Genomic DNA, 72,089 nt, shown 5'->3' on the forward strand with positions numbered 1-72,089 from the left:
CTTTATAGTTCTCACTCAGGGGCTGATGTTTGTCCCATTGAAGTCTATGCAGGTACTGCCATCCTTAGCAAATAGAAAAGATAAGGCATTAGCGAAGCGATTTTCTAAAGTCTGATATTAGTGGGAAGACTAAATATTTTCTCTAGCTTCTATTAATGATCCTATGGTGAAGAGTAGGGTGTTAAGTTAACCCATGTTGTGGGAAAATTCCACTTCTTGTGTAGACTGGTTCCTGCTGTGTTAGTCGCATGATATTCTTTTTACTCCCTGTCCCAACTGTTGCTGGGCACCCTTAAGGACTCGCAGTCACGTTTGGGTTGGGATGCAAAAGTTCAATAGCAAATAAAGTGATTCTTCTATCTATAGTTTGTAAAACATTTTGGGATACCTCAAATTAAAAAGTGCTGAATAAAGTAAAAGATGGCTCAGGTCCATTATTATTATTATTGTATGTGCCACATTTCAATTTGCAATATGACAGTGGATGTTACAGAAGAAACTGCATGACTTAATTATTCATTATACTGTGTACCATGCTGATAGCATTTCTTTGCATGTTTATCTGTTTAACCTATCTAGGCATTTATAATGTTCAATAGAAATAACTGCTCTGAATGAAGATGATTTTTTTTGTACTGCAGGAGAATGAGGCAATTCTCACAGCAAATGCTGTAATCTTGCTCGAAAAAGCAGGAGAGGTTGTGCAGATGCTCCAGTCTAGGTGCCATAGGGGCAGATGTACCAAAGGAAATAGCTGTGGAAGGGTTTGCATATTTTCCTTTCATTAGAAATAGCCTGCAGTAGCACCTACTGCTCCATACCCCCTCTTTAAAAGGGTTTCCTGTAGTCCATTAGCATCAGCTAAGACTCTCCCTCCCATTAGTCTGTGACACTATACAGTACATATGGCTGTGCTGACACCCAAATCATTCTGAGATGGTATTTTTGTTAGTGGTGTTTTCTTACTTGATGAGGCACAAACCATTCCAAACACAGCCCTCCACCCCACATTCATATTATTAGTAAAGAAAAGGTTTTGTCACAGAGCCAGAGCTACAAGAAAAGCTGGTGCTCCAGCTGAAATCGAACAGAAGTTACTTGAATGAGACCGAAAATGTTGATTTTGTGAGTCTGTGGCAAGATGTCAACACTGAAAACCTCTGAAGGACTCTATTTCCGCTGCACTGGAAATCTGTGTTCAGCTGCATGGGACTCTGAAAATTCCTTGAACATACAGTTATATATTTTTATCTTCACGTGACAAGATTGACACGTGCAGTGGAATGAGCCTAGTCCCCACTGACAAAATAGTTTCACCTAATTTTTTTTGTCATATCTACAGTAACTGATAACTTGTGTAGGTTACTTATCCTCAACCATATTCTGCCCTCATTGACACCCTCCCAAGCCCTCTGACTTATCACTGAAAACCCTGAGGGAAGAACTATGTTTTAAGGAGGGATTTGAAGGAAATTATGTAGGAGGGGATGGAATTCCAAACAGAAGGGGCATATGGAAGAAGATACAAAGACAAGAGTGGAAGAAGAATACAAAGGGACCAGTTAGAAAGGTGGTTTGGGAGGAACAAAAGGGGGAGGAATAGGAAGGAGTGATCACTGATATATACTGGGAAATTATTAGAACTGTAACTGCAAAGCTTCTGACAGGATTCTCATTTACAGTCTGTGGTATTCACACCTCCACCCCTCACACATACTCCACAGCAGCTGTTATAAACAAGAAGAAGGTTTGCTTTATTGGCCGATGGGAAAATTAATGAAGATAGTAACTTACCTCAGCTTCTTTTTTTTGAGGTGCATTTTCAATAAGACAGCATATTCAGGTTCTTACATTGCCTTTATCACCATAGTATCTTGAGTGCCTTCCTGCAGTGCATTAAGTGATATGACTAACATTTGTTACATGTTGTTCATTATCTCCTTCTTGCCTCAAGGGGACAACTGAGGATGCAGTACAAGTGTAGTGTATTGTACTGGTAGGTTGTTTTTTTAGTGTATATATTTATGTACATGGAGTATAAAGCCGTCACCCTAAGACCTTATCTCAGAGGTTTTGATGCTTTTTTAGATCTCTTGGGCCCAGGCTATTTAATACTTTGAAGATAAGTACTGTGACCTTGAACTTGACTCAGTATTCTATGGGAAACCAATGTAGTGTGTGGAGGACAGACTTACGGTGTTCTCAGTAGCCTGTGTTCTAGAGGAGATGTGCTGCAGCATTCTAGGTTAGGTGCTGCTTCCTAAGGGCTGATGGCTTCATGCCCAGGTATATTGTGTTAGTTCAGCTGGGTGGTGATGAAGACACATACAATTGAAACCAAATTATCATCTGCCAGGATGGGATGGAGTCTTCTAGCCAACCGGAGATGGTAGAAAGCATTACCTGTGGATATTACTATGTGAGACAACATCAGCAAGGAATCCAGCAGGACTCCTAAACTATGGACTGAATTGACCATTTGTGGGTGTGTACCTTTAATCAAAGGAGATGGCACGACTGCTGCAAACTCCTCTAAGTGCTTATTTGCCCACCAGCATCACCTCTGACTTGCTCAGATTCGGTTTCAGCCAGCTGTATTTGATCCATGAGCTGATTTCATTCAAGCATTGAACCATCTTGGTAATAGTGCTATGGCAGTATGGAGTGGTGTTTCAGTAGAGCTGTGTGTCACATGCATATTAATGATTCGTGTCATCTTATCCGTTCTCCTAGGGGCTGCTTGTAGATGTTGACTGGGACCAGAGACATAATTGATCATTGTTGGACTCCACAAGTGAGGGGTCCAGTGACAGAGATATAGGTGAATGTCAAATATAGATTCACCTGTTCTATTTGTCTTCCTTAGTGGTTGGATTTCACTAGAGGGACAATGCAGGAGGGGAAAAAAAGACAATGTAAAATGAAATCAGTGTAGCCTAAGGGAAGTTATAAGCTATTTAGTGAAGTATAGCAGAAACTTAAATAATGTCATGTCAAATTCTGTCCACATTTACAGAAAGAAAGCCCCATTTGGTGCTGTAATCTTAGGATGAGTTATGATGTGACTAATTTGATAACAAAATGAATTTTTGCGTGCATGCATTTAATTCAGTACTGACCCATCACCTAGGATGGTACTGAGAAATTTTATACTTCTGGAGATGCTATCTTTCAGCTAAAGCCTGGAACCAAAACACTAATTCCTTCTGGTCATACAATTTTTTTCAAGGATAAGGGTGTTTACCTTGGTGTCCTGGAAAACTCCAATTTGACTAATTGCATTCTGCCTACCTAAGGAAAGAATTCAGCCTGTAACTGCAAATGGAGGAAATGTTCTTCACTTTCCTTTTTTGTTGGGTAGCTGGCAAAGAACATCTACCACATTCTTTCAGTGCAATGGTCAGTCCATTTAATTGATGAGTAGAAATTCTCAGGATGGGAAGTGCAGTATAAGCTGAGCTCTATGAATAATAATTGCTTATCACTGAGTGAGATCACTGCCTTCTTTATGACAACAGATGGTGAACAGGAAGCAGGACAATTGTGAGGACTCCCTTCTGCCCTTGCTGAGTTTGCCCCAGATATATCATTTGGGGGTGAAGATTTCCCCCTGTGGAACAGCAGAGGGTTGCAAATGTGAGAAATCCCCAAGATTCCATGCAGATTTTAGGTTTCTGCTAGAGGTCTTGTGTTTCCACCCCCTACCACCACTAGCTACCTGTCTGCATGACTCCAATGCAATGTACTGCCAAAATCAGCCCAGCTGTGGATTACCCCAGGAATCATCTATTTACTCTGGCAGTTTCCACAGTGCCAGTAACTGTCCAGAATATAGAATGTATTTATTTTCCTAACTGTTCCTCATAGGTTTGGTGGGGAGAAGGTGTTCATCCTTCTGGTCCTACTCCTGGCCAACACTCCTCCTCCCCCCACCCAAATAAGGAATCTGCACTCTCAGAAAGCCATCCGTGGGGCCCTGAGGAGGTGGGAATTGCACAGCAAAGGTCTGCATGTGGCCCTTACTGTACGTAAAGCCTTATGGGATGATCTGGCACACAAATTTGTTTGCACAAACCATGCTGAAATTAGCTCACAGAAAAGATTATCCACAATGTAATTAGTTCACTGATATTTTTCATAGACAATATTATACTTCCCAGCATTAGCAGCTGCCAGGGAAAATACAGGCCACACCTGAACTACCATGTTGTTACTGGAAACAGCTACTAGAAGTCCTAGGAACAAGGGATTAACTGGCAAATCAGTATTTTCAGCTGTTTGGATGTGTCCAAATTGCCTGGTGACATCTGGGCTAGTTAGTGATGAATGATTAGTGTTTGAAAAAGTTAAATGTTTAGAGCAGGGCCTATTAAGATAAACAGTTTAATTTATTACAAAATTATTACAGCTTTTCTTTGTATGCTTACACAATGTGCTTCTAATTAGACAAAATATGTAATAAACTAACAAACCATAAATGCTGGTTCCAGACTTCTATCCAAAGTTTAAAACCATAGCCTAGAAAACATTTTTATTTCAGAAATCACTAGCAGTTCAGTTGATTATTTTCCCAACTGTAGATCTGCAGCAGAATGGGGAAAACCAGATGTTCACACTCAATGTGCAAACTTCTTCTTACAGTTTATGAACTCACAAATGTGAATGGTAGGAGGGTGGCCCATTTCTAGCACAAAAGGGAAATAGCTTAATCATATCCAAAGTGAGGAATATGCCATACATATATTCACTGCAGATCAGTTAGTGAAAATTCCAGTGATTTGGAGGATGTGTGTTTTCACTGACATTGAAGCAGAACGATCTACATTCAGAATGATATACTGTCAGAGTAATTACCAGGAAAATTGATAGTACTATTAAAATGGAGGAAACAAGATAAAAGTCCATTAAAATTATGTGAATGCACCTGATTTGAGTCTGGAAAAGCATGTAGCGTTAGAATAAGAGCTTACTACCTTTAGCATAGTAAGGGTGTGTATGTTCATTCACCCACTCATCTGGGACTCCAGGAAAGAGAGTCATTAACACTGGCACAGGGCCTGAGTAAATTAAGATTGACTTGACATTGAAAACCAGGCTCAGAAGTAGTATGGGGGGGGGGGGGGGGAGGACTGAACTGTAATTCATCAGATCTTCCTTCTTCCCTCAGACATCCCTTACATCTCTTAATTTGTAACCCCAAAAGATAGACCAACAAAAAGAAGAGAAAAAAGATTTTCTATTCTAGTTGAGTCCATTTGGGTAGATACAGAAACACTTTTTAAACGCTGAATTTGATTACATCAGCGCAGCACAAATTGACACAAGCAGAACCACTGCCTCAGTTTCCCACTGGTCAGCAGTCTCCCTCTGGATGTCTGGACACACCCATGCCTCAGGCTCCCCTTGTTATTAGGTAGGGTGTGCTCTGCAGCCATGGAAAGACCTCCCTTCTCAGCGTAAACAAGAATTCCAGACAAAAACAACACAAATCTGCTCCCCTCAGTTCAGGGAAGCATCAGCTCCCTAGACCACAGCATGCTCTACTCCCTTCACATAGGTTGTAACGGTTCCTGCACTATCTTTAGATAGCATCGTAAGGTCATCTTCCTGCTACAGTGCTTCCATTCCCAGGATGCGAGATCATGAAGCAATTGTTGCTCCACTCAAAACCACCCTGCTTGACTTTCCTCCAGGACCACTTCCTATGATTGCCTGATTCCTCTCAAGCCTTCTCACTAGCCCTTTCCTTTGAACTTTCAGCCTGACCCGTCTTCAATTGCCTCTCAGCACACCCCCACAGTGATTCTTAGCCAGGCCCAGATTATGGATGTGTACCAACCCATGCTGCTCTTATTACTCCTCTCCCACAATCGCTCCTCCCACTGAGGCACAGGAGCTGCCTTTTATTTCCCGCTTCCCTTTTCCCAGCAGGCCTTTTGCAGCCTCCAATCGCCTGGTCCTTCCTGGGGACTACAAGTCCCAGAATTCCCTTGATCTGAGAAGAAACCAGGCAGAAATAGGACTTGAACCCTTCTTAATGGTCCCATTCATCTTGAGACAGATCCCCAAGTTGTGATTAAAGTTGTCTCTGGTGTAAGCTAAGGATACATCTACACTGCAGTTAAATACCTGCAGCTGGTCTGGGTCAGCTCACTCAGGCTCACAGGGCTCAGGCTGCTGAGCAGTAAAATTGCAATGTAGATGCTCAGGTTTGGACTGAAACCTGAGATCTGGGACCCTTCTCTCCCATGGGATTGCAGAGCCTGCAATTTTGCAGGCACTCAGCCTGAGCCCCAGTCAGCTAACCCAGGCCAGCTACTGGTGTTTAATTTCAGTGTAGAAGTACCTTATCTTTCTCAGAAGTTCACAGTAAAGCTCTGTGAAACTTCCTGGCTCATTTCCTTTCTTAGATTTGTCCCTATGTGGTTTTGCAACTTCTCAGTTTTAGTTTACCTCAAACCAAGAGGTAAGGCAGGGGTGGGCAAACTACGGCCTGCAGGCCGGGGCTTGCCCTGCTCCAGCACTCTAGCCCTGGAGCAGGAGCAGGAGCGGGGGCGGGGGCTGCTCCACGCGGCTCCCGGAAGCAGCGGCATGGCCGCCCCCAGCTCCTACACGTAGGGGCAGCCAGAGACCTCCACTCTGCACACTGCCCCTGCCTCAAGTACTTCCCCTGCAGCTCCCATTGGCCAGGAACCACAGCCAATGGGAGCTGCAGGGGCGGTGCCTGCAGACGGGGCAGTGTGCAGAGCTGCCTGGTCGCACCTCTGCGTAGGAGCCGGAGAAGGGACATACTGCTGCTTCCAGGAGCTGCTTGAGGTAAGCACCACCCAAAGCTTGCACCCCTGAGCCTCTCCCCCCCACACCCCCCTGCCTCATCCCTGATCCCCTCCCACCCTCCGAACCCCTCGGTCCCAGCCTGAGCACCCTCCTACACCCCAAACTCCTCATCCCCAGCTCCACCCCAAAGCCCGCACCCCCAGCTGGAGCCCTCTCTGCCCTCCCATGCCCCACTCCCCCACCCCAGCTCCCCCTCCCACACCCTGAACTCCTCATTTATGGCCCCACCCCGGAGCCCACACCCCGAACCAGAGCCCTCACCCCCTCCCACACCGCAACCCCAGTTTTGGGAGCATTCATGGCCCACCATACAATTTCTATTTCCAGATGTGGCCCTTGGGCCAAAAAGTTTGCCCACCCCTGTGGTAACGCAGTGAACTGGGTTTCTTCCTGGACCACTTCTCTGTGGCTCAGTTTTCCTGCTCAGTTTTCCTGCCTGTCAAATAGAAATGATATCTATGCAGATTAGGAGGTATTGTTTGTGTGGTGGTCAGATACCCTGATGATAAATACCAAAAAGGCCTAAATAAAAGTAAAACTCAATTCAATTATTCTATAATCCATAAACTGTCAAGCCCCCTTCTCTCCGGACAGCTCTCCTCCTGAAAGGCTGAGGATTCTCCATCTTTGCTCTATTCTTGAGGTTGGACAAGGAAGGTGAAATTGTTCTGAAACTCATCCCTTCCCCTGGATGTTTCACAAACAAGCAGCTGGTGCTTCCTCTGTAACTTATCTATTTGTGTCACCTCATTACTATCACACTCACTGATACCCTCCATGTCTGCCCCTTCACCAAATTCAGTGCCATCATAAAAAGTTGATTTTCGGGGGGAATTTGTTTGGGACTTTGCCTGCAAGCCAACCCAGGGGATTTCTTATGGTAAATTTCATGCAGCTCTACTTTGTACAAGTGGGAAAAAAATCAACCTGTGAATAATTTTTCTTACTTAACAATTTATTTTATTTATTTTTCAAAATTAAGAGCAATCTATCTATTGGCTGCCATTGAATTTTTGAAAGATAATGCCCTGACTTACAACAAAAACATGCCACCCACCCATTGTAGACACATTTCTGTCTGTAAAAATGGCTTAGATTTAAAGCTGAGCCTGATTCTCATCTCGTGCTGGCATAAATCAGGAGTGACTCCACTGAAGTTGGAGTTACACTGGTGTAAATCTAGCAGAAGTGAGAGGAGAGCCCGGCTTACTAAATAGAACATGAAAATAATCTTCAACACAATCGAATACCCTTTGATTATTTAAAAATGTTAAGGGGAAGCTGAGGCATGTAAGCTTAAAAATCATGTTGTGCCCATGCACAATACACACTTCTTTTGGATGGCTTTTGTTAGGAACAGCATGAAGTCTAACTACATAAACACATGACGGCCTGGTCTTGTGGCCTATTGCATACTTCATCAGGGTCTAAACGTTTTCCAATCATGTAATTGTTAGTTTATCATGTAGATAACATAGGTTTAAAATGACATCATTACTATCCACAATGGCCTATGAAGGAGTGATTATGGAATTAATAGCTGGTATTTTTCAGTGTCTGAATTCAAATAGCTGGTAGCTGCCCCTTTATTTACAAAGAGAAAATGAACGAACAAGAGGGACAAATATTTATTTACACCCTGGCCGTACAAAGGAGCCATAAGCGGATATAAATCTAAAAGAATCCTGTAGAATTGGGAATGAGATCACTGGATCATACCACAGCATTATTTTGAACCCATGTAATTTTTTTGATTTGTGTGGGGGTGAGGGATTTGGAAGAGAAGGTCCTGTTCCCTGCCTGTATGATATTAGTAACTGCCCAGAATATAGCTCAAGTGAAACAGCTCAAATTAAAAACAGCTCCCCCCTTAAACACACAGAGAGACAAACTTACTGTCTTCCAAAAGCCCAAATTAAGAAACAGTTGTTTAATATTTATATAAAAATATCATTCACTGGCTAGCCTCAAAATGAACCACTGTCCCCGAACTGAATTTTTTGACACTAATCTCCAAGTTGCCTAGCACCCATAACACTTCTGAACACTATTTATTTATACAGTTCTATAAAAATCAAAAAGCATTTCAAGCCAAGAGATATTGGAGTCTTTATATTTATTTCCCATGGTGTTATACTGCAGTGCACCCTTCCCCAGTCTTTCCATCTTGCCTAATTCCACTGCTTTCTTCCCAGACACATCATAAAAATCACAAGGGTTCAAAATAAGACCAGGGCAGTTCTCATTCTCAACTTCACAGGATTCTATTTGTTCCCTTCAGTATATCCAGAGTGGGTGGAGAGCTACAGAATTTCATCAGAGGAAGAGCAGAATTAAGGTGTGTGTAAGTTTTTTGGGTTTTAAGCTTATTGCTATTTGATCTGTCTTCACTAAAGAAAAAACTAGAAAGAAATGGGATCTTAGAATGAGATCTGTGATGTCTTAATGCAGAGAAAACAGCCTCTGTAACCTTCTGTCTAATGGAAGCTGCAGAGATTTGCTGGGCTTCATAGCTACAGGGTTACGCCTTATATTTAAGGCTCATATTCTGAGCCAAACCAAACACCCAAAACTTTTGAAGTTCATTCTCTAGCAGTGAGAATCAGGCTTTCCACAGTAGCTCTCTTCTCAAAGGGTATGCCTATCTGAAAAGCTTTTTTGGTTTCCCCAGCAATCTCATCCTCTCCAGGGCTGACATGCATGATCTGCCCTGCTGTTGGCGACAAGACAACTATTTTCTGCTGGTTCAAGCCCCGAGAAAGAAAGAAGAACAGGGGTGGAGGAAGTCAAAGGTCTGCAAGAGTTTAACTTTATTAATGACAATGAAACGAAATGCTGAAGATTAAGAGAATGCTTAAAAACCAACACAGATACAATATGAATTTGCTTTGTCATAAACCAGTCAGAGAAGACTTCAATCTCTCTGGTCACTCGATTTCAGACCTAAAGGTCGCAATATTACAACAAAAAGACTTCAAAAACAGACTCCAATGAGAGACTGCTGAATTGGAATTAATTTGCAAACTGGATACAATTAACTTAGGCTTGAATAGAGACTGGGAGTGGATGGGTCATTACACAAAGTAAAACTATTTCCCCAGGTTTATTTCCCCCCCACCCCCACTGCTCCTCGGACATCCCTGTTAACTGCTGGAAATGGCCCACCTTGATTATCACTACAAAAGGTTCCCCACTCCCCCCCGCTCTCCTGCTGGTAATAGCTCACCTTTCCTGATCACTCTTGTTACAGTGTGTATGATAACACCCATTGTTTCATGTTGTGTGTGTATATAAATCTCCTCACTGTATTTTCCACTGAAAGCATCTGATGAAGGGAGCTGTAGCTCACGAAAGCTTATGTTCAAATAAATTGGTTAGTCTCTAAGGTGCCACTAGTACTCCTTTTCTTTTTGTGAATACTTGTAGACTATTCATTTTGGGCCTGATCTAGATAGAGCCAATTGAAACCAATGGAAAGACTCCCACTGATCTCAGTGGGATTTCTATCAGGCCCTTTGTCAAAGGAAAAAATGGGATATTTTCCTCCAGCAAATCAACAAGTGAATGTGAAGAATGTGGAGAGAAGAATATTTTAATTGCTTTTATTTCAAGGCTGGGTAACAAGCAAGAGGAATGGGAATTCTCATTGATGAGAAGAAATTTGATATAACTGGCCTTACTGGAACCAGGTGGGACAACTGACATGACTGAAATGTTACAGGCATTGGTTATAACCAGTTTAGGAAGGATAGAATGGGTAAAAGAGGTTGGGAGGGGTAGTACTGTATAGGAGAGACACCACTGCTTTTTTTAGATGCATTGATAACTCTGAACCACAGGGTCTTAATGCATATGGATCAATAAGCTAACTAATAGGAGGGGGTGCTGGTGTGGGATGTTACAGACCACTGAATGAAACCAGAGATCAGGACGATCAGAAAAAGAGACCTCCTTAAGCGCCTGACTAAGATGTGTGGAAAGAAAAAAATATGTTTTTACATGGAGACTTCAATTTAGGAGACGTGCTGGTGGCCTCATGCAACCAGTAGTAAAACATCATTCGAGTTTCTATTAATTTTGTAACACAAGAGATAGTGCATCCAACACGAAGTAACTATTTTGGACCTCATTATGCTGGATAAAGATGAAATACTCACCGGACTGGACTTGCCTTGGGATCAGTGATCATGACCGGATTATGTACAATATGGGTAAACAAAGGACAGACCCAACCAGTAATATATACGCTTGGCACTTCAAAAGGGCAAATTTCCGAAAGCTGGAGAAAGATATGAGTGAAATCAACTGAGAGGAAAAAATTAGTCAGAAAAATGTGAATCAAAATAACAATAAATAATGTGAAGGACAAGCAGTCATACAGAGTGCTCTGGATCACTTGGCAACCTGGACCCATTCAAACAAAATGAGTTTTAATACAGCCAAATGCAAAATTATATATTTAGGAACAAGGAATGCAGGCCATATGTACAGAATGGAGGGCTATCTCCTGGAAAGCAGTGATTCAGAAAAGGATTTAGGGATCGTAGTGGACAAGCAACTGAACATGACCTGCCAGTGTCATGCTGTAGCAAAAAGGCTAATGCCCTAACTAGATGATCTGGCCTTAAATTGTATGAATCTATGAACATGTGTGCTGGTGATCAGAGAAGTCTATTTTTTTCAAGGTTGCTTTCTATGCTTTAATCCAGCTTTGTTTTTAAATATTGGAAGAAGAATCTAAAATATATGTTAGATACTGTCAGCATTTTCTCCGTTCATTTAAAATCATGGTTTCCCCACCCTCCCATCTGTGCTCACCTGCCAAAATATCTCTAAAAGTGCTACAGTAGCACACAGATACCTGCATATATAACAGATGTGTAAGTGCAGAAAAAAACACCTTGCAAGTCTTGAGATTCAGCCAATATTACAAGATTTTTACAGAACGAATGATACAAGAAGCTGAGTTAGAGGTCTATTAACACTGCATTTTCCCAACATATCACAAATACAGAAACACCTGAGATAAAGAATTTTAGCTGATCTACTTTAAAGTATTCTTTAGATTAGGTATATTTATTTGTGTCTGCATTTATATATTGCATTTGTGGAAGAAAGCAATTCAGTTTTGTAAAATACTGACATGTCTAGGCCCAGTCCTGCAGCCCTAATTTATGCAAGCAGAGCTTGCTCATGTGTGTACTCCTATTGCCTTCCATGAATCGTCGTGTATGGGCTACACATGCCAGGCATAAAAATCTAGATTAAAGCCATTTTTCTAAATCAAACAAACTTTCTGAGAAGTGTATTGTATGACTTACATTACATAAAATAGTGTGTGAAGCCATGTTATAGACTTTCTTCTCCCTTCTGTTGCTTCTTCCACTTGCTTGTTTGAGGGCTCTTCAACCTGTCCCAATTCCTTTCCCCACTCATTTTGTATCTTCTATTGCTTCTCTTATGCCCCCTTCTGTCTAGGATAATGAAGAACGAAAGAAAAATTCAGCTGGTTTCATTAATTTCACTGAAGTGATTTGCATCCAGCATAAGGTGAGCACTTTGGTGTCTCATTTTGTCAATCTGGCATTTTGTACCAGCTCAAAATTTACTTTTGAAATCAGCCTAAGTGCTACTATCCAGTTGTCAAGGGAGATTCCCCACTCTGGCACATTTTAAAAATTAATATTTGCCAATCCAGGCTTGTATTAAACTCCCAAGGTCACAGATTTTCTCTGACCTTGGCTTGGTAAACGCTGCCACCACCCAAATGCAAAACCCTTTTTTTGGAACCCAGGAAGGTGCACTTGGGAATTCCTTCCTGTGGGGTATCCTCAAGCCCTTTCACCCCTCCTTTGGGGAAGAGCTGAGAAAGAAAACAAAGGAAATTAGCTGTTATCACCAGCTAATTAAACAACATATGCACAAACCTCTCAGGACACCAAAAATCCAATCCTGTTTTTAAAAAGGTAAATTTTATTTAAAAAAAAAAGAAAGAAAATACATCTGGAACTTTAATTTTTGTAATTGGGTGTTTTAAATCTAGCAAAAGCCTAATACCAAGAATAACCTTCTTGAGGTCCAGCTTAAAGATTACAGCAAAATGAAAGTATTTGGGATTAGCACAGAGGAGTCCACTAGCCATAAGAAATAAACAGAAATAAATCTGTTATAAATAAAAATAAATAAATCACATCTTTCTAAATATTCCTGATCTACTTACATATTTGGGGGTTCCAAATAAGTAATTCTAGGTATGATTTGATGATCATATCTGGCTTAAAGCTTCTCATAGCATAATTGCTCCCTGTTCCCCTCTTTCCCGGAGAACAACCACCGAGAGAAAGGGGAAGTTTTTTCCCCCCATTTCTAAAAGGTTCTAGCCCTCCCATTGGCTCTTTTGGTCAGGTGTATACTCCCTTTCCTTTACCTGGGGGACTTTTTAACGCTTTTCAGGTAAAGCAAACAGAGAACAGCCACCAAGAGGGACTTTATAGCTAACTGGCTGGCTGGGTGTCCACAAAAGGGAGCTATACCCTCCCCCCCTTCGTTTATCACACCAGTGTTCACTCAGAACAGCACCTTTCAGAACAGGGGGTTCAGTTCCTCCACCTTTTGATATCCAAGGCATTTTGCTGACAAGGACGGAAATCACAAGGTACCATATGTTTCACATTACAGCAAGTCACCATTTGGCAACCACTTGGTGTTCTTACACCTTACAGTGAAATGCACAGTACCAGTAATTTTCAAGTGTTCAGTGGAAGCCATTTTAGAAAGTGGTCCCCAGGTTTGGACATGAAATCAAAGGGTAAGAAATGGTCAGAGCACTGGTTAGGTTACATGATTCAGAAAAACAACCAGATTTGACTGGTAAGGGTGGGAGTGGTGAGATAAGAGAATCAGGCCAAACAAGACTTCAGCGAATTCTCTTTCAAGCTGATTCTGCAAGGTGCCAATGGTCCTATTGACCATTCATTAGGTGCTCAAAGTGCTCAGCACCTCACAGGTTTAGGTCTTTTGTAGGAAGAGGAAGAAAGGCAAAATATAGAATAGATTAAAAGCCTTATCTCAGGGTATGTCTACACAGCAACTAGACACCATGGACTACTGTCATCTCCTTCACTCTAGTCTCCCAACAGCAAACTCAGTCCCTTCCAGGCAATCCAAAATACTGCTGCCAAACTAATTTTCCTACCCTAGTACTCTGACTACATCATTCCTCTTTAAGAGCTCATGAACTGGTTTCACATCCCCATCTGCAACAGTTTCACACTCCTTGTCCTTGTTTTCTAGGTTCTATTAAGCTCTGTCTCTCACTACAGCTTATCATAGGTCACTGGCCACGCTCCTATTTGAAACTATTGCTCCCCTATTTCCACTCCCTGTATGTCCCCCTTGTTTACTTCTCCCATAAATAACACCCACGCTGCCCCTATAGGTGGAATGTTTTCCCTGATCTAGTTACCAAAATAAATAATAATAATGTAACATAATATTTATAGCATGCACTTATCTAATGACTTTCAGTAAGTATCTCACAGAGCAGGAGTTCAAATGTACAGGCAACTTCTCTCTCCTCCTTCATATTTCTCCTCAAAACCTACTGATGTGAACACAGTGGCAAAATGAGGACAGACACCTGCATGGAATTAAGTAGTAACTTTTATTAAACTTTAATACAGGGGAGGGGAAGGGTGTTACTCATTCAATACCCATACTCTCCTATACCAGGCATTTAATTAGTTCCAGTGCAGGGGTTTCAGGGCTCCTTACCATATAACCCATAACTAGAGCCAGGGTTACAGGGTTCCTTACTGTATAACACATAACATAGGGTAAGCTCTCCTCGGCCTGCCCCCCCCAGGGCTCAGCTTTCTCTGAGTCCTCGCATCCTCCTCCACAATGCGAGAAGTGGGTGCAGCAGGGTAGGGACCTCAACCCTCAAGGATGACAAGGTCTGACCTCAGCCTGCGAAGACCACAAGGTCTCACCCCATCACATGAGCCTAAGGCCCATCACCAAAATCCCAGGTCTTTCACCTCTGAGAACCATTTATTTTATTCTCTTAACCGCACTGGAAATTAGCCACCGGGAACGCCAGTCACTCCCCACCCAACCACACCGCCTGGCCCAATCCATGCCTGCACATGCTGTCACCATATATCAGCACCTCCATCTGATGCATATACACCATCACCCCTGAAAACTTCTGGCCAATTGTAATGTATGTGCCTATGCTGTATCACTGAACCCCTTTTCTCCAGGAATATCTTGTTGACCCCTGTATTTACTTTCTTTCTAGCCTTGACCAGGACTACACTGTTTCGGGTCCCCAGGACCCCCGTGGCTTCCTCATGAGGCTCCTGGCCTCCCGCACCTTGAGCAGTGAAGGCGGCGGGAAATCTGCATGGAAACCCCCCTCCTTAAGGGGACTCCTGCTCCAATCGTGGGCAGAAATGTCATGTTGTCTAGAGTGGCTCACAATTGTGGGTGCCTATCGCAGGGCAGACTCTCAGAATACCAGGACAGACACCCCAAACTGGTGATACATTCTATAATTAGATTAGAACTCCTGGATCACTATACTAGTCTTCCCATGGGGTCACAGACAGTCCCCTTGGCCTTTCCAGTCTCTCTCGCCCCCCAGACAATTTTGTGATAAAAAGTTATTTAAACCAAAAATCACACCACATTAGGTTTCTCCCTATCCCAAGAGACCAGCCACTTACCCCAGATCAATTGATACTCCAAATCTTACACCAAAGACAATGCTGGCAGCCAATTCTATGGTAAACTAACCAAAGATTTATTAGCTAAGAAAAAAGAATGAGAGTTATTGAGAGGTTAAAGCAGGTAAAATATAATAACAGGTAAACCACAGTTTGTAACTCCAAATGGTGGCAATGATGTAATAAAGTACCAGTTTTCCAAAAGTCTTTCATAGCTACCCGGAATAACTCTGGAGGTCCACATTTTCTCATTCAGTTATTCTGCCCTGTTAGAATCCAAAGAGTCCAGAGATAATGGATCATTTCTTGAATTCATATTTATAACTCCTTTATGCAGAAAGCAAGCTGATGGGGTCTTTACCCATGTGGGCTTTTCCTTTGATGATGCTGAGTGAGGGACACACTTAGACTTTTGACCTCCAACCATATACATAATGACAGGTTTCAGAGTAACAGCCGTGTTAGTCTGTATTCACAAAAAGAAAAGGAGGACTTGTAGCACCTTAGAGACTAACCAATTTATTTGAGCATGAGCTTTCGTGAGCTACAGCTCACTTCATCGGATGCATGCCGTGAAAACTGCAGCAGACTTTATATATACACAGAGAATATGAAAAAATACCTCCTCCCACCCCATTGTCCAGCTGGTAATAGCTTATCTAAAGTGATCATCAGGTGGGCCATTTCCAGCACAAATCCAGGTTTTCTCACCCTCCACCCCCCACACAAATTCACTCTCCTGCTGGTAATAGCCCATCCAAAGTGACAACTCTTTACACAATGTGCATGATAATAAAGTTGGGCCATTTCCTGCACAAATCCAGGTTCTCTCACCCCCCTCCCAAAAACCACACACACAAACTCACTCTCCTGCTGGTAATAGCTCATCCAAACTGACCACTCTCCAAGTTTAAATCCAAGTTAAACCAGAACATCTGGGGGGGGGGGTAGGAAAAAACAAGAGGAAATAGGCTACCTTGCATAATGACTTAGCCACTCCCAGTCTCTATTTAAGCCTAAATTAATAGTATCCAATTTGCAAATGAATTCCAATTCAGCAGTTTCTCTCCCAATGGGGTGGGAGGAGGTATTTTTTCATATTCTCTGTGTATATATAAAGTCTGCTGCAGTTTCCACGGCATGCATCTGATGAAGTGAGCTGTAGCTCACGAAAGCTCATGCTCAAATAAATTGGTTTGTCTCTAAGGTGCCACAAGTCCTCCTTTTCTTTTTGCATATACATAATAGCCACTTGCCTTGAAATTAGCATTTTCTGTTAAAGTCCTTAAGTCCTTCATTAGCATTTCACCAGATTTTGTTGATGGGTAATTTAGTTACCAGGGTACTTATCATGTAAATGACAGGTTTCAGAGTAACAGCCGTGAGCTGTAGCTCACAAAAGCTCATGCTCAAATAAATTGGTTAGTCGCTAAGGTGCCACAAGTACTCCTTTTCTTTTTACCATGTAAATGTTTGCTATTACATTATGAGGGGAACAGATAAGTGAAAACAATCCATGGAATGGTCCTATTAGTTTTATGAAGTTTAAACACACAAAACACTTATACATTTACAGTCACTTTGATCTAATACACAAGTGAATTGAGCTGAATACGCTCTATCATGACCTGGTCAGCCAGCATCACAAGACCCATGCTGTGGGGAAAAAGGTATGATTCCCGCAAAAAGGCAGATACCCCCCACAAGTGGGACAGACCCTCTGCCCCTTGGGCAATTGGCCCCAGAATCTTTACCAGCCTTCTTCTGAACCTTGAGGACTGCCGTTGTGGGAAGTTGGTGAGTAACACTTTTTGATGGAACGGAGCTGAAAGAGGCTCCACATGATCCCTGCACTGGCTAAATCCTGGGAGCTAGGGAATGCTGGCCAGTCATCACTCAGCTTTTCCCAGACTCCCGGGGGAGGAGCTGCCTATTGTCCCTTGGTGAGTGTCTCCATCCCTTGCTATGGGGACTGTCCCCCCTTTCACCACTAGCTCCATCAAATCCCCCCACCTGTTCATGAGTGTGGGTGCCATTTATCAGCCTCAATTCCTCACACAATGATCCTCTAATTAATTCCCTTCATGCAATGCATACTTTAAAAAGGTAATTATAAGAAAACGATCAAACACTAGCAACTAAAATGAGACCTGATGTATCTACTAAGTGACCTTAGCCTTATTATAGCCACATTCTGTGAAGTCTTTTCTTCCTCTCTCCATTCCACTGGCTATTCACCCCACCAAAAGTTTCCAGTCTGTACATGTTTTGGTGCAACCCTATACATATACTGCCATGTACACATATATACAAATGTTATATACAAATGATCAATAAATTATAATACTAAAATTTAGACAAATCAATACAGTGGAACAGATTGCCCTTGGATCATCTTCCCTGGGTGCCATATCTAGGGAACCGGGCCCTACCTATTTATTAAAATGCTCAGTTTTATAAAATGGGAATTTGGGGTTAAAGTCTATTTTAGTCATACCTGTACAACTCTATTCAGGTCAGGGGGGTTGCACTGGTATGACGACAGATAGAATTTGAACTGATTTGAAATATTTCATTCCAATATTTATTTAGAGTCTCCTGATAATGTCAGTCATATGCTTTCTATAGCCTAGGTGCATGCTAATATGGAAAATGGTTTACTCATGTTGTAAACAAGTCTAAGTGGTATGTTATACATTTGAGGCCAAATCCAGGCTGCATTAAAGTCAATGGGAGTTTTCCAATTAACTTACGGGGACTAGGATTTCTCCCCATAGTGAGAGTTCCACATATGGCATTTGTGTAGCATATGTCCCTAGATGTGTTTGTTTGCTTATGGTTCCTAATAGCTACACACTTGACACTTATTTAATATAATCTATCACACACTGAGTTAAAATTTACCATGGAAATATCTAGTTTTATTGCTCACATTTTTTCTTTTATTTCTGAACTGGCAACATGGAGAGAAGGCCATCTGTGAATGGCCAACCATCCCATGCCAGTTTTTCACACAATGTTAAGGCTTGTTTGATTAACAACACGTCTGTGGCTGTTCAATGGGCTGGCATACATGCAGTTTGTGAATGACTTGACAAACTTTGCAAATCAGGAGTAAGAGCAGTCTTTCTGTATAATTTCAGAAAAAGGCAGCTAGTTAATAAAACAAATAATGTAACATAAGATAATGTTAGATAACGTGCTTACATAAGGGCTTTCATGTGAGTATCTCAAAGTGCGTGAGTTCAGATATAGAACTCAAACTTGTCTGCAGGATTGTAGAAGCATTCTTTAGGATGAGTAATTCTAGCCAAGAATATATCATTCAAAATTGAGAGCAGAGCAGCTAAATTCAACCTGACTCCCTTATCTCAAATGGAAATTGGTGAGGAGTTGTGACACTGATGTCACAGTTCCAGTCAAGCACCCCATCATGGCCACCTACTAAACTGCTGTTAGGGAACCCTGCCACTGAGCGCATGGATGTTTTAAGCCTCGAGAGCCTGAATGGAGCGTAGTCACTGCCCTATCTTGAGGTCCCGAGACACACTTTTGGAATATATACCTTCTCTCCAGCATGTCTTCCAGAGGGCCAGAGAAGAGGAGCCCCTTCTGGGTTACAGTTTAACTCATTCAGGGGCCATGTGGTAGGTATAGCATTTGGCACACACAGACACTTTGCATAGGTGTCTAACACATTATTGCTCATTTACTTAAATGAAAAAGCACAAGATAACATGACTCATTTAGGAAACCACAAACATCCTAACTGTGGGGGACTGTCTGTGTTCAGGAAGATAGCCAGGATCCCCTGTCTCATCTTCTCCATCATCCTGAGCTGGGGAAAAATGCCCCCTTGACTAGAATAGCTCCTGTCCTTTTATAACTTTCGGACCCCCCTTTCAGGTGTTGGCCTTCAGCCTCTTCAGATGATCACAAACTCCTGCCAGGTGACTTCATTACCAAAGCAACCTCCCCCATGAGTTCAGACTTGAAACACTGGTTTTCCCTGGGCTGTAGCCCTCTCTTTGTCATTTAGCTGGCTAATCTTCAAAGTTAAATGATTCTCTGTTGTTAGGCCTTTTGCACTACCCCTGTTGGAAATTCAGGCCAACATAGTTGCAAAGAGACTGTAGAGAAGACAAAGAAGCTGCACTTAAAAATGGAGTTTGTAGTTTGGTAAAGATACCTACAGTGAGTTCATAATCTCAAATTGTACAAATTCCCCAAGTCATCACATGTCTCCCTCCTCATAAAAGATTGGAGCAGGGCTTCCCTCAAGTAACCAAGTGGAGTTCTTACCCCCCTCTGATTTTGATTTTTTTCCTGCTCATCAGCAGACAGACCTCACTGTGCACACCAGCCCAACAGCTGTTCTTCCTTGAGCTGTTCACAATTCACACTTGCCATCTCACTTTTACCTGAAACGAATTAAAAAATTTGCTCCCAGCTTTCAGTTTAAGAGCAGAAGTGTAGGCCCTGGCAAAAGTGTTTTAACAAGCTTCCTGCATTACCACACCAATCCTATGCACTGCCACTATTTTTTTCACAACTGGACGTTACTTTCAACCATTTGTGGACCATCGTCAAATTTACTTGTACACTTTACAAACTCCTGGAAACCCGGGGAAAACAATGTTGCTTTCAGCTTGCCAAACTTTCAGAATATAGAAAAAATAGCCTTTTACCTGTTTGCTCTTTTGTAACATAGTGCAAAATGTAAAATAAAATAAAATAAATAAATAAGAACCTATGATTAGGCTCCTAAATTTCTCAAGAAGACTTGTAGCTGCTCAGCGCTTTTGAAAATCAGGCCACTTATTTAGATGCCTAAATATAGATTTAGGCCCCAGTTTGGAAAATCCTGGCCATAAACTTTCCAAAGTGTTTAAAATATATTTGCCAATGTTTGTAAACCAGATTCTGCATCGTGTTGCACCAGTGTACAGCTGGGTGATTCCATCAACTTCATTATTTCCAGTCTGAAAATGGTTGATTTTCCAAAATCCATGTGTGTGGGCAGTGATCTTATTCATTGCAAGATGGTAAATGGAAATAATAGTACTTGCTTGATAATGAAAAGCACTGACTGCTAAGTGTCAAGTATTACAATGAAACTTTTTTAAGCAACCCCCAAAGCAGTTAGCTAAAATCAGTTGTCTAGAACTCCTATATGCCTAAAGATCAAACAACCATGTACTAGAAACCTTGGGATGACTGAAAGTGGTTGCTTTGGACAAGGAGTTGCCTATTTAAGGTAATACTTAATTTTGTTATATTATTTGTTAAACATAGTTCAGTTCCTGGAGAAGATCATTTTGGAGTTTCATGGTATAATCCTTTAAAATCAATAGGGTGCTATGGGCATGTTTACCCATTAAAAATCCATGGCTGGCCCATGCCAGCTGATTTGGGCTCAGGGGCTCAAGAACTGCAGTGTAGACGTTTGGGCTCTGGCTAGAGCCCAGGCTTTAGAACCCTGTGAGGTGGGAGGGTCACAGAGCTCAGTCTGCAGTCTGAGCACAAATGCCTACACTGCAATTAACAGCCCCTTAGACTGAGCCCCATGAGCCTGAGTCAGCTGGCACGGATCAGCTGTGGGTGTCTAATTGCAGTGTAGACATACCCTATGAGTGAAACCCTGAGTCCACCGTAAGTCAACAGGTGTTTTGTTATTGATGTCAGTGGAGCCAGGATTTCACCCTACATAGGTCCCTAAGAATTTTATGGTAGAAAGAACCATCTGGTGAAAAGTGTTTCAAGCCATGCACAGTTCCCTGGATATTCCAGATTATTTGCAGCAGCATTTGCTTGCTCTGAGATGTTTTCGTTGTTCCTTGATGAAAAGATCAGATGAAGAAAAGGGTGGTTCCTGTTGTCTGACAGTGTCAGAATAAGATGAGTTTCATGGCTGAGTTTCAGTTTCTCTCCCTTGGTGGGAGAAACCCACTGACTGTGTAGGGGCTGCCACAGGGTTTGTTACCTATGAGGAACCTCTGACAGAGCCACTTTTCTGCTCTTGTTTGGGTTTGGAACATAGTGACCAACAGTGAGTCCAACAGGAATCAGTGTTCACTCTGCTGTATTATTTCTTTGTATACACACACACACAATTATAGCCTTAACAGCAGGTGAGCTGCCTTAAAGATATGCAAAAAAACCCCTAATACAAAATCTCAGCTATGAAATGTTAGTCTGGGGACTGTTTTTTTCCTTGAGACCTCTGGGTGTGGTGGGCTTTTTCATGGCTCTATTTCTGTGAGTTCAACAGCACATGCTGCACAGGATCATCTGGAATCTGTGCACATGGGTCCAGCTGGACAAATTCCAGACATTATTCACAAGCGACACTGATCCTTAAAAAGCCACGTAGCTCGGTCTTATCCCACACTCACACTGACACAAAGAGAGGGTTGTTGTCATACAGAGTATTTGAGAAGTTATTGTTAGAGAGTCCAGTCTGATACAGGGAAAAACAGATTTTCTAGTCATGACCCCTGCAGGGACAGTTGTGAGAACTGAAGTTCTCTTTTCTTACGTGGCTTTGTCATGGTTTTCTGGGAACCCCGCAAGTGTCTTGTTCGCAACTGGGAAAGAAGATTAACAATGCCATTTGCATGAATCTTCATTTAGAACATTCTGTCTTAAGTTGTAATCTTGCCAAAGAATTGCTGTCTCACTGGCACTTTCTGGTGTGGAAACATTTTACATTTGACTGGAATAATAGCATGTTTAACTTTAATGTTATAACCTACCTCCAGTATTCATTTGCTAGGTCCACCCTGGAGCTAGCCGTAGAACTGTGAAAAATACGGCTATGGCCAATGTTGTATCACGAATGCTGTAAGCTATCCCACTGGTAGTCCACACTGCAGATATTCAATATGTCTCATGAGACAGCTCAGATACCTTAATACACCCGAAGAATATTTAGAGTGCTTGGGCTAGACTTCTGGGTAAAATGAGGAGCTATTATATACTGCCAAAGCCATCCTGCTATACCGCTTTTCAATTGGTTTTGTATGCACAAATAACCATGGAGCTAGCGTTTGTTTCTCATACAGACAGATATTTAACTCTTACAAATTAACAGAAGGCTGTGAAGTTGGTTTTATTTTTTCATCACTGCAGTAATGAACATTTGCAACTAGATAATGGCCACAGGATTACATATTTAATTGCCAGTTTCACATGTTTACAATTCAAAGTCATTGGAGACAGTTTCTCTTATTTTCTCTCTCTCTTTTTAGTGTAAGTAATCAAAACCAGATGATAACGTGGAGAGTAGGTTAAAATAAACCTAATGGGAAAGCTGAATAAATTATATGGCATCCAAAGGGAAACTATCTGAGGCACCACTGTTTATGGGGCTAAAAGTACCTGTTTCTTCTTCTGGCAGCAAATATTTCATGAAGATAAATCCCATAGAAGCAGATCTCTTCTTCTTGAGTAATGGATTAGTTTATACATTACAGGGGCTTTAATGAATGATAGACACTTGATTCAGCATAATATGCTCTGTACACAGAAATATTATACCCAAATAAACTACATTCAGAGAACTAGCTAACATGAAAATCAGTAGGGAAGAATTTTACAAATTGAAGTTTTAAAAGTACTTTTATAAGAATTTCCTTTTTAAAAAATACAGTGAGATACAATGCAACATGGGATCCATAGCTGAATTTAAATTGGATATAATTTCTTTCGCAAAAAAGTTTTAATGTTTTTAATATAGTTCTTTAAAATTATTTTAATTAGTTCTTTGTACATAGACACACACATATTTCATGTGATATTTCAGAAGATAAATACATTTCTTTTCCATCTCCCCCAACCCTGTTTGATACTGAAAGACAAAGAGAAATTTGGAAATCCAAAACTGGGATTTTTGATTATTTATTCTTCAATTTATTCACCCTGTGGAAAGAATAATAACTTGAAATCAGTCTTCAGAGAGCTCTGAAGTATTTGGCATTAAATAGCTCTAAACCATATGGAAACCATAGCTATTGCCATTATCAGAGTCAAATGTTCTTGGTAAATCTTTCTAATAAACCAGTCAATGAGCCTATTATTTCATTTCTATGATGTAATGACTTCTGGTACTTTTAATTGCAAAATTGCAAAATGTATCTAATCACTGAAGTATTATCATGAACAAAATATTTCATACTTAGCAGCTCCTACATGTTAGTGAACACATCTGGAACTTGGTTTCACAGATAATGAAAAAAGTTACCCAGTTGTGCCAACATTAAAAAAAAAAAAAAAAAAAAACAGACAGCAAAATCCAGGAGAATAATGGGGTCTTGTGATCATCTGAAGTATTCTATGGGAGGTGATAGATAACACAATGAAGGCTTCATTTAACCACCAATAACAGGCCATTAATTTAACAATGTAGGGGCTCTTAGAGAAAATTGAATATAATGAACTTTAAAGTGACCTGTTTGAGGGAGAGTATGTTTTTAATAATATCTCTATAAAACTGTGCATAACAGAAACTCAAAATATTTAAGGATATTTCATAGCATGTAATTGATTGCATTCACAGAAACCCCAAACAACTCATCAGAATAGATAATTGCACACACTAAATAAGACAGACAAAGCCAGGGATGGAACTAATTTCCTGCAAGGCTGTAAAGTCACTGCTCTTTCATTTAAGAAATCTGGATTGGACCAAAATTGTGCTCATACACAAAGCAGTGGTGATTCCCTTGAGGCTGAGTCATTACTGAACCAGTGCCTCAACACTGAGGACCCAGGGTGAAATCCTGACCCTAGTGAAGTCAATGGCAAACTCCCATTAATTTCGCTGAGGTCAGGATTTCACCCTCTATGTTGCTGTCTTTAAGATGTGACATAAAAACAAGGCTATTGAGAGGCAAAACTCTGAGTGTGCTCCACACTGCCACCACTCCCACTGGCAGGCTTCTGAGGCTCTTACAAATGGTGAACAACTCCCCTGGCTTCTGTTTCTGACCCTCTGTAGCAGTGGCAGCCCATTGTTAAGGGGTTAAGAACATGGCTAAATCAAAATTAATTTCAGATTTGCATTAATTACTTCGTAAAATATTCAATCAGGTCTATTGACTTCTGTCCGTATGCTTAAATTGTTCCTGTAATGTCATTTGGATACAACATTATTCGATTTTGTTCTAATCTATTTTATGCTGTTTCTTTGCTTCACCTCAGAGGTCAACCGCATAAATGGGCATAATGACTCTAGTGGGGTTGATCCAGCCGTCAATTACATGGGAGCAATTCTCCTTATGCTCGGTGGAGTTGTGCACAGGTAACTGGGGACTGAACTAGGTTAATGTATACACAGGTCAACATTTCCAATAATAGGTGCCTAAAGTTAGGCTCCTAAATCCATGCTTAGGTGCCTAAACAAGTGGCCTGATTTTCAACACCGCTGAGCACTCAGCAGCTGCCAGTGAAGTCAATGTTTTATATACAGTATCTCCCATCTCAGCATCTGCTCAAGGATGAAAGAATTTTGGAACCCATGGAAAGTTGCCAGTTGAAAAGGCTGAATAATATTCATTTAATAATGTAATGAACATTTTAAATAAAATATTCAATGTGTAATTTTTCCATTATCTGCCCAGCTGTAGCCACTGTCAATTTCATTTTTCTCCTCAAGTAATACAACTTTATGATTCCAAGCTAAAGCTGGCTATGGAAATTTGCTGGATTCTGAACTCCTAGTTATTATCTGTCAATGAACTGGAGGGCTAAAGCAACAATGGTAGTGAGCCAAAACTTGAAGCCCTCACTCAGTTTTCATTAGGCAAAATTCCAATTAGCTTCACACCTATGGCACTGTATAAATGATCTATAATAATCTAAGGATTAATAAAAACCTAAATTTGGATCCTACACTAAAGTAATTGAAAGCATCTTTGAAAATAGCATTTGATTGCCTGCAGTTTTATTCCTATATGAATTATGCATTGGCACCATTTGCTAACTGAGAGAGATCTTTATTCCATATTCTGACAGATGAGCATGTATGGTACATGTAAAAATTAAAGCACGTCACTTTATCAAACAGAAACTAAAACTACACAATTGTCTTGCTATGTTATAATGTTACAGTGTGAACCTTTGTTTACATGAAGGCATCTCTGTGGCACCAATAACACTTCATTCATCGGCATCAAAGCAAAGCTGAATTTTATTTAGAGACTGGTTTTCTAGAACATCTGCAAAACTGTTTTGGTGGGATTCTATAATGCTAAAATGCAAAGTTCACAATATTTTCTGACTATTGTAATGTGGATCCACTTAGAGAAGAATAACATTTAAAAAACTTCTTGTTTTTTATTGTTCACGTACAATAATGGAAAGACATGTTTGCTTTCTGTTCAGTTGTACTCTTTTGATACAAAACTCCAGTTTACAATAAACAAAAGTAAAATAAACAGTTGGCTTGCTTTTGTTTGGCACTTGGGCAGCTCCTGAAAACTTCTTGTCTGCAGTGGATAACCACAATCCAGGCCTTTAAGCATAGCTGTAGTGTATGGCTCAAAGCAGACAGTGACTGATATTCAGAGGTGTTGAGCAACCACAGCTTCCATTACCTTCAATCAGAATTGTGGCTGCTCAGGAACTCTGAGAATTGGCCCCACGGAGTTTGAAGGTGGCATTTTCAGAAGAGTTTACCAAGGAATAGTTCTTGCCTAGCCACCTAAATAGGTAGCTGGATTGAAAAAAGTGCTCAGCGTCCATTTAGGCACCTAAATGATATGGCCACTTTTCATAAATACTCAGCAACACCCAGAGACAACTATGGGAGTTACTGGATGCTGGGCTCTTTTGAAAAACTGGCCTTCACTATGCACCGGATCCTTACTAAGGCCTGATTCAATGTCCGTTAAAGCATATGGAAAAACTTCTTGACTGTAGTGGGCATGGGGTCCAGCTCTGGAAATAATATCACTGTGAAGCACACTCTGAAGTCTTACAGGTTTCAGAGGGGTAGCTGTGTTAGCCTGTATCAGCAAAAACAACAAGGAAATTTATTTGGGCATAAGCTTTTGTGGGCTAGAACCCACTTCATCAGATGCCTGGAGTGGAAAATACAGTAGCAGGTATATTTATACATAGTACATGAAAAGATGGGAGTTGCCTTACCTTCACTTATGAGTCTATACTTACATCTTTGTGTAAGTAGTAACTATGAAGTTGTTTGCTCATGGTATATAATGTGGAGCTGCATGTATATTAACTATGATTTGATGACAAGGTGAGAGAGAATATAGTCTTTATTTCTGTTAATAATGCTGCTCTCTCTATTTGAAGTGAGCCTGTGGGTGTGTGAACATGTATATTCTCCACTGATAATCTTGCCCTCAGCACTTTTGCCTGATAATAGAGTTTTTCAACAGCTTACTCTCAAGCCTTTTGCTATGTATGGCAGTGTTATTCTCTCAGATCCTTTTATAAGCCATGAGAATTACTACTTGCAGTGCATTGAAGGCAGGACAGAGCACTAGTAAATATACTGTAGGGAACATTTCTGTACTCGCTGTAGGATGGACTAGGTGATATAAAAGGTCACTCTTATCCCTCATTGCTACGATTCTGTTAGTACAACCAACTATTACTAAGCCAGCCAAGCAGCACCTCTCTTTTCTTGTGCTATTCTAAATTTTCCTTTGCTGTCTTAGAGTGAAAATATATAGTTGACAACTGGCTAATATGATCTATAATTTAACTAATATATATGTGATTTAATTGAGCCTATATTCAGGCGTTCTGTCTGTGTATAAGTGTCAGAAAGGTATGATCAAATATGTGCCAGTATGAAATGCTGGTTGCGGGGGAAGGAGGGGGGTTAGAGGGGAGCATTCTGAAGAACTGGTGGGAGCAGTGACCTCAGAGTCAGCTGAGATCAGCTTTCCTCCTACGGTGAAGGAGGTGAACAATCTCAGAGTTTTATTTTGCTGGCTTCAGCTCTGCTCTCTTTTCAGTCCATTTATATATTTCTAGGGTGTCCATCACTGCAATCGTCTAGGCTGTGATTTTCAAAGGAGTCATAAGAAGTTAGGCGCCCAGATCTCACTGATTTCAATCTAAACGAAGTAGGTGCCCAAATGCCTTAAAATTCAATGGGTTTTGGTCATCTAACTCTGGTAGACTCCTTTGAAAATCCCAGCCTAAATTCTTGGAATCTCAAATAGCAACGTTAACCAGAAATGCTTTTGTCCACCTTTGGGTTGCCAAGATACCTTTCCTCTTGGATTCAGACCTAGCTTGAATGAACCTGGCCTTTGTCACCACACTGCAACATTGTACCTCACTCTACCACGGGCAGCCTCTGAAGGACAACCAAGAAACTCCAACTTGTTCTGAACACAGCAGCTGCCTTTTGGGTAAGACAAACTGGCAAAGGTACCTCACTGTACATTGGATGCTAGTTCAAAACCAGATCCAATTCAACAATCCAGCCCTTAACGCTACAGTCCCAAAGAGAACCAGCTACCTCAGGGTACGTCTGCACTGCAGTCTGGAGGTGCGGATACAGCCCATGAAGACAAACCCAAGCCAGCTTTGATCTAGGTAAATCGAAGCTAGTTTGAGTAATAACAGGAGCGTCGTCACAGCTGCCGCGGTGGTGGCACAGGCTCGTCTCCTGAATCCAGGTCCATCCAAGACCCTGGGTACACACGCAAGAGGCTAGTCGGTGCTGCCATAGCTACACTGCTATTGTGACTCAAACTAGCTTTGATCTAACTAGCTCAGATATAGGCCTATAGGAGCTGCAATCACACCTCCCAAATTGCCTATCTATACACTCTGCTCTGTTGGCTAGGAGCAACAGATGACTTCAGTAAACAGTCCCTCAGGGTGGGGCGGGGGGAAATGTAGTTGCAGGAATTTGGGACAGAGCTGTCCAGTGTAAGGGCTAGTCTACACTAGAGGTGCTGCAGAGGTGCTGCTGCACCACTGTTGTGCATCTGGTGAAGATGCTGTTTGCCAATGGGACAGAGCTCTCCCGTCGGCATAATAAAACCACCTCTGTGAGAGGTGACAGCTGTGTTGGCAGGAGAAGTTCTCCCGCTGACAGTGCTGTCCACACCAGCACTGAGGGACGTGGCATATTCACACCATAATCTGTAGTGTAGACAAGCCCTAAGACCCAGGCCTGTGGACTTATCTCCTGCTGGAGATCCAGCTGGTCACAAGACTTAGAAATGGATGTAGTAATAATGTGCTATAAACATCATGTGGTTGGGAGGGTCAGAGGAAATTAAAAAAGCAGCAGGTGTTAATTGAGTCTTGATTAAGTTTTTTAAGGGGGTGTCTACGTGAACACTGATTGTGCAGCAAGCTGGAGTCATCCTGTTTCCAGAATGATGTGAGAATTGAAATGGAACGTGATTCTAGAACAGTGGTGGGCAACCTGCAGCCTGTGGGCCACACAGGAGCCGCCAGACAGTTTGTTTATATTTGCATGGCCGCCCGCAGTTCCCGTTGGCAGGGAATGGCAAACTGCGGCCACTGGGAGCTGTGGGAAGCCATGCCAATGTAAACAAACTGTCTAGCGGCCCACCAGCGGGCTACCCTGACGGGCCGCAGGTTGCCCACCACTGTTCTAGAAGGTGGTGACTCACTTGGTCTCAGGAAAGCTGTCTTATTCCCAGCTGTATATTAAACATAACGGAAGAGTAACAGCTTTGGCATTTGATGGATGTTCCCTTGCCGTCTTAAAATTGTAATTGGGTCTGAACTTGGCTTAATTTGATTCCTTATTCAGAAGCCTTGCCCCTTGCCCACTGTTGAATTATCACCATTGCTTTCCTTCCTTTCTTCTGAAATCTCAGTCTGTATAAAAACTAAAGCTATTCCATAGACATTTAAATCCAAAGTCTTAGGCCACGTCTACATGAACTTTTACTGCATGGCAAATGGGGGTGTAAATCTATAGTGCGCCAGTGTGCCACACACTAACTGTCCATGTGGACCCTGTGCACTAAAAGGTCCCTACTATCCACTGACACACTATGTGCCTTAACTTCTGCTAGAGCTGGTTGGCTCTGTGTTAAGGAGCTGCAACTGGATCCCCCGATGTCATTCTGTCCCTGCCCTATGAACTGTGCTTGGAGAATCAAGCCCAGCACTTTTAACACCAACATGCCATACTACTTCCAAATAGGAACTGCTTGAAAATATAGTAAGGTTATAAAAATTGTGTGTTTGACTCATGAGATCTGATAGATATGGTTTAGAAATCCTGCCCAGCATATTCTCTCTTGAGTCTATATGGCATTTACATTTGTGGTGCAGTAAAGGAGTGTGAGACAAGTCCTTTTTTCAAAAAAAAAAAAAAAAAAGTCAAATGCAAGGCCACAGGGCAGCATAGATTTGCCAGCTGTTTGTTGAAGATCATGTGGGAAAAAGACAGGCAATTATTCGTATGAGGTTTTTGTTGAAAAATGTACATTTTAAAATCTTTTAAGAACATTTGTTTTAATGAAAGAACGTTTACACAGGTTGTGGAGAATTATTTTTCAGGAAATTAAGCCTCTGTAACTGTAGTTCTTTTGTCTCATTCCTGCCTTTGCCATCTCCCCGCAAAGCACCAATAAAGTGCAGAAATTCCCATAAAATAGCTGTTATAACCAATAATATAACATATTGCATTTAAGATGGGCAGTCTGTTTTTTGCCTGTTATATGGTATGGTTACACCAAACTTTCCTGTTTCTAGTGGCAGAAAGATGTCTGGTGGAATAATTCAAGAAGAGCAGTAGTTTACTATTTTCTGGAGAATGGCATTGTTTTGACATGGACAGCACTGAAAACATATGGGCTTTCACTTCTCTTGCCTTGTGCTTTCATTTCAAATATATTTATACTTGAATGCAATAAAATATTCTTAGCTTTTAATCCTTTCCTACCTCCTGGCATAGAGCTTCGCTTCCAGATTTTTACACCAATGAAAGTACTTTATTTCAGCATGAAGAGATTTTTTTTTCTTAAGTATCCATCTTCCAAAGGAGCTGTTATGCTCTACTGTGTAAACAGACGTTTAGGGAGTTCTAAAATGGGTAATTTGGTCCAACATATTTTTAAAACTCTTCTAGCCTATTGTGTACATCAATAGCTAGGGATAAATTTTCAAAGAGATGCATGGGGTTTTAGCCAAATGACTGCCATTGATTTTAATAGTTGTGCAGCTAACATTTTATACAAATTCCCCTCTCTACTTTCTGAAAATGGAAGGTTTGAATAAAGGATTAAATAGGCCCTGTTTATTTGCAGATCATTCTCATGATGTGGAAGAGCTCTGAAGTTGTTACAGTCTAGTGTGCCAGTGAACACATTTGAGTGCCTGAAGTTCCTTCGTTGGTGTGTATCAGGGGCATGATATTTTTCAGTAAAGGTCACATGTGAGTGAAGTAAGGTTTATCCTTAATATGTACTATGCAAAAGTATGTTTTCCAGCCCTGCTCCCTTGTTTGCAAGAGTGAAGGGTATAAAAAAAGATGAGGTGTGGGCAGAGAATGGGCGTATGTGAGGAAACATGAGGTTAAGCATAATCCTCATCATGCAGATGAAATGCTTAAGTAACATGCTCCTCTTTCTGCCTTTTGATAACATGAGGAATTTGGGAGTGGAAAAGTACCCATTCAGGAGCGAGTTCCTGTGCTCCTTGGCTTTGCTGTTTTTTACTTTGCACCGCCACACACAACAGCCCGTATTAACACAGTCCAAGATCAAGGCCCCAGTCCCCCTACTTCTTTTTTCTTAAGACATTTTTTTTATATAGTTTTTAAAGTTTCTGCAGAGAAGCTGTGGCCAGTTTTCTAAATCAAGTAGCCTGGGGTGTATTTTTGTTTGGTTGCTTTTTAAAAAAAAACAAACTGGGGAACCCCAGAATACAGGCGAAGAGTGAATGGAGGTGCAGTGAATGATCCAGGGGAGAAGCTATCATATCCACCAGAAAGGGAAAATGAGACCCCCTCAGATGGACACACCAAAAAGACCTCTGAAGGGGCCTAGCCTACTGCTAGAATGATAGTTCTCAACTGAGAGTGAGCTGCAGACTAACTGAAGGAGAAATGTTAGGAGTAGAAGGGTCACCAAGGACCATTTTAAGGGGCTGGGACTGGAAAATATTATGTAGGTTGGATAAACATTCATGCTTCTGGATGCTTACACAGCTCTGACTTGTGACCATTTATGGGTCAAATTAGCTCCTCATTGTCAGTCTATCTGCTTGTTTGGTCTGTACCTGCTTCTCTTCATCTTCCCTTGCCACTAGTTAAAACTCTTCCCCACATCAGACAGAAAGCAGATACAGCTCTCAGCCAGAGAACTGGTGTGTTTTCACATTTCATATAGCCTATTCGTTATTGCTTTGATTTTTTCCCACCACACCCAGGACATATACTTAGTGCTATGAGCCCTATAACAGATCGTATTATATCTATATTTATATCTATATAGCTGCCCTTTATGTAAGCTACAAGTACCACAGTTTCTTTAGCACAGTTCAAGTTTATATGGCAAGAAATACACCATCCTCTACAAATGGCATTACTTCTACCATTTGATTTTGCAAAGATATTCAAGGGGACAGATCCCTATTTTGTCACCTAGATTTCAAGGAAAACTCTGCCCTTGGGACAATGTATGCTATGAATGTCTTATGAAGTGATACAATATGGTATAGATTAACTTCCTCACATAAATGCCTTTGACATCGGCCCGCTTGCCATTAACCCAACTCATTGTTGAAATGGGTGGGTCTGCAGTGGTTTTTAGTTCCATCTGTGGAGGAAGGTCCTTTCATACCAGCAGCAACTTATTTCAATGAATTTATTAGTTTCATTGGTTTACCACACTTGCCATAATGCACATAATAAGTAGCTTCTAAACTCTTTAGAAACTACTCAGCATTGATGGCAGATCTAGCCGGGTAGTTCTGCATGGGGCAATGTGGGAGGGCAGGGAGAAGACAGAGCAGCTTGCAGTATATTACTGCATCAGCATTATGAAAAAAGCATTGCAATGCCAGGACAGGATATCCTGCTGTGATTAGCTTGTCTTTCTGAACTCCACTACACTTACTTCTCTCGTGGTAAAGACGAGGAAGGCTATTTCTCCACTCTCTGCCTCTACCCCCACACTTCCTATTTGTTGGCAGGGACTGGGAGGAATCCCAGTGATTATGGTCCTGTTTGCCAGGCACTCCATCTCCTACCCCACAAGTGGCACACAGCAGAGTGAACACTCCTATGGTCAGAACTCTGTTACTCCGCCTTGGACCAGAAGCACCAGACAAATCCTTGACACTTTAAAGTATAGCTACCCTGTGATAAAACACACATGGCACCAAGTCTCAGAGCCTGAGTCAGCTAGCCTGAGCCAACTGTGACCATGTCTTTTATTGCAGTCAAGACGTAGCCTAACAGACTCACCCAGAGTTCCAAAAAGTCACAGATAGCTATAGAGCCCTACGGTTAGTATCATCAAGAGAGGTAATATTTATCCCATCCTCATCAGGTCGACAAAGAGAGGAAGGATGATCCAGAGGTTAAGGCTGTAGCCTAGGATGCAGAAAACCTTGGCTCAAGTATCTGTTCCTCCACAGACTTCCTGAGTCAGTTAGGGCCTGATATTTAGGCAAACTCTGCTCAGATTGCAAGGCCTAAGTGACTTGGACACCTAAGTCCTATTTTCAAAAGTGACTTAAGCATTAGCAACCTAAATCTCATTTACTTTATAGGGGCAGTAATGGAGACCACCTAAGTACCTAAGATAGAAAGGTGGCTCGAAGCTAAATGTTTGGATCTGAGTCTGAACTTCCCCAAGGCTCAGTGGTATTTCTGTCTAGGGAATTTGGTTGGGATCCTCACTAGTTCTAACAGAAACAGATGATCCAAAAACTGGCTGAGTGAGGTAATAAACCTGGACTATGAAGTCAAGGCATTTCCACATTAAGCAGAAACAAATTTAAATTGCTAACAGTTTGGGAAGCTGTTTGAAAGGTAGATTTATGTTAATATGTTAATACTTTCTATCTGTCATTAATCAGAAATAGGCTGTTGAACAGAAACAGAGCTGCAATATCAGTCTGGATATCCAATCCAGTTGTAAAAATGAGGTGAAAAGCATTCAAAGCCAAATTGTGGCACTCTCTATGTCATATTCCTGGAAAAGAGTGCTTTGGCAGAGACTTGATCCTGAAGTTTTAGCTGATGGGAAGAGACTTGCCTTAAATGTGTTTATATTTCTTCTTTGACCAAACTCTGGGGTTTTCCATCATTACATCTTGTTTCCTATTCAACCAGCTTTGTTTACAGATTAAAAGAATCTATAGTCTTACATATAAATGCACTGTGAAAAGCAGAGGGATTTACAAATCTTATTTTACATATCCCAACCCTTTCCTATAATTATACAACTGCATTTTATAAACTAAAGAATGAAAAAAATCATTGAAGGCTTATGACCAATGATGGAAAAACTTCAACAGGCTTAGAAGTTCATCTTGGCTAAGCCCTAAAATTATAGACTTTCCTGAAGCTTACTGCAAAACCTTTTGTATGCTCCTTTTGGGAGCTCCTTTCTCTTTTGCCTCACCTCACTTTTCCTCTCTATCTTCCCAAACCAATTAGAGCCTTCTCCGTTTCCTCAACTCGTTTTCCACTACCTCTCATGCCTCCCATTAAGCTTCTGAAGTTCGTACTTGTATGATCATTGACCTCTCTCCCTTCCCAAAGTCATCCCACTCTCTCTCTCTCTCTGGGCTGACCCCCTGTCTTTAAGCAAGTCGACATTTTTATTTCAAAACATTGTTTGTCAAAGAAAAATGGCCTATTTTCTAAATGAAAAGTTTTGCTTCTTTCATTTTTTTCTGGTTTTGAAAAGGGAAAACAACCAAAAATTGTTGGTGGTTTTTTGTTTGTTTGATTTTTTTAAAAACAAAACAACAAACACACGCGACCCTTCCTGTAAAAACTTTGGATAAAATAGCCAACTTTTAAATTTCTTTTGAATTTTTGTATGTGGAAAGTGCTTCCTATTTCTCAGTCAGCTCTACTGACTTCAATGATATGATAGTGTCGGGCTCCCTCTCCCACTTCTTTGTCCTTCCTTCTTTACCCATCTCACAGTTGATCAGCCCAGATCAGAAAGAGTTAATGCTTGTTGACAGGAGAGGAAATGGTGAGGATTAGAGCAGCTCCCTCAGTATGGGAAGAACGCCTGCCATTTTTTATTCAAGTTCTTGTTGAACCCTTGGGTACTTGTGGCTGCCCAGACAACAGCAGCTGCCAAGTGTTCTTTTCATCTGTGCTTGAAAGTTACAAGCCTCCCCTTTCAGATGTGGACCTCACAGTATGTCTTTGTCAACTTGAGGCTAGACTCTATAGATGAGTAGATGTAAAGAGCACTCAGAATCTTTAGCTAGTGCGGAACATAGTGCTCAATTGCTAAGTGGTACCTTATGCAGGAGGTGTATTACAACTGTGTTCCATTGTTTGTACAGGCTTCCAAAGGGTTTCCAAAGCTTAAGATTTGACTTATAAAGCTCTAAAAGGTTTAAGTTCTGGCGTCTTTAGGAACTGGTCTGCTCCTCTTTAAATAAATGATGCAGTAGCAATCAGATGAAGTGCTTGAGCAAACAGTCCCCTCTTTTTCAACTGGAGAGAATACTTTGCCATCATTAAGCCCAGTGAAGAGTCTTTGGCTCTGGGACTCCCTCCTTCATTCAATAGAAGCCAATTTACAGACTTTCTGGGTATGCCACAGGGTATTCACCCAGAACCTTTCCTGGAGGGGTGGGCTCAACTGAGTGTGAGTGGATCTAGGAAAGAGACTTTCCTTCTAGGACATGAAATCTTTTGTGACATTAGTTCATCTTTGTGTGTTTTTCTAAAAAAGTACAAATGATGATGTATTTTAATTTAATCAATATGAATAAACAAACTAAAAATAAAATACCACTGCGGAACTCTTGTATCTGGCATTCTTTCTGATGAGCTTTTGTCAGCAGCTGTACTCAGACCTCACACACTGTGGACTTTCCCTGCAATGCACTGTCCCCTCTGATTTTGGAGAAATCCCCCAAACCACAAGATCTGCAGACACTAGAGTTACCAGATTTACACCAAAGTCACCATTGTTACCAATTTGCACCTACCTCACTGAGAATAGATTTTCACAATTATTTTGAGTTCTCTTTCTACAGTAGGTAAGCAAAGTATTCATAATAAAAACACAAAACTAATTAAAAATTACAGATGGGGGGGTTACAAGCAAATATGGGGTCTCCTTTTGAATGAAAATAGGTTCCTATTAAAACAAGCAGAAAATCATGTTTCTGCAGTTTTGTTTTCAATTTAAATGAACCATTTCACAGGAATTTTGCATAAAATGAAATTTAGAGGTATACATCCATGCAAAAAAATCTTCCTTTGGCATGCTCATTAACATGAACATTTTGACATTCACACAGCTCAGGTATGAGCCTTCTTACATCAGAGATGTAGCACAGATGCTAGCCACCTTTCTAGCTTTAGCACTAACATCTGGAGCATCTGAATTAAGGCTCATAATGATTAATAAAACATGGTTAACCAAAAATCCCTAAGGGTTTTAAACTTCTTTGGTCAGACTGTGACACACTTCCCCCCATGCAATTTATAATAAGTAAAAAAGTAAATTAAAATAAATTAAAAAATTATGGCTGAAAACTTTGTTAACAGAACAAGCCTATCAACTAAGACAATACAGCAGAACCTCAGAGTTACTAACACCAGTCACAAACTGAACAGTCAACCACACACCTCATTTGGTACTAGTCGTACGCAATCAGGTAAATACTGTCCAGTACTGTGTTAAAGGAAAACTACTAAAAAAAAAGGTTTGACAAGGTAAGGAAACTGTTTTTGTGCTTGTTTCATTTAAATTAAGATGGTTAAAAACTGCAATTTTGTCCTGCATAGTAAAGTTTCAAAGCTATGTTTGGTCAGTGTTAAGTTGTAAACTTTTGAAAAAACAACCATCATGTTTTGCTCAGAGTTACAACCATTTCAGAGTTATGAACAACTTCCATTCCCGAGGTGTTCGTAACTCTGAGATACTACTGTATATATTTCTCCTTGGCTATTACTGGTTCTTTAAAATATAGAAAAGCAGCTACCATTTTACTTGGATAAGGACAGTTCTTAAAGGTTTAGGTGCTCTAAATTCAAGACTCATGTCTTGCAAGCAGTATCATCACACACACTATAATTAATGGATTAAACTCACATTTTATGATCACAGCAGTGAATCAATCAGGTTCAAGAAGCTTTCATAAATTTTACTGGTGATTTTCTAGCTAAGGCAGCTCTGAATGGATAATGCTTCATCCAAATACTGTAACTTGCCACGACTGACACAATGCACTGTAAAAAATAAAGATAGAGATTTGTTACATATGAAACTGGATAAAGCTGTCTACAGTGAAAATGAATGTGTGTGACATTTTACAAACATTTTTACCCTGCAAAAGTTTGAGAAATTTTCTCATACAATGCACAAATCTGTGGAACTCACTGACAGGAGACCAGGGAGGTCAAGAGCTTTACAGGATTCAGGGTTTGGCATTTATGTGGATAAAAAAGACTATCCAGAGGTATAATAAATAAATAGTAATAATAATAATAATAAGGTTTAAAAATACCCAAGAGTTCTAGAAGGGCTACAAGCCCTCATGTTGCAGGGCATAAGCCAACTAGTAACTGATGGGGTTAGGAGGAAATTTTCTTTACGATCAGGTTATCCCATAACTGCAAGGTTTCTTGCACTTTCTTCTGAAGATCATGGTGCTGCTGACTGTGAGAGACAAAATATTCCTAAATCTACCAGATGTTACAATAAAAAATGACAGATAACCTCTCTGTTGTGCCTGAACCTTTCCATCATAATGAAGAAACCAAGCAGAAAATGACACCGACAGCTCTGGCTCATTGTAAATGGAAACACGTCGAATGCAAAATGGGATGGGATTAATATAAAGCTGGATTTCGTCCCAGTTCCCAATTTTCCATTTCTGTTGCATCTGTGGGAACCCAGTTACGTGCAATAACATGTGGTCTCAATCTGGTTCCCATGGTAAAAAAAGCATTGGCTTGAGTACAGATAAAGCTATAATGTGTCTTTAAAAATATACAGAACAAGCCATCTCATAAAGGAATATTGGAAAATAGGTAATGTTGAAGTGGTTGTTTTCTTCTGGATATCAGAATACAAAATTGACAGGGAGCACATCTGGTTTTGCTGTTTCTAGTTTTATCTGGCCAAATCCCAAATGTACAGATGTGCTAGAGATGCTGACTACTACTGAAGTTCTACAAGTACTGAATCTCAGTCACAAATGCCACATCAGGGCTTGAAGTGCTAGCATCACTAACTAGACGATGAGCTGTCAATCAGGCAGCCACAGGGCAGAGAGATGACCACACTGTACATGTTGCACTTAATATCTTTTTTAAAAATCTCAGCTTCAAGCACATTTTTATTGTTGAATGATGAATGTCTGGAAACAGAGGCACCAATGTTTGTGAACCCCTTGAGTGCTGCACTCAGAGCTATGTTGTGTTTCCCCCATTTTGCTTTGAAAAGAATCACAGAGGCAGCAGAACGTTCATTATCCATTCAGAGACTATAAATGCCCTATATTCTGTATACATCTGGATGCAAACCTTCCTGACCTATTGCAGACCACCATGCCAGAATCTCAAATGAGTAAGACAGTTCCATTAAAGAAGGAAAGAAAACAACTTCTAATTCTTCCGTGTAGAGATGGCCCAAATCAGAACCCTGGATCCCAGTCCCTAAATTTGGGTGAAGCTCTAATCTGGATGGCCCCTCTATCTATAATGGGTCAAACCAGACCTCTGGATCCAACTTCCCACCTGCAGCTTGCAGGAAATTCAGGTCCAGATCCACAGCCCAGCCTTATAGGCTTCGGCACAGCTATAATTTGACATATGAAATGCGTAGATGTGGGTCTAGCAACTCCTAATGGTGCTCCACCTCCCAGCTTAAATAGAAAATTTCCCCTCGTCATTTAAACAAAGAAAAAACAAGTTCAATGCTGTTAAACGAAGATGCCACCACAGGAAGCAGCTGAGTTTCGCTAGTGATGTGACCACAGGGTGGGGCTGGGGAAGGTGTGCGTATAACATGGTTTCTCAGGTACATCCAAAACAGCTGAGGCAGGCTCCGTTTGCGGTGCATATTCTTTCTCTCTCTCTCTGATTCTTTACTCTGTGGTATTTTTGTTCTCTGATTCTCATGCTAAAGACATGTAACAACAACTAAAGAACTGCAAAACACAACATGACAAGTCGGAGAACGGGGAAAAGAGACTGAGTGCAGACTAGAATGCTATTCTAAAAGGGTTCCTGCCATCTCAGCTTTTCGTATTCTTATCACTGTGCAATCACTCTGACTTTGTGAGTGAAAGTGACTGGTGCAGTGCATCCCAAGAGAATCAAGGTCAGTTTTATAAACAGGAAGGAGACACTGATCCAGAACCTCACTAACTGGCAGCTCTCTGTATGACAAAGCAGCAGTGGCAATGCAGCAAAATGGATGCTTGGTACAAGAAAACATTCAAGATATGCCCAACGCAAATAATAGTATGACATGAAACTGAGGGTCTCATCCTGCAATCCCTGTGCGGGCAAAACTGTCACTGAAGTCAGTGCACTTTACATTGCATCAGTGGCAGCTTTAGCTGCATGGGAACCTGGTTTTACAAAGAAAAACATAACCAGTGAGGTAGCTAATGTTTAGGTTTGAAAAGAATCCATGGGATTTACTGATGATGCTGCTATAAGGACAAAGAAATCAGTGAGAGTGGAGAAATACATGCATTTTCAAGCTATTTACTGATACCCAAATGATCTGTTTCTTGTGGGTACTCAAACACCCTTCCATCTGCTGAAAAATTTGAATCAGATACTCTGTGAAAATTGGATCAGACTCTTGTCACATTGGGCACAAAAAGGGAAATAAAACCAACCACACTATCTTAGCAAAATTGTCCCTGACAAACCCATAAACCGTCTTCTATTCATGACATTTGAGGCGCTGTGTTCCAGTAAATTAGACTGTGTGTAATGACCCAGATGGTTTTTTAAAGGTTATTTTTTATCTCGTTCAGAGCTCATCACGCCTTGATTTCTAGAGATAAGATAAGCATTTCAGATTATAAATACTTTACTGAATACTAGAGCGTCAGGAGGGCAGTGATACATGGGAGAAAGAGTGAAATAATATTTTAAGTATGAAAAAAAAGAGTAGGAGAAGCACTTACCAAATTATAAAAACATCAGTTTGGGGCACTTTATGAATTTATCGGTATATGCTACGGAAAGTCTTAGCTATAGTTCTGCCTTCCAACCTCTGGGACTTTCTCATCTGTCCAGCCTATAGTTTATTTCCTGGTATATCCCAGTATCTCATTGATTGTAGTCCAGGTTTTATAGTAACCCATTGGCTTTAGTCCAGGTGTTACAGAATTCCATTGTTTCAGAAATGTCCATTATGCCAAGATCCTCTTCCATTGCCAATCAATCTAGTTAATCTGTTTTTTAGGACCTGATTTACACTGATTGCTCTTGCACTGCAAAAAGTGGCAAAAGAGTGTCTTGTGCTGTATTGTTCTGCTTAAGGCTCATGCTTAGGAACAACACATAGTATAATGAACTCCTTCTATAAGTTTCAGCCTGCCACACTCTGTTCTGCCCCCTACTGTCTAGAAGTCCAATTTTCAAAATGGAGGATGACATCCGGTTTCTGCAGCCCCGCCCACAACCTTATAACAGCAAGTGCTCCACACACACATTAGTGTAAGTGAGACCCAAACCCTTGACCTTTTGCCCCATGATTATTTTTATTTACCTCTTTTGTCCTTTACTTTTAATGTAATTCTCTTGCTTTCCACTGCAAACTAAGTATTGTTCATAGAAAGATAAATCAGATGTTTTGTCGGGATGGTCCCATATATCCTCTCTTGACTGACTCGCTTAATATTATGACTTGAACAGTCATCTATAAAAAGGTATTTTATTCCAAGATAGACTTGAGTTATTTGCGCTGGGTTAGTAGGGTTTTCCAAACATAGTAGAAGTATCTGAAAGTTAATTCCCAATGTTGATTGTCTCAGACCTGTAATATATATTTAATAATCTAAAGTATACATTACCTATCAATGGACAGCATGCATGTATGAATTTTTGTAATTGCCTGTATCAATAATACACACAAGTACAATCAGATAAACGGGAACACTGAGAACTTCTTCAGTGTTGACAATTTTAAGTACTTGATGGGAAATGTAACATTCCCTTCCTATACTTCCTGCCCAATAATACCCTACAATGGCATTTTTCTTTCATAAAATTATCTGCATTACATTTATGGTATGCTTAGGAATCTCTTCATTAACCTATTACAGTATTTCCCAAACTTGGGACACCGCTTCTGCACGGAAAGCCCCTGGTGGACCGGGCCGGTTTGTTTACCTGCCTCATCCGCAGGTTCGGCCGATCGCAGCTCCCACTGGCTGCGGTTCGCTGTGCCCAGCCAATGGGGGCTGCAGGAAGCGGCGGCCAGTACGTCCCTCGGCCCGTGCCGCTTCCCACAGCCCCCATTGGGCCTGCAGCGGCGAACCACGGCCAGTGGGAGTTGCAATTGGCCGAACCTGCGGACATGGCAGAGGCTTTCCCTGCACAAGCGGCGTTCCAAGTTTGGGAAACACTGCCCTATTACATTGTTTCCCATGTTGCTATTAATGCACCGTTGATTATTTATTTCTGCTTCTCAGAGGATCCCTTAGTTTATATTGTTGCATTTACAAAACAAGATGTGCTTTGATAATAAACGTTCACAAGAGAACAGAATTAAAAATACTATCTTTTATCTTGCTGGGTGGCACTTCTGCAGCTAAATACACTAATATAGACTTGGGTAAAGTTATTAACGTTCATTGACTTTTGACAAAATACCTAAATCACTTTTGAAAATGAGATTAGGATCCTAAATCCCTTAGAGACTTTTGAAATTTTTACCCCTGGACTACTTTATTTAACCTTAACAACCCATTCTTCATGACTCATCAGTTTAATTCCAAAACCATTTGATGGTACATCCCACGCTCACATTTTTTTACATTTCAGAAAATTCAAAAATACAAATAATCCTGGAGAACATCAAATGGTTTCCCAGAGATTTTGAAAATATTATTTTGAAAGATGTCTTCTGAGTCATGATCAATATGCATCAATTTAGTGTATTTTAAGAACTCGTAGAAGCCCTATAAATGTGTGAAAACAGTGTTTGTTTAGTCTCAAGAGATCATTATAAAGTTGAAATGTAAAATTAATTTCTCAATAGGAACAAAGATAAGAGACAGAATGCCCAGTAGCTTATGTCACCCATCAAATAACAGTGAAATATTGTTCCTTTGTAGTAAATGTTGCACCAGCAACATCAGGTTTTAGTTAACAGTACTGTGATATGCAATGACCCTAAGGAGGGCTCTTTAGTTCAGTTCAAGCTTCTTCCTAATAACCTACAGCTGTTTGAGCAGCATTAGCTGTGGGAGTTTCTGATAGGCACTTTAAAAGAATTGGTATGTCATTCTATATAGTTCTTATGGGTTTCCTTGGAACACTCAAAACATTATTTCAGTCCATCTGTCAGTGACCTGTTCCTGAAATGTACTGATTTCTCCAGTCTTTAACTGTTTATTGTTACTATTACTGGAATGAAAGGAGCTCTCTTTCTCTCACACAAATGCACACAAAGACGTGTTGTTTTAACAGGAAGCAGCTATGATGTGAGAAGGATAAATTCTGAACAATATTTGAGATAGTTCAAAGCTAATTGATTATTGTTTTTCTCTTACATTATATGACAATACAAAAATAGTCTATATATAGGGCCAAATATATGCTTTGTATGACTCTTCTCAAGTCAAATCAGGCATGCATTTGGTACATGTAGTCTAAATATGCCCACAGGTACACAATACAGTAAAGGTGAGCAGAATAAAGTTAAAGACTCTGTGAGCATTTTCAGCTTCTTTAATTTTTATTTAGCATGTGCATAGCCGTCTAGCCAAGCGATGGCATCTTCAGTGGCGAGAGGCAGTTCTTCTAGGCCACCGCTGAACCTAGTCAGCAGGCATTCATTGACAGTGTGTCATCATCTGTGTAGCGCGATAGTTGCACAAAGGGCTGTCATGAAGGCCCCACTGATACTGGTTGGCTGCACAGAGACCTTGCCCAGTCCGGAACCTGTTCAATAGGGATCACTGGCGATGGGGCAGGTCAAAACCAGGCTGGCAAATTGTGGGGTCAGTGAGGGATTATAACAGATACCCATTCCTCTCGCCAGAGCGTTTCTGCCCTAACATCCTGGTGTGGCGGATGAGACCATAATGGGTGATGTGATGGCAAACATGCAACTGGTGGTTTAAAAAGGTCATTGTGCAGTGGCAGCCTTGAGTTGGCGTGTACTTTCTCCAGTAACTTGCCAATGGCAACCCCTCATCTGATATGAGGAGGAGCAATATTACTCGGAACTGGAAGCCATGGGAGTGGAGTCGGGCACAATGTGCTGGAGACAATACACATGGTGGCATGTAACTGTGTATCCACCAGTTTGGGGTGTGATTATCCACCGAATATGAGGAGGCAAGAGCTGACATTCACCAAGTTGGAGCACAAGCACCCTATGACAAACCTGCCAGTTTGCTAAGAAGATTGTTGCATGACTTAACTTTAGCTGCTGTCTTCTTCAGGTGGGCATGGTAACTCAGTGTGCGGTCTAAGGTCACACCTAGATAGACTGGTCCTACTCCATGCTTCATCTTCTGACCATTCAGATAAACATTCAGTTCTTGGGTTGTGCTGGTGTGATGAAGATGGAACAAACTGGAGACTGTTTTTATGATGCTTGGCTGGTGGCGCCAAGTCTTACAGTAGTCAGCTAACTTTATCATGTCCCGGTTTAAGGTAGCATCAAACTCGTGAAACATCCGGGCCTGGTACCGCAACAGATGTCGTCTGCGTGAATGAACTTTCATGACTCTGTTGTTGGTAAGTCATTGATGTAAAGGTTGAACAGGGTTGGAGAAAGCACAGAGCCCTTGGGTAACCCATTGCTCTGTCATCTCCAAGCACTCGTATTCTCCCCATATGGACTCTGAACTGCCCATCATGGAGGAACAGTTCAACAACGCCTGCAATGGATCAGCATCCTCGTCGTGCCACCTGCCAGTACCTGATAGCAGTCAGGGAAGCCAATGATCCAACCAGAGAGCCAAATTCCACAAGCACCAACTCAACGAATCCTGGCACTGTCATCACAGACAACCTTAGCTTCTTTAATGGAGGTATCTAAAATTTAGACTTGGTTATTGCATCATAAAAGCACACATAAAGAGGTGCTCAGCAATTTTACTGTAGACTTTTTATGTGAGAATGAATGGGTGAAATATGTGTCTTATTTTAAAAGAATAAAATTTAAGAATTATATAGACAAATAGAAATATGAAAGAGAATTAGGTAAGCTATATTTATTTATAGAATTAAATATGTAAACATTGTAAAAATCACCTTATGTATAAGTAATTAGAAAAGAAAAGGCACAAATCATCAGATAGAATCCTTTTCTATAGCCTTCAGCTAGTGACATCACGCCTGCCGTCACTGCTGTCTCCACTCTTTGGACCCACATCGCTCCCCGGACCACAGTGTCCTCTTCTGGGCATGGTCCTCCGGCTGTATCCCCCCACTCTGGTATCTTCCCCCCTTCCAGGGGACTGGCAGTCCTTAGTCCCGCCACCTGCCTCAATAGCCAACTTCAGTCCAGGGTCCAGCCCCTCACCTCAGGGGCAAACTGTAGTCTGGATATCAGCCACTCCCCCCATTGGCAAGTGGGATGTAAGGGGGGAGAGGGGACCCAGGCCCACTCGCTACTCTGGGTCCCGACCCAGGGACTGTATGGCCGGCAGCTACCTACTGCCCTCCTCCAACCTGCTGCCTATTTGCCCTGGGCCACTTCCCCCGTAGCCCTAGCACCCTCTCAGCCCTTGGAGCAAGGCCCCAGCCTGGCAGTGGTCAGCCAGCAGCTCACCTTTGCACTTTGCTGCCCCTGCCCCGACTCACTGGGTATGTACTCAAGTGAGTAGCCTGAGCCATTGCCCAAGCTACCACCAGCTACCCTGCTATTTTTAGTGCACTAAATTGAGCAGAACTAGTGTGTGTCTATCTACTCACATTGGGAAGCATATTCCCAGCTGCAGTGTAGACTTACCCAATGTGAATCCCCAGCTAGTTGTTTAAACAAGCCTTTTGAGAGAGGGATGGCACAGAGCCAGGATTTGGCCCATAGGTAAAGTGTTGACTGAAGCAGTGTCAGAATTTAATATTTTTCCTAAACTGTGACATAAGGAAAAATCCCTTTTCTAGCTCAGTCAGCTGGAAGGGAGAGAAAACAATGGCGTGACATTTTCTAATTGGATGTTTTTTCTTCCTTTCTCCAAAAAACAGTGTCCATCTGTTTTAGCATCTGCTCCATGTAGTTTAAAATCTTCCCAATACAACAAGTAGGTGTAATGGCTTTCTCATCTTGAAATGTCAGCAGCTAAGGACTCCCTAAAAAATAAGTACATGTACTGTATAAATATTTCTGCTGAGCACTAGACTTGGTATCAGCTTCTTTCACGCCACATATTGTGAGAATATCCCATTGCTAAAATCTACCTCTATATTTTAATTCTTTCCACCAACGCCCTCCTGTACATCAAGCATCAGATGTACAATACCTCACTTCAGTCAAGAGTAGCAAAGGCAGAGACAATTCACCAAGACACAAGTTGTCTCTAGTTTGAGAGATATTTTCTCACCATCCTGCTGATGCTGGTCAGACATTGATGCCTGAACCTATATCAGTATCCTTAACTCACTCTACCTAGTTTGAGACAGAAGATTCTTAAAATTAAGAACTGAAGAGCAGAGTAAACATTGATGGGAGTATTGAACTGAAAGGACATATGAATGGGATGATGGAGAAATTCCATGTTGTAGCTTTTTTCTTGCAATCTCCTTTCTATGAGCATGAGTATCAACTTTACCTCTACCCTATGCTGATGCTATGGATTCATGAAGATGTTTTGTTGACCTTTCATGAAGTCGCATCATGTGGTTCTGATATGAACTTCTTGAGTAACAGAGCGTTCCAGTTGCTGCTGCTTTAAAGGCCTCCACCACTCTGTGGGGCATCAGTCTCCAAAACCAGGTAAACTGCCCACAAAGCATCAGGAGAACCAGAGGAGCATTTCTCAGGTCAGCTCCACAAGTTGGATTCCATATGAACCTAGAAGGTTTTATGCTTCCAAAAGAGAATTCTTGGCTGATAATTCAAATGCACTTATTGTACTTCTAGTGAGAATAGTCCCCAAAGCCATATTATTAACAGAAACATAGGGCTGGAAGGGACCTCAGGAGGTCACTTAGTCCAGCCACCAATGCCGAGGCAAAGCCAAGTGACCCTCTCTGACAGGTGTTTGTCTAATCTATTTTTTAAAACCTCCAGTAACGGGGATTCCACAACCTCCCTTGGAAGCCTATTCCAGTATTTAACTATCCTTATAGTTAAGTTTTTTTTAATGTCTAACCTAAATCTCCCTTGCTGCAGATTAAACCCATTACTTGTTCTTGTCTTGCCTTCAGTGGACATGAAGAACAATTGATCACTCTCCTCTTTATCTCAGCCCTTATTTGAAGATAGTTATCCCATCCCCTTTCAGTCTGCTTTTCTCAAGACAATCATGTCCATTTTTTAAACCTTTCTTCATTGGTCAGGTTTTCTAAACCTTTTATCATTTTTGTTGCTCTCCTCTGAACTCTTTCTAATTTTCCACCTTTCCTAAAGTGTGGTGCCCAGAATTGGACAATGTACTCCAGTTGTATCTTATATATAACATTGCTGTTAATACAGCCCAGAATGATATTTGTCTTTTTTGCAACTCCATCACACTGTTGGCTCGTATTCATTTTACAATACACTAAAACCCCTAGATCATTTTCTGCAGTTATACTGTCTAGCCAGCTATTTCCCATTTTGTATATGTGCATTTGATTTTTAGCATTAGTATTTTTAGATATTAGTTAGGGACTTTCAGCCAATATAACTTGATTCTCCACCTCATTGCTCCAGCTTTATGCTGATGTAACTACTGTTTTCAGTGGAGTTACACCAGGGTAAAGCTGGCATAAGGCCCAGAGTTCTGAACTTGGATCTGTTTTCATCTTTGCTTTGCATTTCAGCTTTGAACAGAATGCTAGTTCTTTAGTGGTGAAAGCCATTCACGTTAATGCATATACTATTTAATAAGCAAAAAAGCGCTGTCACAGATTTCTCTCACTTTCACTCCTTTTCATCCCTCACAATTAAAGTTTTAATTTGCTCCAATTAGTGTGCACACACTCCCACAAAAATCACAGGATTTTAAATATTTCTTACATTAGCTGGTGGTGAAGACAACCTGGTGATATGAGGCATGAATCATTATTAATGCCGCTGCTGCTGATACCCTGTTCGGTACTTCTCAAATGGGAAACAAATATCAGGGCAAATAACGAAACAGGGTCAAAAGCATCAAGATGCAAGATAATGTAAAGCTACTAAATAATGCCAAACGGTGCTAATTTGGATATTAATTTTGCATTGAAACACAAAAATTTCCAGAAAATTGGCCTTATTTGTAGGAGGAATGACATTTTTATGGCAAATGCAAGGGAATATATATTGTTCTTTGTAAATAACAGTAATTAGAGAGTGTGGTGCGACAGCAGGGTTTTTTTCAGAAGTAGATTTATTACTGCATTAGGCACTGCTGGAAAAGCCTCATTCATGTACATATTTCTTGTCAGTCTTTCTTTATCTCAGACAATATGGTAGGCTTATTATCACGATGAGGAAAATGGAATTCATAGAAATGTTGATAATTCAGTGGAAAAAGGCCAATCTTTTTGTTCTTCTTATTAGTCATTTAATCAATGGAATTTGTGCTTTGGAATGGAAAAACCGAGTTTATGTGACAAAATCAGCATCACCACTGCTATCAGCCTGAGGTGATAATTATTTCCAATAACCATTGGAAATTTGGTTTCTAATAACCATTGGAAACTTATTTCTAATAAGGTTAGATCTGTTAAGACTTATGCACAAGCATCAGTTTAAGCACATGAACAGACCCCTTGAACACAGTGGGACTACACATCTGCTTCAGGTTAAGAGAGTGTTTAAGGCCTGGTCTAAACAGTTTTTTACCAGGGGACTTAAGTCATTATTGAAATAGTTATACTGGTACAACTCCTTGCATGGATGCAATTGTAGCGATATATATGTAACATACATATTTCCCTTCCCATACAAGAAAGTCAACGGGATCTGGGCTTCTGACTCCTTTCGGCTGCTATGAAAATCTCAGCCTACATGAATAATGTACATGGCAGGAGCGTCCATGAGGTAAAGTGGCTTTTGCAGCTGTCTAAATGATAACATGAAGCTGAGGAATTTGCTAACAGCAAAAGATGAGAATGTAACAGGTTTTTTTGTTTGTTTGTTTTTATTTTAATGTGTGGGTAAAGAAATGCAAGGATTGGTATCTTTTTATTTGCAAGTGTTACTTATAAAATCAGCCAATATTGCTGTAACAAACAAATCCCTTTAATTGGTTTTACACCTAAAGAAGCTAACTTCTGAAAGTCAAATCCTACTAGGTTCTGATCACATACAAGGTACTGCACCTACAGAGAGACTTAAGAGTGATCAGCATATTGCAGTAGACATTGAGGACCTCTTGGGACTGGCCTTCATTTGCCACTCATTGGACCAGAGCCTCAGCTGATGCAAATCACCATTGCTCACTTAACTTGAGTGAAATTACAGTAATTTATACAAGTTGTTGATTGGGTCTGTTGCTTTTCTTTGTTATGCTGTGCCCAGTCAACACACAGTCAACCTGTGGAACTCTTTGCCAGAGGATGTTGTGAATGCCAGAACTGTAACAGGTTTCAAAAAACAACTAGATAAATTCATGGAGGATAGGTCCATCAATGGCTATTAGACAGGATGGGCAGGCATGGTGTCTGTAGCTTCTTTTTGCCAGAAGCTGAGAATGGGTGACAGGGGATGGATCACTTGATGATTACCTGTTCTGTTCATTCCCTCTGAAGCACCCGGCACTGGCCACTGTTGGAAGATGAACCTATGGTCTGACCCAGTATGGCCACTCTTATGTTATGGAATGACTGCTCTTAACTGAAACAATTGCACTCATAATTATTTAACTAATTTTGTAACTTGGCAGATATTTCAATTTTTAAATGCCTATCAGTAAGAAGGGATAAGCCAAGAAAACTGCCACAAATTACCAGTTTGATTTATCCTGTAGTACTGTATGATAGTTCTTTGCAGAAGTTCCAGGAATTGTAGCTTCCAAGTCTCAGATTAAATTACTAAACCTTCTGTGTGAGTCATTTTAAGAGAACCTATACATAGGGAAGAGTATTTGTTAATGTATTTACACCTAAGCATAGAAGAAGTGTAATGAACAATCTGTTAAGTGTTAATACCATTTATCCTTTTTTAATTTATAAACATGACATATTGCATGTACTTAGTGTTAATCTATTTTAGACATTCATTTGGTGTGACCTATGTCCATAATATATTATGTACCTTGAGATATTTATCTTGTCATGATGAAACAAGATTACAGTTAATGTGACACACATGACTTTAAATTAGTATTTCAACTTGAGATGTGTGAGTAATGAATTAGTCACTGCCTCACATGCTTGGCAGATAATTTATATTGCCTACCTTTGTCTGATGTATGATCCCGATCCACTAACTATATCCATAATCATAAGATAACACCGTTTTTAGATCATATGCCAACCTTTCCTATCCAAGCATTATGTTTTCCAAAATATTGTTTTGCAGCATGTTTTCATACAACACAATGATAAATATGATGGGCTAAAATGTACTTACATAAAATTAATATGTATTTTAGTTTTTAATATGTTAATGGCGATGTCCTATGTCGATATTTCCCCCCCTGTTTTTCTCTGTACCATTGGGTAAGATCTCTCACCTGCTGATAGTGTCTTGTTCCTCTCCCCATCAATCTAGTAGTACCCAACATAGTTCAAATACATGGGCTTGACTCCCTACTGGAACTACACCAGTAAAGGAGATGCACGAAACAGGAAAATAGCAGCAAGGCTGGGCTGAGAACTCAGGAGTTGCAGCTCCCATACCTATGTTCAACCCAACAGACCTTGCTGCTTTCCTAAAAATAATAATACAAATAGATGCTAATTCTTCATTTTCATAAGTAAATGTTAAAGCTGAGAATTAAAAGTCAGAAGACAAAAGTATAAATTATGCATAATTAGAGGTGTGTTTGAAATACAGCTCTTTGGCCACACCGGTGAAGGTACTTCACCAGAGGAAGAAGCTCTTGTACACTGAGTTTGTCTTTAAGGCCTTGATCGTGCAAACCATGTTGCATCCCACATGCTCCATGCACATGAGTAAACTCGCTGAATTCAGTATGAGCACTTGTGGGGGATTTTCTTGATGTTTTGTAAGAATACTGTGTGTGCCTCAGTTTCCCTTATGTTTTACATGATTAATTAGGTGGTAGGACAAGGGTATTTGATCTTTGCAGCGAACCCTAGGGAACCACATGTGACTGTCATCTAGCTGCCTCGGCCCAGACAATGGCTGGACAGTTCATAAATTAGCAACTGATGGCTGGGGGCGGGGGGGCATCCTCTGCAAGAAGCCAGCCAGCTATGACAAGGTGGAGCAAGGTGACCAGTTTTGCCTGGAAAACACAACAAAGAATGGAGGAGGGACAACTGAGCGTGACTGAATACAGGTTGTTGGAAGCATGTCTAACTCTTCTGTTTTGGGGTCGGAGGGAGAGTCAGGACTTTAGGCTCTGCATCTGACCAAGATGGACATTGCTGTAACTTCTTGTTTTCTAAGCTAACAAAGAACATGCCTGCACTGTGTTCCAGACAACCAGCAAACCCTTCCATTTTACAATTCTGGCTCAGAGTCACTGCAGACTGTGTAAGTTCGGGTGCATGACTCCCCTTTTGGGGGGAAGTAAGGCTTTCCCCAGGTGTCCTATTCAGATGGACTCACTACGGGGAGCCCACGGCATGGAACAGGGGTGCTGAAAGCTCTGAGGTCGGTCCCAGGAGGCACTGAAGCCAAGGAAGCTTACCTAGTGAGTGTAGATCCCTTGGGGTGTCACACTGAAGATGGTCCTTGTCAAGGTTCCTCCCCCACTCTGAACTCTAGGGTACAGATGTGGGGACCTGCATGAAAAACCTCCTAAGCTTATCTTTACCAGCTTAGGTCAAAACTTCCCCAAGGTATAAAATATTACCCCCGTTATCCTTGGACTGGCCGCTAACACCACCAAACTAATACTGGTTACTGGGGAAGAGCTGTTTGGACGCGTCCTTCCCCCCAAAATACTTCCCAAAACCTTGCACCCCACTTCCTGGACAAGGTTTGGTAAAAAGCCTCACCAATTTGCCTAGGTGACTACAGACCCAGACCCTTGGATCTTAAGAACAATGAACAATCCTCCCAACACTTGCACCCCCCCTTTCCTGGGAAATGTTGGATAAAAAGCCTCACCAATTTGCATAGGTGACCACAGACCCAAACCCTTGGATCTGAGAACAATGAAAAAGCATTCAGTGTTTTACAAGAAGACTTTTAATAAAAAATAGAAGTAAATAGAAATAAAGAAATCCCCCCTGTAAAATCAGGATGGTAGATATCTTACAGGGTAATTAGATTCAAAAACATAGAGAACCCCTCTAGGCAAACCCTTAAGTTACAAAAAAGAGACACAGACAGAAATAGTTATTCTATTCAGCACAATTCTTTTCTCAGCCATTTAAAGAAATCATAATGTAACACATACCTAGCTAGATTACTTACTAAAAGTTCTAAGACTCCATTCCTGTTCTGTCCCTGGCCAAGACGACTACAGATAGACACAGACCCTTTGTTTCTCTCCCTCCTCCCAGCTTTTGAAAGTATCTTGTCTCCTCATTGGTCATTTTGGTCAGGTGCCAGCGAGGTTACCTTTAGCTTCTTAACCCTTTACAGGTGAGAGGAGCTTTCCCCTGGCCAGGAGGGATTTCAAAGGGGTTTACCCTTCCCTTTATATTTATGACAGTCCTGCATGGGTTTGATTCAGAGCTGTTCAGAGTAGCGAGCCTGTGCCCCCAAGACATTATTCAAAAGGGTAAAGTTAGGCACAAATGTGTTTGCAGGACCAGGACCTACTTCACTGGAATGAAGGAATGGTTGGTGAGGAGAAATAGTGATGGATCAGTTCAGGAGCTGGTGATCTTTGAGGAGGTGACTGTGCATTTCACCAAGGAAGAGTGGGCTCTGCTGGTCCCTGCTCAGAGAGCCCTCTACAGAGCCATCATGCAGGAGAACTATGAGAATGTAACCAACATTCTGGATCCAAACTCTCCAAAAATTACGTATTAAATGTATCTTTAGAGTACAGCTTGGACTAGAATATACATTTAAATTAAACAGATATTTTACACATTAATATCTATCTATCTAACCTATGTTTAGAAATAAATACCCAGTCTTATGGAAAACTAACTCCCTTCCAACCCATTCACTGTTGATGGCTTCTGGGAAGGGGCTTCCCAACATTTCACTTCCTTCCAAGCTCTTAAGGGGACACTGATTGGCTACTTCCCCCACTGGTTCTTTAGTAGGTCACCTACACCTCCCCTGTCCTCTCCCCCCTCAGCTGCACAGTAGTCTGACATGTATCTGGCCTGACTACTCCTAAAAAGTTCCCTCCCCACTGCTGGTGTTGCCTGATGGAATTGCTATTCCTAGAAATCCTTGTATAATTGCTTGAACTGCCCATATAAGGTAATAAAAGTTAGGCGACAGTATGGTCTAGTGGGCAAGGAGTTGGCACCAGGAGAGCTGGGTTTTTATTTCAGACCTTGTCCAATGACCCGTTGCTAGATTTTGGGCAAGTCATTTCACCTTTCTGTTATTCTATTTCCCCTCCCAATTTTTGGCTGTTTCAGGGCAGGAAGTGTCTCCTACTGTGTATTTGTGTCTTGCCTTGTATTACTCTTGGCTCTGGCATACTACAAATAATACCCAATACATTAATATTAAAGATACACCATAAAGTTATTTTCCCTTGCCCACTGAGGGGAGAATAAAGCCCTACGGATCTAGCTATACAAGTTGGTACGACGAGAATCACTAACATATTTTCATTCTTTAAAAATATTAATTTATGTGAGTACATACAGTACCAGTGGGTTGAGGTGTAGTAGAGGGAGGTGAGCTGGCCCTACTTGGAAAAAGCTACCTCTAGACAAAGAGAAAAATGGTGTTGGATTCCTAGAATGTAGACAGCCTCACCTGTCCATTCATCAGGTAGGAGAGGAAGGTTGGGTAGAATAAGGGCAGATGGCCCCTTATATATTGATAGATACAGTTCTCCCCCCAAAACAAGTTACCTTGAGATTTAGGCACGTTTCCTGGTTTATATGTTGTCATTATTTTAGGCGGAGCTAGAAGGGCCACCTATATTTAAAATTGCTCAACACTTCCTTTAAATAGGCATAGGAAACCTTAATTCTGGCATTGCCTAATTTTTGAGTGCTTGACTTTGCAATCTAATCATGTTCTTTTTAATATAGTTTTGTGTGGATTTGTTTATAAAATGGCAGTTGCACCTAGAGATCTCAATCAGAGGTAATGGCCCCATTCTGCTAGGTTCTATATAAATGAATAAATCAAAATTAGTCCCTTCCCAGAGAGCTTGCAATCTAGGATTATGATGCAAAATTTCAGGTGGATAAATAGGCAAATGAAGTTGGAATGGGGTAAGAAACAGGTAACAGTGAAGATGGGGGCATTTGATGGGTTAAGTCTCCATGGGCAGAGTAGTCATAGATGGGGCTACCTGTGGCTATTTTGACTACAGAGACTATTAATTTATGCAAACATAACCATATGAATATGTGTGGTATCTTCAATGTAAATAATTTTCACTATGTTCATTTTTAGTCTTTTTTAAAGTTCTCATAGTTTTTCTCCCTTTGAAGGATATTAACTGATAAAGTAACAGTGTTGTTATTGCTTTTGGAGGGGGTTAGCAGCATATGCAGCTGAAAGTGATTGAATATAAGAGTTTGAAATGTATGACATTATTTGTGAAACCTAGGCATTTATGTGATGGGTTAAATGCTCACTGCATTGTATGCTGCTTTGTACATATGTGATAGTTGTCTCCCTCTCAATAATGTTATGATTCTGACATTAGCACTTTGCTGTGTGTTAGCCTATATTCATTTTCACTTGTACTGAATGAGATCGTAAACCAAGCAAACATTATTCAGCATGTTGGAATCACAACTAATTCTTTTGATTGTACCATTTAAGACATTTTTTTTGAACAGTTGGTAATATTTCTAGAAGAGCAAAAGCAAACAAAGACATATGTGCTAATGCAATGAGGTACATTCTACTTGGCCCATGTGCCTATCCCCTGTTCACACTGACATGCAAAGAGATAGCCAATAATTAAAATATTTTTTAAGCTTGTGGCATTTATAACTCATGTAGACTATTACTTCTCTGGAACCTCATCTTTTCCAGGTATTTTTTCGATCTTGCAACAGTAAATACCAAAAATATCTATACTACTACAGCCTTAAAATTTCAGAGATCCTCAGATGTGGCCAAGGACTATGCAGCACAACTCAGAAGGGAAGTTGCATAGATGGCTTTAAGCCACCTTTGTGCTCCTGTGATTCTGGGTTGGCTATGCACCAGTCTGACCTCCAGAAGTAATTTAGAGCAGTCTGAAGGCTGCTCCAAATTACTGTGCTTGCCAACAGTCCCCAGAGTGTAACTAGGGATTGCTAGGGCATAGGGAAGCCTCCACCACTCTCCTGCATTTATGAAATATTTATCCCTGTATGAACAGTTCAGTACAAATGTGAAGAGAGTAAACACCAAAAAAAAAAAAAAAAAAAAAGAGGAGAAATTACTTAGGCTGATGAAGTGGGTACAACTAGGAGTAAAGGGATGAAATTAAGGAAAGGAATATTTCTCCTGAATGTCTGGGAAATCTAACATGGCTGCTACTCTGAAACCTTCCTGTCAATGCCATCTATAAGGGCTGTGGATGACAGTCCCAGCATTTGAATCCCTATCAGTTAGCACATTGAAAACTAGTCTGGACAATATACTACAGTGGAAAATCGCGCATTACTGGGAGGAAGGACTAAATGATTTAATGGGTTTTTCCCCCCCTGTCCCTTGAATTTATTATTTTTCAAACAAAGTTGTTTTGTTTTTTTACTATGGTGTATATGGAATTGTGATGGGTTGTTTAAATGGGTCAATAATTCATATATGATAAAGAGCAGAATTAATGTTAAGAATTATGAGAGCCTCATCACTTAAGATTGGGAAGCAAAGCAGATAATGAGTTGTCTGCTAAGTTAACACTCTTAGTCAGGGCCACTAAACATTTGAAAAGATGTTAATTAACATCCCTAAAGGACTCTTCAAAAGTAGTCACTCATCCAGAGAACAGAGGAGTGGTTTGCTAAAGGGGACTGGAAGGTTAGACAAACACCTGTCAGAGATGGTCTAGACAATAGTCTTGCCATGAGTGCAGGGGATTGGACTAGATGACCTCTTGAGGTCCCTTCCAGTCTTACGATTCTATGATTTCTAAATCCCCATTTGTGTGGATCAAACTTCCCAGGAATATTTGGAGTGATAAAATGTAAAGGTGAAACAGGCAGCCAGGAAATTAGACTATTTAGTCACAGCACTGAATACAATCTTGAACAAATTTGGGTTGAGACCACAAGGTTGTCTGGTATTTTAATAAGACAGACACATCAAAGAAACTAGAAGGTATCCAAGGCTTTGGAAAATTTAAGCTAGAGGAAACCAGAAGAATATAACTCTGGGAAGCTGAATGAGTCAGAGGGGAACAAAAAGAGAGACAAGGTCATAGAAATGTAAGGTATTTTATTATTCACTGTAACTAGACCTAAAATGAACCTATCTAGGTGAGCTTTAGCAGTATTTCAGACTAGATACATTAAGTACATTGTTCTTTTTTTAAATTTGATCTTCTCTCTATGTTCTTATAAAACTTGTTTTTAATTAGATCACTTGAGTCTTAAGACTGGTTGGGAATTTTATTCAACCTCTAGGAAGGGGAAATGAAGTAATGATGTCTGGAGTTGATCCCACCCAGAATTTCAGTGAAATGGGCAAGGACTAAAGAGGCTTCTTTCATAAGGTATGTTGCTTTTCAGGCTTGTGGCATGACAGATGATGATGAAATGCTTTCTGATCATGGATAAGAACAGCGTTAAAGGGTCAAAAAGGTGATACCAGGACTAGTGGCCTATACTGTATGGGATGTGCATAACCCAGAGTTATTTACTCTGATTTTAATGAACTGCAAACCAAATTAACTTTTTCAAGTAGTTCAAATACTAAAACCAAACCAGTTGCAAGCATTGCACAGTCAATGACGTTAATGGGGATTTTGACTATGCAATGGCTGCAGGATCATGACAAATCACAAAGGAGTCTGAGTGCTTTTCTGTCTTCTTTCCAGGATACTGTATCCAGATGTGCACAGGGATTAATTGATTTCATTTCAGCTCCTCAACAGATTATTCACACAGACGAGTATTCTTAAGAAATAATTATAGAATATGTCCCATATGAATAAGACTATCCAAGACATGCAAGAATGAATAGGGATTTCTGTACAGATTCAACTTGCGACTGCCATTATAGTTTTATCACCATTCTTAATAATTAGAAATGTATATTAACATCAGTTACCTTCTTTGTAGATTGTTAAGATTTTAGTCTTGAAAGATTTCTCAGATCTTGGCATCCCTGTGGGGCATTGCTATCCCCCAATAATCGGTTCTGTATGCTGGTAAGTGGGAGCATATGCACTTTCTGTGTACGATGACCAATGCGCGAACCTATGATACAGCATAAAACTGCATATGCATCTTACTCAGAGTCAAAAGAGACAGTATTTATGTAGCTTGCTTAGCTACAAGGCTTCCCATGGATTTCTTGCCATTCCTGACTTCTCCTGCTCTTGCTTTTTAAAGTACTTTTCTTCACTCATCCACAGCTATAGCTTGTTCCCTTGGAAAAGCGAATGGAGACCTCGCCATATGCAGAGAGTATTTGGTTGATTAACAGTATTATTTTCCCTATTTTAAAACTATCATCAGTACCAGAATGGCTTTGAGACGTGTAATGAACAGAGTGTTTATGTACTATCTTTCCTCACTTCTCTTTGGGCTGCATTCACAAAAGGATTTAGGTGCCTAACTGCCATTTCAGTTGCCTAAATCCCAGAATCAGGCCCCACTGGGAGTCACAAAATTCCTGCTAGCTGCCACCAAACCTAGAGGCACCTAAACTCATTTAGTGCCTACGTTTTTTAAGTAAAAGTTCCCTCGGCACCTATGTTTCTGCCCTTGACCATGAACACTGCAGCCCCACACCCGGTATCCAGACACCTAAGCCACAGACTGAGGCATGAACTGGGGGAAGATAGCATTCCTCCACCCAACTCACCTGAGGGACATGATGCAGTAAGTGTGAATAAATAATGCCAGAATCATTAGGTGAGAGACAGTGGGAGAGCAGGAGAATGACTGTAGCCTGGTAGTTGGAGAACTCATTAGAGGTGGGAGACCCAAGATCCAGTCCCTATGCTCCAATGACTTTTTAAATGAGATAGCCACAGTGGAACAGTTTCAACAGGAATCCCCCATCAGACTACCCTATAGCTCAGTAGTCAGGGTACCTACCTGAGAGGCGGTGATCCCTGTTCAAATCCTTTTTTCCTCTCAGAAGGAGGTGACTTGAACTGGGGGGTCTTCCACATCCTGATTTTTCTCAGTTGCTGTCTGGTCACTCTACCTCTGGCTATAGTACTCTCCAATAATCTCATCCTCTCAAGATTAGAGGTGCCCCACGATGCAGTGCCTTTACCCTGATCAACAAAGAAGTATAACAACTTGCAAAATTTGAAGACAATAGCTAAGTCAGTAGACCCTGCAGGACTAGACAATGAGGTGAATTATTCTATGTGAAGGACCAAGTGCTAATCTCTAGGGGTATGTCTACATTGCAATAAAAGACCTGCAATAGGCCCTGGTCAGCTGACTCAGGCTGGCAGGCTGCAGGGCTATTAAATTGCAGTATGCACATCTGGGCTTGGGGTAGTTGCAAGTGTCTTCTTAACATTTCTTTAATACAAAACATTCCTCCTCGCAGCTACGTGTTATTACCAGAAGAATTATGGGGCTGAATCCTGAACTATCTGTGCAGAAGGTGGCAAATGTCACTTTTAGGTCTCTACCCAACCCCTGGGACACATTAATGAACCTAGGTAAATAGGAGACAGCTTGCAATGTAAATGCTTCAAGTGTTAGGTGCGGGCATGTTCCCTAAGTGAAGTCAGTTCACTGATGTCCTAATTACTCACCTTTGCGCCACTGGATATTTCCACACACAGTAAACTGCATCTTCTGTCCCCACCAGTTGTAGCATGTGTCCCATGGAGCCACTAGGCCATGCAGCCTTGACCCCCAAGGGCAGTGATAGTGACTCTGGCTACTAGGCCACACAGCCCCAACCCCAAGGGTAGCTGTGTTGAATCTGACCACTGTGCCTTATCGTGGTGAGGTCTGAAACAGTCAGGTAGATGGTGACTGCGGCGTCAGCACCCCCATCGCCCGCTACAACAGGGGACGGGGAGTGCATACACCTCTACATGGGCATACATCCAAACTCAGACACTTAGGCAACATAAAAGCCTATTCAGCTTAATAGTTTACCATGTCAATATTGCGATCTCTGTTTTAATGAGATTTGTCAACTTTGTTTTACAGATTCAAGTGGTTGGTATGAGTAATTCAAATAAACTTTAGATACATATCTTAACTTTTAGATTCTTATTCAAATTGAAACTCCTGACCTTTAGTTGTTCTTATGTTACTGGCAAATTAGACTATATTGTATCAGGTCATGCCCTATAGTGTGATGTAATTCAAGATGCTATGCATGAAAGTCAGGACAACTCATTTTTGAAAGAATCAGGGACGTTGGTTTCCTGATAATTGTACAGATTTCTTGGTGGTGTATTTCTGTATCTTCGTAGCTTCATGCTGTCTGTGCACCAACTGCAGAACTATGGTTTCAAGTTTCCTTATGAATAAGAGATTCTAAATCCTTTTCTAAATAACAGTTTGAACCTTACCAGAACAAAAGCTTTGTTTGGCCATCAGTATTCTGGAATGGGTTACTGAGGGAAGTGGTGGAATCTCCTTCCCTAGAGGTTTTTCAGGTCAGGCTTGACAAAGACCTGGCTGGGATGATTTTGTTGGGGTTGGTCCTGCTTTGAGCAGGGGGTTGGACTAGATGACCTCCTGAGGTCCTTCCAACCCTGATAGTCTATGATTCTATTCCTGGGGTGAACAGGGAGAGACTTACTCAGAAATATACTAGAAGCACAAGCAGCAGCAGCTGACAAAGAGGCTCTGGTGCACAGGGTCTCTTTCTGGATGCTCAGTTGCTTTTTCTTCTTTTGGTTTGAGGATCTCCTGCATTCACGTGTCATAACGATTAATGCTCTTGTGTCAAAACGATACAGTGTGACTCAAAAATAAAACAATCTATGTTTCCAAAGACAGGCAACAACTACTGGAAGCTGCAGAGCTCTCTGCTGCCTCGCTGGATCTGAGGCTGATCAATAAGGAAAAGAAAAACTCGGTCACACACTGTTCAGCCCCAGGAATGGGCTAAATCTTGCTTTAAGGAATGAGACCCAAAAGCACAGATGGCATACTGTATTTATGAAAGACTCCTGGATGGTGCAAAGATTTAAGCCATGTGGCACCTCATAAGAAATAATGGAATCATCTATGTTCAAAATCTGGAGCCTGATTCTACTCTCAATTGGACCACTATAAATTAGGAGTAAAGCTATTCAAGTAATTGGATTTACACAGTGTAACACCGGTGTAGATGAGATGTCAATCAAATCCATTAGCTGGGTTTTCCTTACATACATGGTACCTAAGGATTGCATTAACAATCACCTATGAAACCCATAAGCTTAATATTTAAACACCATGGGGCTGATCTTTGGCCCCATTCTGGTCCCTTAGCACTGCCATGGTGCAAAGAAACCCGAAAGCTGGCCCAACACAGCAACTGGGGATTCTGCAGGCATGCAGGAATCCCTGGCTGGTGTACAGCTACCATAGAGCCGGTGTATCCAGCTCTACACCACTTCGCATCAGTATAAGAGATGTGTGTTGGGGAAGGTGGAGAGTGGTCGAGATGCCTTTTGCTCTGCCGGTCACCAGCTGCATAATGACTCCTAGGGCCAGGTATAGGTTAGAGCCATGCTCAGCTGCTCTAATGTATGTCAGGAGCCTAATAGGCTCTGACTACCCCCAAGATTGGGGATGTACAATGCGGAAGTGGCTTAAAGTCCCATCTCAGATCCTGTGCTGAGGGCAGCTTGGATGGTACCAAGAATCTTAACCTTAAAGGGAAAAACATCACAGTTTATCCACTCTACTTTAACATTAGATATAATTGAATAGATGGCACCTGAAGACAAATATTTGCATTTGCTTCAGCCAGTTTAGATCTTTCTACAATTCCATCATACTTGCACTCACTTGGGCTATTCAACTCCTTCTGTAAAAGTACAAACACAAAAGAAAAAAACCCCTCTTCATTTCAATTTAAAACAAAATTAAGAGATTAATTGTGCCCTCAAGTATGTGATGTCCACCACTAAATCTGTAGTTTTACTGTAGTTTAGCTTATCAAATGAACAACTGCCCTTGCACCCTGTATGTGCATACATTGTGTTGCAGGGCAGGATTAAACAAACAGACACCTTCACTGTAGAAACAAAAAAGCTAAAAAGAATCTTAGGGTGTTAGAGTTTCACTTGTGATCTTGCAGGAAAAATTCATCACAGGGCTGGTCTGTGGCTGGCCCTGAGCATGGGAAACGAGCACACCCTTCATAGCGACCAGCTACTTTCCCAGCCCTTGTATGCTGACTACAGAGAAGAGTGCAGCCTAGCAGCACTGCTAGTAGTAGAAACCACAACAGAAGAGAGATGAGGAGTAAATAAACACAATGAACAAAATGAACTAGAGTTTGGCGATAGTAAATTATCGTAAGTAATACTGTAGTTTCCTCAAAATACCTCTCGTACGTGTTACTAGTGTAATATTATGTCATTTTACTACAGCAATTTTTCCCCTGAGAAGTTTAGTAATTAATTACCTGTCCTCCTACTGTACCTGCTGGTTGCCTTAGAGCTAACTGGTAGGTGAAGGCCTGATACTGCAGAATAGATCTTAAAAAGCTACAGATTAGAGCTATGTGGAATCACAGCTATTTTGGTTCACTGGCAATTCTAAAATATCAAATAAGAAAAATTGTTTCAGGTCAAACTGAAAACAACTTTAAAAAAAGATTTGTGGTGAATTCAAACCTGAAAAGAAAAATTTCATTTCAATTCTGAGCATTTTAAAACATTTTAAAACTATTTTAAAATGAAATTGAAGGACATTTTGAAACAAAATATCCAATGGAACACCTTGATGTTTTTGGAATATTTTGTTTTGATTTCAACACAAACAATTTGATGTAACTGCCATGAATTTGTGAAATGTTTCAGTATCGACAAATCTGCACTTTTTGCAGAAAAAAGTGGTTTGGCCAAAATTTTTTGCTCGGATCTGCTAGAGAGGTTACATTTTTAGGAGAGAATTTAACCAGTTGCAGAGGACAAAATCTTCACATACTTCTGCTGTATATCACAGAGCTGCCAAACTTCTCAGGGGGGTCAGACGGGGAGGAGAAATAAACTCATTGTATTCTATCCAGCATAAACAGATGCAGATCTCAGGAATTACTCGCTTTCCAGGATGAGAGACTCTCCCCTCCCTGGGTCCCTTATGGGGAAAGGAATTAACCCTGTATTTATAGATTGAAGCAATGCAGGGAGACCCTCTCCATCCCTCATTGTTAGTCTTTTGCTGTTTGGAGGCACCCCAATTGTTAGTCAGTTGTTGTTTGCTGCTTATGGAGGCTGCCCCATCAATAGATATTTCCTGAGGTGCTGCCTGATCTTCTAGGATGGACCTACCTGATGGACCATAAGCCATAGTGCTGCCGTTAACAACAGGAGGGGTGCTGGAGCTGGCAGGATACATCCATGAGAGCTCCCCAACTTTGGAACTCATTCTTAGCCTCGGACTGTAAAATCCTAAATACCATGACATTCAGGGCATTTTTTTTCCTGCGTGTTTGAAAATGGGAGGGAGTTATGGAGTTGGTGAGGAGAGGGAAGATTGTTCCAATCTTTCATTTGCCTGGTTTTGCTAGCTGGGATGGAATTGCTGCAATAGAGTGTGTTTTAATTTGTTCTGTCAAAGACATACAAAGTGAATGGATAGACACTCTTAACTCTGTACAAATCTGCGTGACCCTGTCCCTGGCTGGACACATACTGAGAGTAAGAAAATTACCCGCTTAGGAAAAGGAGAACCCTCCATAGCTTAGCTAGGCAGCCTACACAGTCCTTCTGTACCGTTAGTAGTGGCAGCTGTTTCTGCTGGATAGGGCCCTTAAGTATTGAACTTTACTTACTAGTCATACTTTCATGTCACGAATGCTAAGATTTCCTAGCCTGATGCTGTTTTACTCATTGAATGGGAACATGTCTAAGTGCAACTATCATGGAAAAAGTTCTGTGTGTGGCTTAAGCACTCAGTCTAAGATAGTTGAGTGTGGGTAGATTATTAATGCTGGGCTTGGATACCATTGAAAGTGACTATCATGCAAATATAAATGTTTATTAGGCATAATAGAGCCAGCACATAAACTAAGTTGAAATAATTAAATAAGAGGAAGGCAAGCGGGTGAAAGAAAACACCATCTGCTAACTCTCGATCTATCACTTATGAACAAACTGGAATATAATGAAGGCCATTGCATTCTGAACATGAATGGCTCCTTCTGCTTGGCTTGTATTTTTTTTCTCTTCTGTAAAAATAGTACATATGTTATTCACAGTAATGGCGAATAAGGACAAAAACAAAAGCATGATAAAATCTCTGCTGAGCTGGATGAAAGACAACAATTTTGATAGTTTAGAACATTTCCTTTCATGTTTATCTATTTTACAGGCACTTTTAATAAAACATACACCATCAGCAACTTAATTTGAACACTGAGAACCTGCTTCTTCTCCCACACCGGTATGACTCTGTTGACTTTGATAGTGTTAACTCCAGCTTAATGCTGATATAATTGACAGGAGATTCAGGGCCTAGACAGGGTCATTCCCAGTTGTTTATAGCTATTTTATAATATATTGATTTTACTAACTTTCTATTACATGTAGTTTACACGTGGAATATATCCTAGGACTGAAATATTAATTGGACCTGTCAGTTTTCAAACATCAGTGATCTGTCCTGATATCTATCCTGTCAATGGAGGATAAAAAAGTGTGGTATATCTGAACGTCATACAGGATTTGAATGTGAGGAATTGCCAACTAGCAGCATCTCATAATGTACGTCAATGCAAGACCAATATTTATTCATTGTATAATCAATACTTGTACAGTTACACAGCCTGAAATCCTTTTCAGGACACACGTAACTGCACATTAATAGAAAATACAATTTGCTGCAACATTTTAGTGGCAGATAAACAGAAATCTGCCTTTCAGTGTACTTTCATGCCCTAATCATGTGCCTAAGGGTACATCTACACTGCTAAGAAAACCCTGTGGTGTCAAGCCTCACAGCCCGGATCAACTGACTCAGGATCATGGGGCTCAGGCTGCGGGGCAAAAACTAGCAGAGTAGATGTTCGGGCTCAGCCTGGAGTCTGAACTTTGAAACCTAGCAAGAGGGAGGGTCTTGGAGTCTGGGCGCCAGTCCAAGCAGGAATGTTTACACTAGTATTTTTAGCCCCACAGCCCAAAACTGGCAAGCACAAGTCAATTGAACCTGGGCTCAGACTCAATGTCGTGGGTTTCTCTTTGCAGTGTAGACATACCCAAGTGTCTTCAGGGTGGGATTACACACATGTAAAATGAGTGATGTGTGTAGGTGTTTTCAGGATGAAGGTCCCATTCAGTTGCCACAATGAAAGCAGGAGAACCTGTACAAAGCCTGTGACTACTCAGGTTGGGTACTTTGAACAAAAATTAGGATTCAAGGAAAAACACTTTGCTATTACAGTTCTGTAGCAGTCAAGTTCATAATTGTTCTTCATTCAGGTGAGAATTCTTGTCATTAAAGCTCATCAGAAAATAGAAAACTTGAATCATGTAAAAAAATTCCACTTTTCATTGCAATTTCATTTGGATTTTCATTTCTTTTTGGTTTTGGTTGGGATTTTGGACTGGTTCTTATTTTCAAACCATTAAAAAATTATTTTCATGTTTAGAAGCTGATTCTACTCTTCACTTTACTGGTTTTACCCTCATGAAGTTTCACTGATATCACCAGTAACTTCTGATTTACCCCTGTATAAGTGAGCAGTATCAGCCCCTTATTCTGTGCTTTGGTGTTGCAAAAAGCAAATTCCTTAGCCTTAAAAAAATATAGTTCTTAAAATAATTACTTTAGTTTTTAAGACTAGAGAATGGAAGTTATAATATATGATACTAATCCCACAGGACTGTAGAATACATACATGACAAGCTGATAGAAAATCCTAGAGTAAAAAAAAAAAGGCTTGCAATACACCTCCCCCAAAACTTCTGCAGGAAAGAGATTCTCTTGCCCACTGTGGTTAAAGAGGAAAATAAACCGAGGAGGAGGTACATTTTGTTTGGAAACTCTGTATTTGGTGACAAGCCACTAATTCTCATTTATTTGATTATTGTGATGAACCATCATATGGTTCAGATTTAAAAAAGGAAACATTAGGTATGAGGGTGCATTTAGACGAGGCATTAATTAGAATTTAGAAAGCACTTGACTTGATTTTGAGAGCAAATGTATTTAATAAGCTTCCTGCTTTGCAGATGCTATGCTCTCCTCCTTTGGCCTTATTTCAGTTACTGCCCTTTAACTGTGAAAAAGCATCATGCTGGAGACACTTTTGCTTTGGGATGCTCTATTAATGTTCTGAAGAGAATTACTTTTCAGCCAGTATTTAGGATGCTTTTACAGTTATGCTCATGGAGATTATAATGTCATTGCTGTCTATCTCAAACTGGCTTTAAGGGGATGATAAAACCGGATGCATGGATCCATGGGATCCCACTCCCACAGTGAAAGATGGCCAAGACTCATGAGCGAATCAGAGGTAGAGCAGCAGGTGGGGATACAGCACCTACTGGATTGGACTGGGCAAACTTGGCTACCTAATTTAAGAGGATGAGAACAATGATGTATGACAGCAGGAGCCAAGACCAAGTGGAAGCCTCTTTCTGGGGAGACCTCACAATTTTAGTGGATCTATCCCCTATTTAGACTTAAGCTGCTGGATATTGAGGTAGATACCCATTATTGAAAGAATATGATCTGTTCTGCTTACAGAAACTTAGTCCTGACATTTTCAGCATCAAACAGATTTCATCTCTCTATTTTAGGATGTTCTGTGTTAGCCTTGCAACACCCATTAAATTAAATGCAAGTACTGCAGCTAAAATCCTAGGTAAGACTTTGGAAATGTGGCTCTTAGGCCCATATTCTAATCTGAAATGCTAGGTAGAGTACATGTTGATAATGTGCATGGTGCAAGTCAGACTAGAGTCTGGTACTTGTTTTTTCTGTGTTATCATAAAAGCTGCTTTTCCCTTTGTAGGCTGGCGGGGCCATCCCTCCGTGTCTGAGGGAGGCCACACCTCCTCATAATTTGGGTCTGCAAGAGCCTTCTCCAAGCAAAGGGAAAAGGGGGTATTAGAGGTTCTCAATGGGCCCCGGCCTTCAAGCGGGGCGGGGCTGTAAACAGTCTGGGCTCTGCTCTGCAACCCAGCAGCGCGGTAGTAGTTTGCTCGCCCAGCCGTTAAGCGGAGTGGGGCAGCAGTCAAGGCTCTGGCCTGCAGTCAGGCAGAGCTGTAGCACCAGCCCAGTCTCTGGAGCTCAGGTAGAGGTGCCTGAGGAGCGCAGGCCTCCTGGTCTAACGAGGGGGAGTACTGGCCCTCCCAACGCCACTGCATCCCTGTCCAGGGCCCTAACAGTGGTGGAGTGGTCCGCCACTGGGTCAGCAGGGATCTGCCCACAACACGCTGACCTTGTTTCAGGCCTGCTCTCAACCAGAGTGTTGCCTGGTTTCCCTGGGCTGCTTCCTACTCTCCCCCTTGGGTGTGCCTGTGTCCAGAGATCGTCCTCAGACTCCCCGCGATACGCCACCAACGGTAGTGGTAGCAGCTCCTCAGCATCGGGAGTGTCAGGGCTCTCTGGAAGCCCAGGCTGGTACCCAGGGCAGCAGCAGTTCTCCTTGGCATCCCACTCCAGCAACAGGGAAGAAGCATCCGTCTCCTTCAGCAGCTCCCTCCCAACTAAGCTGCTGGGCTGACCTTTTATACTTTCGCTTCCTGTCCTGCCCTTCTGCTTCCAGCGTGCAGGGCATGGTCCTCCTGGCTCCACCCACCAGGCGGCTTGTGGCATTCCCTCTGCATCTGAGGGAGGCCACTCCTTCTCGCTACACCCTTTACTTGATATCAGACTGCCATTAGGGACTAAGAGATTACTGGAAAAACGCTTAGGAATGGATGCACCTGACAACCCCAATAGGTAAAACTCTTCAACATTTTGAAATTCTATCACTGGTCCAACTTCACTGACTGCAGTGGAGTTATACCAGTGATGAATTTGGACCACTGCATGAAAATTATAATGCATATCCTGTTGCAGACTAAAACCTCGTCTTGTTTAATGGTCTGTCAGAAATTTGAAAGGCTTAGTCCCCTCCCAAGTCACAGTCAATTACTTGTTAAAGGATTATTTTACCAGTTGGCACCATGGCTAGCAGTCTTAATAGAGATACCAAAGAATAAATGAACATGTCTGCCCTCTAACTAGAAGTAGTCCCTCTAGGTCAGTGTTGAGGCACACTAGCGGAAGTATGCACTATCTGTTGCATCAAGAAATAAAGGATATTTCCATTTCTAGGACTATTGATTTGGCACTTTCACCATTTGATTTTTTTTTTATATAAAGGCATTTCTGTCATGTTCCTCTCCATCATTTCCCACAAAATTCATATGCACATTCTCATTATTTCCCTTTTTAAACTACGTGCATTTTGAGGATTAAAAGCGGTAATGGGAAGAAACATATCTTAGGGTCTGGAGACACAACTTCCCTTGCATACCATTTCAAGACACACATTTCATGGGCTCCACCCTTCATTTGGCAGTTGTACTATGTGGGCTAATCCAGAATACTCAGTGTCAATGAGGTTACTGTGATAAGAGTAAAAAGCACAACTGGCCTTTTCTTTGATCTTCAGGACCCAAGGTTATTACTGAAACCAAAGAGGAAGGAGCCTTATTAACGAATCTGGAGTGGTTTTATCTGAAAAGAGTGGGGGAGAAAATAACTGCCTTTTCATGCAGTGTGGGCACATAAATGTGAGTTTCTGACAAAAGTTGCTTGTTCAGAGTGATGTAGGTAACACTATTTTGTATTCTGTGGTTATTCTACAGTCATTTCTGCAACAGAGATGTACAGGGGATGTAATAATTCTGCATTCTTGCTTGACATAACGTTGTGTAATACTCTTGTTGGTCTAAATACACTTTTTGCACTGAGCTTGTGTTTCTTGTATTCCTCTAATGATCGTCAGATCTTTATTCTATATTATGGTTATTGACAGGACATTTCCAGTGCAGAGCAACTATATTCTAGGAGAGCTTTCAGGAGCTCCTGGGAGAACTGTGTTAAAAATCTGCCACCAAATTCAGACTAGTATCTGCCCCAATTCTTCATTTTGAAGTTGAAACTAAAATCTCACACAATGAGTCACAATTGGATTCTCTTTCTAGTGTTATTAGAAACTTCCATCCCTTCCATGACTATGAGCAAATAGCCAGTTAGGCTCCTATTTATTCATATTATCTATTTACCTCATTTGAACACATAAATTCTTCTCCTAGTTGCATGATCTTATTGAGGGCATAGCTCTCTTCCATCCTCCAATCCCACTCCACTGTCTTGCAACCCTCTTGTTGAGTCTTGTTTATACTGGGGGGTGCCAAGCACACTTTTGGGTATTGTAAAATAGTTAATAATAGATTAGGGAGAAATCATATTTGTTTCAGTATTTTTAAATGTCCCAGCTACAATGGGCATAAAATACCCTGAATGCAGAGGAACTGATGTGGTTCTCAAAAACAATGAGGAGTCTGGTGGCACCTTAAAGACTAACAAATTTATTTGGGCATAAGCTTTCATGGGTAAAAAACCCACTTGTTCAGATGCATAAATGATGTGTCTCTGTTGCCTTGAAGCTGATGGCACTTACCACCATACAGGATCATGTCGGAGTTTACACAAGAGGCCTGCAGCCCTTAAACCTTCACCATTTTGAGCGATATTTTTGTGTCAGATTGTATCAGGCAGAATGGAGTTTGTGTGTTGGCATGTAAGAGGTTCATATGCAGCTGCTGGCACATAAGGGATTCACACATGTAACTGGTGGCAGAGGAGAGCTCCTGATTGTTGCTAATGGATAAAATATTCTCCTTATGGACTGGCATTTCCAACACCCACACATTAGCCTCTCCTCTCCAACCTCCAATTAAAAATTAAAAAAACTAGAAAATGAATACCCCAAAGCTTTGTTGTGAAGCAGTTAGGTTTATTACACACAGCTTGCCTGACCCAAACCCACAAAAGCAAGGACAAGAGACGTTAAGCCACCTAATGGTACTACACATCCTCATAAAAGGGTGCATACAGAAGTCTGAAAAGAAAGCAGAATTAAGATTGTGGTGTATGGTGGTTGTGGTCATGGCAAGGCTTGTGTATCAGAGGTGGGGAAGAAGGCGTGTACAGTTTAGGTGGCTTAAGTCTTCAAAAAAACCAAACCAAACCCATATTTCAGAATAAACATGTTTGCTCAGAATAGCCAGAGATTAAAAAAATGAACATATCCCAGGAGAATAGTGCTTGGTTAAAGGAAGTTGCTTGTGAAAAATCCAAGTGTCACCATCACAATCAAGATATCATGAGCTATCATCTGTAAAAATGAGCCAGGAGGAGACTATCTGCCAGTTCTGTCTATGGGATTGTGTATCTCAGATCTATAATGGCTTACTTGGGTGTGTTCCATGAGTACACAGCACGCAAGTAGTTTCATGGCTTGATTCTGCTAGGTGCTGAGGTGCTGAGGATTGCCGGCAGGAAGCAAAGTCCTCTCAATATCTACTGCTGACTTAGCCTCAATAGGAGTTGATGGCACTCAGCACTTCAGAGGCTCAAGCTGTAATAAAAACCACAGGAAATCACAAGCTTAGGCAGTGGAATATTCAGGGAGGGTCAGACACCTTTTCAATTTTTTTTCAGATACTTTAAGTCCTTATGCCAATGTTAGTACCATCCAAGACTGTTTGCTCTTTGTCTGAACCAAAAGTCCTGTTGCTGGATTTCTAAAATTCCACAAATGGCTTAGATGGAACTGATTAAGACTTATGAATGCCTCTTGACCTAGCTGCTTGCCTGCGAGTCTTGAGACAGATGAAAATGTGTTAAAACTGAGAGAGACAATATGGGTTAGGTTCTATCGTTTATTGGACCCAAATCCTGTTGGTGAAAGAGACATGCTTTGGAGCTCCACACCTGCAGAACAGCTCTGTGGTGCTTGAAAGCTAGTTTCTTTTACCAACAGAATTTGGTCCAATAAAAGATATTACCTCACCCACCTTGACTCTCTCATATCCTGGGACCAACATGGCTACAACAATATTGCTTAAAAGTCAGTTAAAAAGACAACCCACCCTTTTACACAAATGGTCATTACAGTTCCACAGATATTTAGACGGTTATTAGATATTATTTAGATATTTAGACATACTTAATCATTTTTCATGATTCTAATGCCATCTGTGTAGTCAATTTGCTATTCTGTTTGACATAACTTGTGTTTTTAAAATAACTCGACTGACTTCATAAAAGTACTCTATTGTTATACTTGGATGAAGATATAGCATCCGGAAGGGGAGAACATTTCGACAAGGCATGAAGAGATGCTAATTGTTGTTTTATGATACTACTTAATGCATAAAGTGATCATATTGCTTTTAGACAATCTTGGTCTCCAACACACTTGAAAGGAAGTGGAAGACTTTAGTTGGAATAATGACTCTGTTTAATGTTGCATGAGAGACTTAGCTGAACAGGAGGACCTGCTGTGATCTCTGAACCCACAGGGAAGATAATTCTTAAGAGGATGTGTAAACAGACCCTGATCTGTATTTAATTAACAGTTCAGTAAGTCTGGGAACTTCTTGAACTATATCATCATGTAGCTATTTTTGTATTGTTAAGAGCATATTCTAGAACAGCATATGGGGTTGTACTGGTATTTTGAAACTGAAATGAATGACAATTATGCATTCACTTTACAAAGCAAACTAGTTATTAGCAATGGGCTATACACAGTTTCCGCCTAGCACTTGTATATAATATGTACATGCATATTTTGTCATGGGTTAATAATGTTCAGTCCATATTTAATAGCCAAGAGACTTATTGTATTTTAGTTTTTGGAAGAGCAGGAGAAGTGACAGAGCTTTTAAGATTTCTCCCTGTGGTCATTAGTTAATATAAATTACTATATTATATACTTCAACTTTTACAAACCTGCCTCAGCTCAGGTCAACAGCAAACAAAACCTAACTCTCTTCACTCTGAGGATACACAGTGTGTGTGTACATCAGTACTTTCTTTTTTGGCCTACTTCCTCAGACAAGTCATATTTACAAGACCTACATTGAGTTCCTGGCCCATTGAAGTCAATGGCAAAACTCCCCATTGATTTCAATGGGGCCAATATTCCTCCTTTGGTTTCAATTAACTTGGTCAGTACCACTCACCCTCCACATGGACGACTGAGAACAGGGGGATTGCTCACCAACACACTCTGCTTCCATAAAGGTTTCCTCAAGTTCAATACCTTTCAATCAGCCTTTTAAAAAAATTGCAGAAGAGAAAAGGTGACTGTAAAGACAACTTGAAAGTTAATTCAAATCTATTACCTCCCCCCGCCCACTTGATATCCTGATAAATAACAAGGCCATATCAAAGACAATTCCCCTCTCAGGGTCATTCAGATGAAAAATCTGCGGCACATATTTTGGATCAACCCTACCCTATCATTTTCTGTGCAGACATACAAGTGCTTGCCCAAAACAGAGCTTTATTCCTCCCAATATTTCTAAAATGATTAGATTGAAACAATACTGAATTGATAGATTTATTTGAAATATTTTCCTCCTGTTAAATTGGTGATGAATCCCATTAACAGGGCTTCAGAAATTTGCTAGCCACTACTCTCCTGAGTGTTATGAAATCTACTAGCCAGAGGGAAATAGGTATAAAAGATCAGAAGTGGGGAAGGTAGGGCCCCCATCAGTGAGGTTGAGGCACAGTGCCCCTATGAGCAGCCCAGTGTCCCTGCTACAGATAAGGGAACACAGAAAACAACTTGCAGATCAAGCACTTCCTGTGTGAAAACTGCACACTTATTAATTACCGTGGATCAAAGCCTTATGTGACAAACTAAAGTGGGTTTGAAATCAAAAGAATCACTACTGAAGTCACATTGGTAGAAAAATTATTTCCCAAGTAATTATAAGTTACTACAAACAGTGAGATATTTGAAAGGAAAGAATAAATATTGGTAAAACAATTTGATCCATATTGCAAAGGCTCCAGAGGAATTTTTGGAAGGTTTCTGTTTCAAACTTTGTGGTGTTAAAGGTTCATATAATGGTTTGATTTTCTAAAAGATGAGCCACACTGCCCAGCCATAATGGAAACTCTTCTTCCATCAGACCTAGAGAACTGGATGAATAGTCTTACATAAAAAAAAGAGCTGGAGTAAAACCACAAAAATTGGAAGGGAGATTCAGGGCAGTACATTTTTTAATCTGCCTAGATTTCAAATGGCCGGTGTTACTTAAAATAAAAATGTCTAAGAATCAAATTCTGCCCTTTGTTAAGCCCCTGTTGACCTCAATGAGTGTTAAATCTATGTTTTTGAGCATCCAAGTTGGTCCCCAAATTGTATCATACTT

At 40.9% G+C, this 72,089-nt stretch overlaps 1 long non-coding RNA gene across 2 annotated transcripts; it reads right to left on the reverse strand.

The window, feature by feature from the left end:
- Positions 1 to 12,241: 12,241 nt before the first annotated feature.
- Positions 12,242 to 37,555, reverse strand: LOC140895699 (uncharacterized). Of its 2 annotated transcripts, none has more exons than XR_012154314.1 (3): positions 37,475 to 37,555; positions 36,848 to 36,984; positions 12,242 to 12,311 (listed from the first exon to the last, which is right to left on the reverse strand). It is a non-coding gene; the product is annotated as an uncharacterized lncRNA (long non-coding RNA). The 2 variants fall into 2 exon arrangements; XR_012154313.1 differs by lacking the exon at positions 12,242 to 12,311 and adding an exon at positions 23,397 to 23,486.
- Between the last annotated feature and the right edge of the window lie 34,534 nt (positions 37,556 to 72,089).

Source organism: Lepidochelys kempii, chromosome 11 (assembly GCF_965140265.1).
Source record: "Lepidochelys kempii isolate rLepKem1 chromosome 11, rLepKem1.hap2, whole genome shotgun sequence".
NCBI classification, from domain to species: domain Eukaryota; kingdom Metazoa; phylum Chordata; order Testudines; family Cheloniidae; genus Lepidochelys; species Lepidochelys kempii.